Source organism: Vigna angularis, chromosome 1 (assembly GCF_016808095.1).
Source record: "Vigna angularis cultivar LongXiaoDou No.4 chromosome 1, ASM1680809v1, whole genome shotgun sequence".
Taxonomy (NCBI): Eukaryota; Viridiplantae; Streptophyta; class Magnoliopsida; order Fabales; family Fabaceae; genus Vigna; species Vigna angularis.
The window spans coordinates 28,375,763-28,447,851 of NC_068970.1; the positions used below are offsets into that span (position 1 = coordinate 28,375,763).

At 31.7% G+C, this 72,089-nt stretch overlaps 3 protein-coding genes across 5 annotated transcripts in view; 1 reads left to right on the plus strand and 2 right to left on the minus strand.

Annotated features, from left to right (window-relative positions):
• LOC108343574 (actin-related protein 2/3 complex subunit 3) overlaps positions 1-2,141 on the minus strand; it is a 7,937-nt gene extending 5,796 nt beyond the window's left edge. Inside the window, exons 1-2 of one of the 2 annotated variants that reach the window (XM_017581934.2) lie at positions 1,901-2,141; positions 1,142-1,215 (exon numbers count right to left, since the gene is read on the minus strand). The gene's annotated coding sequence lies outside the window, so the exon portion shown is untranslated. Of the gene's footprint in view, positions 1-1,141; positions 1,216-1,693; positions 1,838-1,900 lie in introns of those variants that run through there. The other variant, XM_017581935.2, reaches the window with a different exon arrangement.
• A 16,057-nt stretch (positions 2,142-18,198) lies between these two features.
• Positions 18,199-20,108, plus strand: LOC108342589 (uncharacterized protein At1g66480). Its single transcript, XM_017580380.2, has 2 exons — positions 18,199-18,890; positions 19,741-20,108. The coding sequence occupies exons 1-2, from the start codon at positions 18,339-18,341 to the stop codon at positions 19,798-19,800; spliced, it is 612 nt and encodes a 203-aa protein (XP_017435869.1). The 5' UTR covers positions 18,199-18,338; the 3' UTR covers positions 19,801-20,108.
• A 9,570-nt stretch (positions 20,109-29,678) lies between these two features.
• Positions 29,679-37,493, minus strand: LOC108342837 (putative 1-phosphatidylinositol-3-phosphate 5-kinase FAB1C). Of its 2 annotated transcripts, none has more exons than XM_017580687.2 (11): positions 36,026-37,493; positions 34,796-35,593; positions 34,528-34,681; positions 34,098-34,442; positions 33,165-33,920; positions 32,759-33,090; positions 32,533-32,656; positions 32,191-32,361; positions 30,548-32,008; positions 30,200-30,466; positions 29,679-30,111 (listed from the first exon to the last, which is right to left on the minus strand). In XM_017580687.2, the coding sequence occupies exons 1-11, from the start codon at positions 36,610-36,612 to the stop codon at positions 29,860-29,862; spliced, it is 5,247 nt and encodes a 1,748-aa protein (XP_017436176.1). In that variant the 5' UTR covers positions 36,613-37,493; the 3' UTR covers positions 29,679-29,859. The 2 variants fall into 2 exon arrangements, with proteins under 2 accessions (XP_017436176.1, XP_017436175.1); XM_017580686.2 differs by having other exon boundaries at positions 30,548-32,020.
• Between the last annotated feature and the right edge of the window lie 34,596 nt (positions 37,494-72,089).

Sequence of the window (72,089 nt, forward strand, 5' to 3'; positions counted from 1 at the left end):
GTTGTGGTGTGTGGGCACATGATATTTGGTGAAGAATCCCTTGCAAGTTTAGGAAAGATTGAAATTCGAGAAACAAATATTCTCTTACATAATCTGTTAGTATAATTTTAATTTTGCAGTCTAACTGGATTTCAGTTTCAGAAAGATTCTTCATCAGAAAAACCCAAGTGCATCAAGATAAAATTCATCTATAAAAGTGACAAATAAAAATATCCTAACGTGAAATAAACGTGACTAGGAACCCAAATATCATAGTGAACTAAAAGTAAATGGTGACACAACATGCTTATTCACATGAGCACCACAATCAGTACAAGAATGCTTACCCAATTGATATGACTCGCTAATAAAACTTAATAGTAGAAAAACTAGGAACAAGTAAACACATTGGTTCATCACCATAGAGTTGTCTTATTTGTATTATTATCATCTATCAATCATGAATAACTAATTAATCAATTATTTAATCCAAGCTAATTATAGGCATATACAAAATGTTAATTGATATTTACCATGTAGGACCATGATTACCTCATGCTTAATAAACGAAAAGAGCATAGAAAACCTAGGTTGAGAGAAAAAGACATCACCTGGGCTACATAGCTAAGCAAATTAAAAAGAAGGCATTAGAGGAAAGACTTGAAATTTTAAGTTAATGCCATTAGGTATGGAATCCTATACAAGAGCTTGAACTTAATTTCCAAAGGTTACATAAGCAAAGTCTTGAACTGGTCAAATCAAACTCAAACCTGTACTAGTACTATTTTCATAAAACTAGAAACCTATGTTGTAGATATAATAAAAATACAATGTCATATAGTGATGTTCATAATGCAGAGCCTGAAGATAGCCCTTCACATGATAACAGGGATATATATGTACCACATATAAGTCAACCATACATGTTTAGTTTGAACTTTACATCAAACAATTTGGTAAAGACTCTGAGTGATAGGAAGAGTGATAAGGTTTGAAATCTTAGGTAGCGTGTGTTTGAACCACATACCCATACGTCTGTGAAAGAGAGAAAGAATAAGTAAGAATTGAAAGAGATCATGTTTCCTATGCTAGGTTTGTAAGAGGCACATACATACCCACAAAACTAAACGTGCATTAAATAGACAGGTAGATGCCACTGTACCTGTAACTTGGCGAGTTCTTGGCAATATACTGTTGGTAATATACGTCAGGCCGAGTGCTCAATGCCTTCCCAAGCTGGAATCATAAAAGGATTAAGTCAAACATAAGAACTGCACGGCTGATATAGTTAACAATACGGGCCGAATATTAATTTATTGCTCCATTCAATATATCTAGTCATAATGACAATGTGGGAAAGGAAGAAACAAAAAGAAAAGCTGCTTATAGTGCTTTATCAACGAAAATATGATACTTAAATAAAAAAATATACATTAATAATTATTTTTTTAGTCAAAGGTATGCAATTAATCGGTTCAAATTCCTGAATTTGGGGATTAAATTAAGCAATGATATCCTTATTATTATATATATACAAGTCAGTTTCTTTCATCCAAAGTGATATACTTATTTTTCCTCAAGTTTATACATAGCTCGGCTACTACTGTTTTTTTGTCTGCCTTTTGTGGAATTGCATCTCAAGACCACAATTTGCCAAAAATTTCAAAGGTGATTGTATGGAACAATTGACACCTCAGAGATTGATCGTACATACTTAAGTAGAGCATCAGCACGAGCAGGATGAGGTATACACCTGATTTGATCCTCTTGTCAAATCAATGCTTTTCAAAATTGGTCTTCCTCACTATCTCTTCCTACTATATCAGGTTTATGAACTCCTCGGTTGGACACTAGAAGAAAAAACAAAAAAGCGATACTGGATTTGTTTGTTCCTAGGTCAAGAGATTTATGCAGAACGCACCTGGTTAACAATTCCGTGGTTCAATGGTTTTCCTTCTCTCCGTTTTGGGTGTTGGTGTTGCTTCTCCTATCCCACAAACCGAACTGTGGATATGTACTGCATCACTTTCTCACCTACATTCACCTTTGATACACAGGACAGGACTACATATTACTGGGTTAGGTAATTAGGTTTTTAGTGGTTTTTTTAATCCTCTTGCTATTTTAGAGAGATGGGAGTGGAGCATGATGGGAGTGGAGCATGATGGGGCTGTTATAATGAAAATAGTTAACTGCTTTTTTTTATTGAAAGGAAAAAAATTGTAAAATGTATTATTTTGTAATAAAATCTTTGCTGAAAAAATTATCTCTAGCCTTATACCAATCGATACAAATTTTACATATCTATTTTCTTATTTTATTTTTCAAATAGTGATTTTTTAAAATTCAAATAATTATTTTATCAACTTTATCTTTCAAGTAACATTATTCTAAATTTAATATTTTTTTTAAATTTAACCTCTTCTTTAAATTAAAATAACTATCTATATTGAAAGTATTATTTTCAAAATAAATCAAAAATATTGAAAAAAGTTATTTATGTTTATTTTTATAATTTTAACAACAATAATTTTATTTTATTTATCATAAAAAGAAAGTAAACAATGCATGTGGATCCACTTACTGAAAGCTAGACATAAGAACTTTTGTTTATACTGTATTAACTATTTAAAATTGCAATAGCATTATTTTTAATGATTTTAAATGACAATTTTCCTTTCTCCATAACATTTTATATTTTTTATTATAACAAAAAAAAGTATATTTAAATAAATTTTTATATTTTAACAAATAAAAATTATAACTTACAAAAAAAATTATAAATTTAGTTCTTGAGCGGCATTTTGTTTCCCATGAAAAAAATTGTAAAATTGCCTTTTTAATTTATGATATTATTAAATTGATATATTTAAATTATTTTTTTGTTAAAAATATGTATAAGAATTAAAAAGATAATGTAATAATTGAAGTAAAAACACATTTTAGAAATATTTTTATTCTTCATCGTAAAACTATAATTTAAAAAATATTTCTGCACCATTAAGAAAGTATTATATCAACATATTATACTTTTATAAAATATCATTCTTTTAGACTCTTCGGAAAGTGAAAATGCATAATTTTTTAAAAGCAATTTCATGATAAAATTTTATAATTATGATATTATTTTCTACTTTATTTGATTTATGTTTCTCAAGAACTAATTATAATAATTTAGCCATGTGAATAAATTTGGTTCGTTACTCGTTTTATCTTCTTCATCAAGTATTTATATATGTTTGTATTATTAACTTTAGGCTTGTTTGGTCTCTATTTTCGTCAATTTTGTTTGATGTAGAACTCATTTTTTTAATGTTCAAGATAGTTCATTATATCGTAACTTATGTTCAATTTGATCCTTTTAGACGACATTTAAATCGTTAACTGTTAAATGTCCACGTAACAAAAAAAGAAAATGAGTTGTCACGAATATCGAAACGTCATCACCATCTTTTCTAAGACAAAATCCTAATTTTCTTTCCACTAGGGCATCGCCGTGCACCACACTCGTACCATCATCTTCTTCATGTCGTCGGACCACCATGAGCTTCGCCGTTAGCAACCGCACAAGCCACCACGAATCAACCAAGAAACCCAATCTGTAAAAGAAACCTTCCACTGCAATGAATCAACACAAATTTCGTAAGCCCAAATCGCTATCCACCATGAGAACCACCATCAACATTTCACAATCTTGATCTTCTCCATCACAAATTAGAGAACTTCAATTTCGCGAGAACTTGCAAAGTAAAACCCCAAAAATCACAAAACTATTGAACCCTAATTCGCGAAATCGAACATCAACCCTAATTCGCAAAAATTGCGCCTCTTCTGTGAAAATATGCAAAGTCACCACCATTGAACTCGTTCAACCTCCATTGATGACGCAAAATCATCTGCAAGAAGCGAAATCCTCAAATCGCTTTCCATTAAATCATAAAAACCTACAGAAATCAAAATCAACCACAACCTATAGAAACTAGGGTTTTTTATTTGGGGAAGATGGTGATGACGTGATGAGATGATGATGTGAGTCCGCCACTGGGAACATTACTGTGTGACAACTTATTCTATTAAAAAAAATGAGTCTCACATTAAACAAAACTGACAAAAATAGGGACCAACAGTGTTATTAAGCTTTAACTTTAATATCATCTTCAACATTAATTAGATGTCAAAAGTTCTTAAAATTGAGGAAGACTTTTTTGTTTTAGTATCTCAGAATTTAAGTAACAAAAGTGTAAAATTGGTTCTATCTTTCGCTCAAATGTTCACTTCCTCTTTAAATGTTCATGCATAGAGTATCCGCATAATATTTGGGTAATGCATTTCTTGTATCACACAAGAAACTCCATATCATATGAGAAAATTTACTCTCAAATTATTCTTATTGAGAATAAATTAAGATTTCATATACATAGTTTATATCATTAAAATAAACAAACATGAAACAAAATTAAGATCATGTGTCATTATTGATATTTCATCAATAAATTTATCATTAGTCTTTTTTTTTATATGGGTTTGCTTAAATACGTTATCAATGTGTACAGAATAACTCATCTCATTTGCTTAAAAGTTAAACATATAGTAAACCAAATGTGACACAATATCTAATTGCTTAAACACCTCGTTCAAGCATAATCCAATTCAATTATCTAATTGCTTAAATATCTCATTATCCAATTGCTTAAATATCTCATTATCCAATGTTATAATCCGAATTAATTTCAATTACAATCCAAAATTATATTTAAATATAATCCAAAATTATATTTAAATATAATCCAAAATCAGGTTCAAATATATTCAAAGCAACATTAAAATTTTGTGTATTTACCTACATATTTTATATGGGTAGTTAATCTAAAATAAATTAAATAGACGTCGTGATAGTAGAATGAAGTGTTATTATGGTCAAACTAATTTATTAAGTTATTTAAGCAGAGTTACCTGTTAAGTTGTTTAAGCATAGTTACCAACCAAAGGGTACATGATAATTTAGTCAGAAAAAATTTAAGATAACATTAATCATCTTCCCTTTTAGGATTATTAGAAGCACCCCTAAGAACAAGTTCCTTCGACGCTTCCATCTTTGTCACTATCTTCATCATCTTCAATATGACATGATATTGAAAAAGAAAGAGTTAAAAAATAAAAAGTTGTTTATCAAAATAAAATAAATTACTTAGATTTAAATTAAAAAAAAAAATGTCATCACAAAAACCATGCTTCTAATTGGAATTGTAAATAATTGCTTCCATTTTTTTTACAAAAGACGACTTTTACACTTACTAAGAATCCTCAAACTAATGCTGAATATAGATTTAAATGTAATTGTGGTAATTAAGATATTTAACAAGTTATTAGTCATGAAGGAAAATTTGAAAAACCTTGACTATTACTCTTCTTTTTCCATATGTTATGGAAAATTAATATCTAATGTTGGCTCATCTAAAATATATATAGTTGATTCTTTTCCATTTTAGAAACCACTTAAAGTTTGAGTATTTTAATTCCTAATGTGATTAGTCAAAAGGTTTATTTAATGAAAAAAGTAATAATTTAATTAGAACAAAGTAAATAACTTACATAAAAAGACTTGGCTTGACAGAAGTAGACGAGATAAAAAAATCACTATCACATTTCATTATTACTTTTTTAGTCATATCTCTTATAACTTTATCTTTATCTTGTATACTTTCCATTAAAAGACACTAAATTTTTCAAACTTGTAAAAAGTACAAGTTAGATGTAAGATAACTTATGGTAAAAATCAAACTTTTAATTTCATAAAATGTCAAGAAGAAAAAGCTAATTCTTAGCACTTTTTTCCTTACTTGCTCATATAGGAAATACTTGTAATTTTCTAACTATGTGTAAGCTTTCAAAAACTTAATAGTATTTAAGAGCACTTTGGAAGCATAAAAAAAGGTTAAAGGTTATTTCCACCTTGTAGAAACAACTACACTAAAATATTACTGTAGAGCATGCAAAACTAAAACACTAGGTCATCCCATTTATATACATATTGTTTATAAACAACTTATTTATATACTCACAATTATAGAGTGAAGAAAAGAAAGAGATAGGTGTGAATAAGGAAGAGAGTGTAAATACAAAAAAAGAAAAGGAAAAAAAATGAGAGACAAAAGAGAAATGAGGATAGGAGAGAAAATAATATTTGTGAGTTAAAAACTGTTTCTCTTACAAGTATTCCTTATCCACATGCTTCAACTAGGAAGGATAAGGAGAAAAATTTTACGAGATTTCTAGATATGATAAAAAGACTATATATCAACATTCCTTTCATTGAAGTTATGGAACAAATACATACATATGCCAAGTTCATGAAGGACTTAAGGACAAAGAAAAAAAGAATCTCTTAATAAGAGACAATAGAGCTAGAAGTTGGTTGCAATGTCCAAACATATTTGCCTTAGAAATCCAAGGATCCAAGCAGTTGTATCCTGCATATTGCTATTGGAAACTTCACAGTAGGTAAGGTATTACTAGACTTAGGAGCAAACATCAATTTAATATCATTATCTATGTTAAGAAGAATTTGAGGCATGGATATTCAGCCAACAAGAATCACCTTATAGTTAGCTGACAAATTTGTCAAGCATCCATATGGTATTGCAAAGGATTTATTGGTGAAAGTAGATAATTTCTACTTCCAATACATTTTGTAATCATGAATATGGAAGAAGATGTTGAAGTAGCTTTAATCTTGGAAGGCCATTTATGAAAACAATTAGTCATCATAGATGTAGACAATGGAAAATTGAAGGTAGGAGTATAGGATAAACAAGTAAATTTCAATGTTTTTAAAGCATTAAAATATTTAGCTAAAAAATACATTCCTTCAAAATGGACATTTTAGATGAGGTGTGCTTGAATGCAAAGAATAGCTTCTCAACCGTGGACGCTTAGAGAACGACTATGATGAATCTCATTAAAAATCTCAATGTAGAAGAGGAGGAGGAAATCAGAAGTGCTTAGCATATTTGAATAAAGCTAAAGAAATTCCTTCAAAATTAGCTTAGAAAATGGAAATGAGCCTTAGACAAAATCCACAATTGTAGAACCTAGAACTGAAAAAACTACCACCACATTTGAAATATGTTTCTTTGGAGGAAAATTATGAAAAACCAGTAATTCTAAGCAATGCCTTAACAAGTGATGAAAAGAAGAGACTGATGAAGATTCTACAAGACAATAAGAAGACTATACGATGGACTCTCTGTGATTTAAAAGGCCATCATACTGTATTCACAAAATTTTGATGGAAGAAGAGTACAAGCATGTAGTCCAACCATAGAGAATTAATCCTACAATGAAAGAGGATGTTCATCGAGCTTCCCTCATCGATAAGATCTTTGCTCACGCCATACTGAGCGATTTCAACCATCAGATCATTCTGATCGAGGTCAGGGGCGTGGAAGTCTTCATTCGTAAAGGTAATGGGCGACATAGATCTCTGTTTCTTATCCACCAAGTGGACAATCTTAAGGCCTTTGAAGTGCCTCTTCCTAGCGGACGAGGATGATTCGCCTCCCTTGAATCCCCTTGAGATGGTTTTAATGTGATCGCGCAGGGGGATGATCACAACTTCTACTCCTGCTCCTACTACGACGCCGCCTGTTTTCATATCCACGATAATCTCGACGAGGACGCCGATCAGAACTTCGTCTTCGAGGTGGGCTCCTTTCTAGACGTTTGGTTCTGACATACCATTGGAGATGACCCGTCCGGATCAGCTTCTCGATCTTGTTACTAGGGGTAGAGCACTCCTTCGTGGTATGTCCAAGGTTTTGGTGGTACTTGCAGTGTATCTTACCATATGCATTCCTCGGAGTGGGCTTCTTCTTGATCGGGGGAAGGATGTCAACACTCATTGCTTCTTCCTAGACTTTTTCCCTTGGTGCATTTAAGGGGGTGTATTGATGAAACTTTGACCCTTTGGGAAGGTCTTTTGGCCTAAAGTCGCTTCCCTTTTCCCCATCGTCAATCGATTTCTTTAGGTCTTTCTTGTTGTCGTTCGCTGCAACGACTTCTTCATGTTGTTTTTTTACAAAAGGTGCACATATCCTCGATGTGCATGAACTTAGATGCTCGCTTTTGCAACTTATCCATAGTTTTGTGCGGCTTAGCATACAGGTTATCCGCGAATGGTCCTGTCTTTAAAGCCGTCAAAATGGTGTTGAGGATAAACTCCTAACTAACGTCTATAACTTATCGAGCGATTTTGTTATAATGATCCATGAAGGTCTTTAAGGATTCATCTTTCCCTTGCTTGGTTCTCACCAACACAAGGTGCGTTAAGCTCTACACGTTGATGGCCATGTACTATCAGCAGAAGAGGGTGCAGACAATGGGAAAGCAATCAACTATGTTGGGTGGTAAGGTGTTGAACCAGGACAACGCTTCTTCCTTCAGAGATAAAGAAAAAACTCTACACCAAACTGGATCACTAGATGAGTAAATGCCAAGGTATTAATGAACGAGCATAGATGCTTGTCCAGGTTAGTCGACCCATCATACTTCTAAAAAATTGGGGTCGTTGACTGCTCGGGCATAGGCGCCTCCATGACATTAGCCATAAAAGGCAACAGGCCCTTAGCCTGCATTGTCTGCATTGTGTGGATCCCTTGCTTGCCTTAATGCTCAACTTCTGAGTCATCTTGGTAGGCCCCTCAACCTGATTGTTCACGTTTGAGAGAGTGAGGATGACCGACATAGAGTGTTGTGTGGTTTTCTCTTAACGACCAATAACATGTTTGGCCCTCAACGCTGTTATTTCGGTTTCATGCCTTCGTTACATCTCTTTGCATCTACCTCTGCATCTCTCTGATAAACTCCATAAGATCTTGCTGATTGCCTATATTTCTCGTGGTCACCATTGGATTTCTTCGCACGTCCTCGGGCCTTATGGTGGGCACCAAAATGTTTCGGTTTATGGGGTCGAGGTCAACTCTTCTCCTTGGTCCACTCTTTCGACTCCAAGCACATATTCTTCCTTCGTTTCACATTTACCACTGTTCAGTCAAACTGAGGAGTTACCTATAGAAGGCACTTTAATGCCAAAGTGAGTAGGAATCCAATAATATTAGTAATAAATGTGTAATGAATTTAACTAACCTACCACAATACCGCAAACTTGTATTTATAGATTTTGAAATGAGTTTCAGATTAACATCGACTAATTACGGCTCAACTAGTAATAGTTTTGTTTATTTAACGTAATAATCCTTTAGCATTAATCTTTATTTTTAATCTACCGCTTGGCTAACCAGCCGACTTGTCTTAGGTTCCAGGCTGATAATATCGTCCGATTTTCTACAGATTGGACAATCATACTATACAATTAGGAAAATAATAACAAATAATAATAATGATTATATAAGAATAAGAAAGAGATATGGATAAAAGAGTATTAGTCATACTCAACCGTTCTTATAATAAAGAATAAGATTACAACATAAAAGTAAACAAGGAAAGGAGTAAAAATAGTCTAAATTAAGATACTCGGAACATTGTTCGGAGAAAAAAATGTCCCTATTACATAAGGTAAAACAAAATTATATCACTACAAAAATTACGTATTTTAGAAGGGGGTTTTTACCGAGGGTTTTGAAAACCTTGGATAATTTTCGGCGGATTTTCTAAAATCGCAGTTATGTTTTGTTTATTTTTTTTAATTTTAAATTTTTCGGCAGTTATGTTTTATTTATTAAAAGTTATGTTTTTTAATTCTAAAACCTTGGATCACTTTACGCCTCCATGATTTTCTTGGCGAATGACTTCCCTTTGCCTCTCAATTTCTCATCCTTCACGGCTTTTCCCTCCTTTAAATCCCTAATTTTTTGGCTTTTCTATCTTTGAAATCCCTCCTCCATCTATCTTCCGAAAATCTAGGGACCTGCAATAAACCCCTCAAACCAACATAGTTTCATTCCCTTCAACAATTTTCAACAAGATTTTCTACAACGGCCGAAACATGGCACCACAATCGTTGCCTCTCTATTATCATCAAAATACACAAGGAAACCATGGTCCATAAAGCTGCGTTGAAGGTTTAAGAAGATCCATATCAGCAATTACAATCACAGGTAAGGTTTTTGTCCTTTTTTTCCTTTAAATTTTTTTTATCGCAGTTTTAAGAAGTGATTAGGACTCGGGAGTGAGTTTGTATAAGGCAAATGGTAGAATCGCGATTGTTCTCGACTCAGTATGTTTTATCATAATTCTGGTTTATGGTACTTGTAGGGGCACTCTAATATCGACGTGATTTTGTACCGAAGTTCCATGTTTCAGGAATCTTTTTAAATTGTCACTAACCTAGTTGGTGAAATTTCACAGAACGCGATTCCTTTTTAATTTTATATTTTTGTGGCGCATGCGTTCAGGGTAGAGCTAGATATATGCATATTAGTAAGTAGCATTGTTGTATACTACTGGTTCATACCTTACCATTGCCTGTGACAGAATCCTTACCATTTTCATGGTGAACCAGAAAAAGAAAGCTAGAAAGGGAACCATCCTTGCGAAGAAAATAAATGATGCGTGAAGATGCCTCTGATTTTGGGAACACTGAAGTGGAGCCTAATCTTGGAATTTCTTTCGCTGTCAAAGATGAAAAGGATGTTAGTGACCACGAGCTTGAAAACGACACTAGGAGCCTATTTCTTTACAAAGGGATGAAGATACTCATTACTCTACTGATATTGGCACTGGTCAGTCTCCTTAAAAAAGGGAACAAGAAGGATGTTGTAGGTGCATTAGGTATGGAAATGGAAATTCTGTTCTCTTTTTCATCTCTTACATCTATTATACATATTTACCTTTTATAATTTCCTTTAAAAATATTTAATTGGATTACGCAATTGATTAATATACCTTTGTCACATATCTTTATGCCCTGAACCATGAGATTTATTGAGAGAAGGAAATGGCTATTGGCGCAAATCATGTTTTAGTAAATTAATTGAAATGGTGTGGCGAGGCAAGTAATTCTTACTCAAACTGAATTAATTGAAGACTGAACCATATTACATTCAAATACTCAAAAAATCATCATAGTTTGCAACAATTAGTAGACAAAATTTAAGAACACACACTCCTCACTTCATCCAATCTTGTCGTTGAAGTAAGAATATCATTAATAAGTTCATCCAAGTTTACACAATGAATTTATTACTTTTGAAGCATAGACTAATATGTCCACTTACAAATGCAAGGTAAGGTAGTGAGCAAGTGATCCACATGGTAGGTGAGACTATTCATTAGACCTCAACACAGACAAATTACCCATTGATACGACTGTCGCGGTTATACAAATTTGATGTGCACGAATTAATGCAGTATATTACTAGGAAGTGACTCCTAGGTCGTCTCTCAAGGACCAATTTATGTGGGTTCAGTCTCAGATTTAACACGAAGGGGGGAGGGGGTTGTGAATGTTTTTGTGCGGTAAATAAAATTTAAAAGTGAAAATTAAACACAACTGGATTTAAAAACACTGAAATAAATTTTAAAGCAGTAAAACCAAACAGAAAAAAGACGGTAAAAATGGAACAGTAAATATGCAGAAACAGTAAAATTTAACGGTGCATAAAACAATAAACAGTGAGATAAAAGAGACTATAAAAGTAAAAACACTGAAAATGAAATTCATCAAAAGATTTAACACTTGAAAATAATGTTCCAAAATAAAATTAACAAACTGTTTCAGAATACACGCTGAGAAATGGAATTCCACATTATGCACTGTTTGAAAATGAAACTGGAAAAGGAAGAGGCAGAAGCCTCCTCCAAGCCGTGACTTCTCCTAAACTACTTCTAAAACTAACACTAAAATCTACTTCATTCTACTTCTCTGCTCTGCTGCCCATTTTATAGTCAAAATTCTGAACCAAGTGTACCCCTCTTCCTTTCTCGTGAGCATACCACTTAAAATGCAAAAAGAATAATTATTCACTTTTGTATTAAGTGACAACTTCTTCCAGCAGTCCATGCACCCACTTACGTGACTTTTATTTCCCTCCAACACCACTTCTTTTTGTCTTTTTCTCCATCTTTATTCAATCCATTATTCAGCACTTCATGGACGTACCAAGAGGAAGCATGGGCCCTCCATTCTCATCACCAATGGCTATTGTCTTCTCTTCCATGTGATGCTGCAGCTTTTCCTTGCTGCCGGACGTAGCACACCAACATTGGAACATTTCTTTGCTGCTATGGACCGTGATGTGGTGCTAGACCAGCTTCTTCTTCTTGCTGAACTGCTCCCCTTGGATGGCTGCTTTCCCTTCTTCAATCACCATGCGCCGAGACACCCTCTTCTTGTTGGATGTGCTGAGCTTGCTGCTGTCCGAGAAGCCACTGCTGTCTGGACGTTGCTGGAACAGTTGGGACGTCATCCATTCTCCATTTCCCGTCACAGCCTTCTCTCCATGCGTGTGGATGGCTGCTGGAAGTGCACTACTGGATTGGACCGTGAGACTCCTCTTGGCTGGATGTTTGCTCCTGGATGCTTGCTTCTTCAAGGCGTGCGACTGCTGGACAAAGCCTTGATGCATGCGTGAAGTGTTGGTGCGTGAAGCTGGATGGGTGAAGCCTTCCTGAATGTGTACAAGCAAAGTCCAACTTCATTCTTCACGTGTGCTGGACCGTGAGGTGTGTCTTCCTCTCCACCTACTGGAGCTTCCTCTTTGCTTCCCTTTCTTCCAAGGCCGTTACAGCTGAGTTCTTTCCTTCATCATGCACACCATCCCCCTTCTCCTTTGGACGTAAGATGAAGAATGAATGGGATGCAGCTGCTGGATGCCTCTCAAAGGAAACCGTGACAGCACTTCCTTGCAGCCGTGAACTTCACTCATCTGCTGGACCAAGCCGTAAGGTCCTCAAGGCCGTGAGTGCCTCCCATCTTCTTTCTGCAGCCACCATTCCATTTCTTTGTTGCTGCTATCGTTCCAGCCCCCTCCCGGCTTGCTGCATTGCTTCTTCTCAAAGGTTGGACGTGCTCTCTGCTGCGTGACTGAGAGCTGGACGATCTCCATCGTGGTGGTAGATCCTTTCCATGAGCGTGGTCCCTTGTCTCTTAAAAGAAGATTGTTATTGTAGAATGGAGTGGTTGCTGACCGTGGAGTGCAGTATGAAGAAATTAAATTCATTTCTTCTTTCCAAGCAATCACGTGTTGTTGCCAAAAAGTGGTGGCCCCTTCCTTTGTTTTATTCCAAATGCCTTTCACCAAAAGATGGGTTGCCGTGTGATGTATTGGATGAGAACTGATTGTTCTTTGTGCCATAAGTCACGCCCATAATTAAAATAATTTAGCAATAAGAATCAAATGATTTTCCAACATTCTTTCTTCCACGTGGAATGGGTCATCAAATTGGCCATAAAACAATTAAACATGCTTCTCCCAATCAAACAAATATACGTGTGGTGTATATGATTTCCAAACCAGTATTACTTTAAAAATTCTAAGAGGTGTAGTTTCTTCAAGAATAACACAATATGCAAATGAATATTCTTTCAAATGTCCTAAAATATGTTTCCAAAATTTTCCTGCACTCAACAATGTAAATAATTAGTTTCAGATAATTCAAATTAGTTAAAATAAGAATTACTGATCAATTTAAGTATAATTAGTAAAAACGGGAAAATACTGGACAATTAAACACAATTCCCTGATTAATTCTAGTACAATAAACTAAGTGAAGTGGAGAAAATAATGATTCATCACCCATGTTTCCAGTCTAAGGTATTTTTCATTCTTATCCTCAAGCCAAACACATTACTGTTCTCATTGTCTTCCTCAAATGTTCAAACCATGGCTTGATTTGTTGTAGAATTCTAGTAATCTTTGAGGCTCCTAATTTTAAACTGCAAGTCATCTCTTTTGTGTTTTCTTCCTTTCTCCTGAAAATGTTTTCTTTCAATAAGAACAAAAGAAAGAGCAAACAGAAGCATGCAAAGAAGGTAACTCATTTTGTTTATCCATACGTAGTTAATTACTTGTAGAACCGAAGGCTGTATTTTTCAAGAAATGTTGAGACAACAACCAATTTTTTACTCATATTCTAGAATCTACTACTCTTCATTCTCCTAGCTTTTGCCTGAAGTATATAATGTTAACAAAAAAATGTTAAGTTTTAACACATTCTTTGTACATGCAGGGGTAAAATTCAAATTGGAAAAGGAGATCGTGGACCTAAGTGATTATGAAGATGATGATGATAAGTACACATCACAAGGATTGCACAGAGGGAAAGCTATTTCTCAAATAATTGAAGAAAATCAACATCCACAAAGGATTGAAATTATCAAAAGAAAACGTGCTTCTAATATTGAGGCTTCTACTTCCACATCTACATCCTTTGTTGATTTATTTGAAAAATAAAATCTCCATGTAAAGAAAAGTAAGTTCTCTAATCAATATTATATGTGAAAGTTTAGATTAGTTCTTAGTTTAAACATATCAGCGTGTTGGAATTGTATATCTAGCTATGGTAGTCACACTTTAAATCTTTCTGAATGATTATGACATTGGCACGAAGTATGACTTTGCTCAATGACATTTGAATTGTATAATATTGGATCAAAGATATCTTAGCTTTCTTTATTATGAACTAGGATGGTAAATTGTTTCTATGCTACCTAGACATTTGTTCAAATTGCTATTTCCTTACAGTGAGAGAGAATGGAAAAAGTGTCCCACTGTTTGTTTTTCTTATATTTGAAAGATAATAAATATAAGAAAAATTGTCTCATTGTTATGCCCTTTATGTTAGTGTCTTCAATTTGTGTTTGTTGGTATGCTGACTTGAGGATCAACAGATTAACGAATTACACATCCAGCTTTGATCATATGCTTAACGATAAGGTGCACTCAGTGTGTTGAAGTGTAACTCAGTAATGAAGCATGTAAATTATTAACTAACATTTATTTCTGTTGCGCTAGTTTTATTTCCCTCATAACAAGCATCATATGAAGTATAGGGTAATTTTGGAGATTTGGTTGGTACCAGGGGATGGATAATGCCACTGTTGTAAGTTTGACTTTAATCATTTTAACTTTTACTCTTTGTACATCTTTAAGATTACATTTTAACTTGTATTCCTTGTACATCTTTAAAAGTTTATAAACATGTATGTTAGCATATGAATTTTGAAGTTGATAATCATAGTAGTGATTTCTACTTTTTATTTTTATGTTTTATCAATAAAATGTACGGATTCTGAGGTTTTAGTTGAACCCATGTGATGGATTCATTATAAACTTAATTTTGAGATTTTATTGGACATCATTTATGATGACGAGTCTATTTCAACTTCTCAAGTGTCCCTCCATTTCTTTTATCTTTGGCTATATTTTAATAATATATATGCTTATCGTTAAATGTAACATTTGTTTCCATTCTTTTTCAATTAACTTATAAAATGCAAGTCTCTCAACTAAATCATTGTATTTATGTAGTTTTGAGGATTTGTTCATGAAAGTCGAAATAAGTTTTAGAATAAGATTTTAAAGAAGAAACACATATAAAATCTTTTTAAAGGATCTTTTGTAGAACCAATAAAAACTTGATACCAATTTTCTCATTTACAATAATTGATGTTTGAATCAATAAAATGTGCTTGTACTATATATAAATTTTCTAATCTCTCTTATAATTGATGTTTGAATCAAATTTTATATAAAAATATTTAATTTTAGTTTTAAATAATTTAATTTTTTATTTTATTACTAAAGCAAATGGTAATTAAATAATTTTAATAATATAAAAAATAATTAAACAAGTAAGTATCAACGATTTTGGAAAACCCAATAAATACCAGTGGTTTTGAAAAAACTCTATAAGTACCGGCGGTTTTGTAAAATCCTCGCAAATCCCGACGGTTTTGCGAAAACTCTCGCTAATACCGACAGTTTTTTCAAACCCCCACTAATACCGGTGGTTTTTTGAGAAACCGCCGATAATTACTTAACGACGCAACTTTTTTCAACGGTTGTCTTAACCACGGATAACGCACTTTCCGAGGGTTAAAACTGCCGAAACGAAAAAAATAACCCCCGAAAAAATTAGAAATTTTTATAGTGTATGTGTTTCATCTATCATATTGTTCAAGTTATTATGTATTTTTTCTATAGTGATATTTATAAATAGAAGAGAACTAATAAATATGATGTATGAAAAAATACATGTAATAAAGTTAAAATCGTTTACCCATAAATAATACTCATAAAATTAACCGTTCATACAAATATTAGTAACGTACTAAAATTATTTATCAATTCATTTATTTTTAATTATATTAAATATTTATAACGAAGACATATGACTTTGGTACACCCTCATAAACAGTGACATATGCAGCTAACCAATCCCTTAAAGATATTTCTTAAGAATTAAAAAGTATAAAATACGATGTTTATAAATTATATTAAGATACTCGTACGTTCCATTATATAATGACAATATTTGTATTTGTATATTTTAATTAAAACTTTTTCAAATTTTCATTCTAATTAGAATAAAAACACTAATATAATATATGTAAATTTTATGTTGTCTTTAAGAAAATTATTAAAGAGAGAGAAGAAAAAGGGGCATCATCTTCATAGGTTTTCCCTTTCTCATTATATGCTTAATAAACTATGTGCTATTCCAAAGGGCTAAGACCAATACAAATATTTACTACAACCAATCATACACTTTGTCCCTATTCTTCATCAGGAACATAATATATGCACTTACTACAACATTAAGCAAGTTTTAGGTATTCCAAAATTGGTTTTGGTTAAAATTAGCATCTCAAAAAGTTTTTAATGTTTTAGCATTTAGTAAATATATATACACATAACTTTATTATTTTTGAATTAACTAACATTTGTAAATAAAACAACATCCAAAAACACAAGTAACCAAAAAATCTAAGGCAGCAGCTAGTAAGTTTTACATAAATTTATGGGCAGAATATTACCCTAATTCTAAACAAATAAGTTCGAATGAGCAGACTTGGTTTCCTAATGTTTAAATGAATTTATTTTGATATTGTTTTGTATTTTTTATTCAATCGATAATATTGTTTTTGCAAGAAAAAAAAAACAAATGTTCTGTATTAAAAAGGTAAATTGATTTTTTCTATTAATAAAGTTTGTACAAACTTGAATCTATATATCAAAGGTGAAGATTTGACTTTTAACCAAAATCAAGAAACATATAAAGAAGTTATATTACATCCACGTTTATATGAACTAAAATTCTGTCAAGAAATATGACTTAATGCAGAAAGCTACTGTACACAAAGACATCAAACTAGAAAAGTTGAGAAAGAATTTTGAAAATAACACAACTGGTACCCGCCAGTTGAAGGGCTTCTGGATGTTTGGATTTTGATCAAACATTTGAAGGTACTCTTACGCATAATCCACGAATTTACCATTTGGTCCAATCTCATTATTGAAAGGACAACCTCTTCCAATTGGATGACCCTAATATCTGCATGGACTTCTGTTTTGGCCTGTAGTGTCTACATTCAATTGCCAAATATGTATTCTATTTCTTTTTTATAGCAACTATTTCAACTTTTCTTCCCTTTCACAAAGGTAAAACAAATTCCACAGTTAATTTAATGAAACTTGGATGTAACAACTACTAAACATTATCGCTTCTCTCTGGGTGTATGTTAAACCTTTGGTTTGAACTGGAATCAATCTTCAATTATGGTCTTAGAAAACAAGCTTGGATGATGAAATGAAGTACTAGTTCCACATGTGCAAACAAATTAAAGTCAAATTAAATCTCTTCTCCACATGGAACAAATTGCCACCGCGCCTTTGAAATTTCATGAATCCTTTAATCCACGCCGCGATTACCGTTTGAAGATATCCAAAACCAAACAATTACCTTAAAAAATGCAGAAAGTCTACTCTGTGGGAGCCTTTTTAACTTGGGCAACTGGGGTCTCGTGTGAAGACTAAACCATGGTTGTTGACAAAATTGAACTTGAACCTTTTGAGAGACCAATAGAGTCGTTGGTTGTATTATATTTTATGTTCTCTTGAAAGCGATAGGTTACGTAGTTTAGTATTTTCTGTGTTGGCCATTCGTCAAAAATTTGTCTCCTTTTTAAAACATGCCTACTTTTTTGACCAAGGATAGTAAATCAGGAACACCTATAAAACCATGTCTCTGTCTTGAACCCTTCATTGTTAGTAGCCCTTTGGTTTTTTGTGAGGATTGCCGGGAAGAAAATTTGTTTCATTGTCGATTTCTGTACTCTAAAGTGCTTCAGCCTCACAAAACTATAACCAAAGACAAATCTGTTTGATTGGGGTACTACAATGGGTAACACTTTTGGTGCAAAGAAGACCGCAAAGGTCATGAAAATCGATGGTGAAACATTCAAGTTGAAGACCCCGGTGAGAGTTGAGGAAGTTCTTAAGGATCACCCTGGCCTTGTTTTGCTAGATTCTGAGGCAGTTAAGCACTATGGGGTGAGAGCAAAGCCTTTGGAAGGTCACAAGGAGTTGCATCCGAAGAGGCTTTACTTTCTTGTGGAGCTACCCAAAGAGACGAAGCCAAGAAGGGTTCGTTCTGGCATTAACATGAGTGCCAAAGATCGTCTAGAGAACCTTGTGCTTACTAGAAGGTCTGCTTCTGATCTTTCAATCATGAAACAAAGCAACATGGGTGATGGTGAACAAGGCAGCAAGGAGAATAGTAATAATGGTGGGGTGAGGTTGAAAATGAGGCTTCCAAAAGCTGAGGTGGAGAAGTTAATCCAAGGTAGCAAAAATCAGGAAGAGGCAGCAGAGAGGATCGTTAAGCTGTACATGGCCAATGGCAGCAGAGAAACTGAGGAAAATGGTGACAGAGCTAAGGAGAGTACAAAGGTATGTGATATTTGTTCTCGTGCCATCTTGTCGATTGTTTAATCCTTAAACCTCAGTTTTTTTAACGTTAATTGTTAGAATCATTTTGGATTTGTACAAACTTACTTTTCTAAACCAGTCTAAAGAATTCATTGGAATTTCTGCTTCATTAAACAACTGTCATGTATGAAAGTTGTGGAATTTTCAAATTCCCTTTATTTGACAATATTCCTCATTGTCCATGTTTGCAAAAGAAAAAAACTTACTTTAGTTTGATAGAATTTCATGGTAAAGTAGATTTCAGAAGAGGAGACATTTAACTTACTAGGTTCTCCAAAAATAAAATATATCTATTAGGCTAATGATGTTTGAATTTTCCAGAGATTGTATACTTCAACGGAAAATTTCATCCATGTAGAATATCAATCTTTTTCTCTTTTGTTGGAAGTTCAACAAGAGATAATGTGAATTTATACGGTGCAAAACTCACTTTATAATCTAATTTTATAGAATTGAATTAGACTTAAAAGTCCATTTTTCTTTTCTTAATATGATACCATATTTTAAAGTGTTTTGATTCTCTTACTTTGACCAAAAATTTTTTTAGAGTATTTTATTTTTTGATAACATGCAACAACCGAACAAGAGGTATGACATCTGAATCATATTAAATGTTATGTGAAATTCAATTTGTTGGTCTGCAGAGGATATGGTTGCACGTAGTTTGCAGAGTGCATATTGACTTGAAAAAAATAATTATTATTTATGACTATACATGTATGAGTGTGTCTGTGAACCATCTTATACAATATTATGTATCAAAAATCTATATGTAAAGACTAATTTGTTTTGCGATTCAAAACTCTTGCAGAAGAGGGTGAGCTTTATGCCGATCAACGAAGGAGGGACTCCAATAGCTGCGGCTTCATAATTAACCACTCACCAACCCAAGGAGTTATTCTTACACAGAGTTAAATAAGAGTCATGTTATTTATACAATGCATACAATTTCAACTTGGTACACTTTTCTAGGTGTTTGTGTTTCAGTTTACAGAACAGAAGAATATTAGTGAAAATTAATTGCCGATGTTGCGCACCACCTGTTTGATTTGTGGCTAGTTCTAAATCTATGTATTGTATACATAACATTACTTCGTGATGATGTGTACATATTTTGGGGTGTCTATATGATCTCCTCACATAGAGACTATACATTATAAATTGATATTGACTTTCTAATGTTTGTCTTACACTTCTCCCGGTTGTTTACCATTACCATATTGTTTAGCTCGAATTAATTATAATTAGTAGCCAAAGAAGAACTTGAAAAAAAATGGTAAATTACTAGTAGATGACTTAATCAGAAGTCAAGTAAAGGTGAATATTCATTTTAAGAATAGGTTTCGATGGATTTATTCCTCTTGGTTGAGTGAATTTCTTTTTAAGAATAAAAAAATAGAAAGTTCTTTTAATTAACATTAACTTGAGTGAAAAAAGAAACATCTTTTAACAAATTCTAACATAAGAGAACATTTATACATTAACATACAAGCTAATTTTAATTTATGTAAGGATTTGTTTTTTATTATTATTTTGAATTGTTTATAAAAGAATTTACTCAAATAGACCTTAATGAGTGAACAAAATACAAAACATTGTGAAGTATTGATTACTCTATTTAGTTTGTATTGACTATGAATGGAAAGCTATGTGAACTAGTTGATTCAGTTTTACAAGTGCAAGAATGGCAACTTGCTTTTGCTGTGAGAGTGGCCAATTTAAAGTCTTTCTACCAATTATCACAAAATGGGAAAAAGACAACGCCACGTGCACCCTTAAAGCTACTTGCTTGGGCACGTTACATGAATCTGTGCTCTAATCATAAAATGAATTTAATTTATGAAAAGGATAGCAAGTCATTTAAATTCTGCAATGGTAAACTAGCTAGTAAATTGGTTTGACGTAGTAATGGTGTGTTTTTCGACAAAATTTTCTGCAAATATTTTTAGAAGAAAAAAATATAATAAAGTTCTATATAATTAAAATTAATCTATATATAAACTAATTTATATAATTGACCCATGACTCATGTACCAGTTTTAACCCATTTTTTTTAAAAAAAATTCTCTTTTAGAAATCTCTTAAGTGAAGATAAAGAAAAAATTCAACCCTCTAGTTCCTTCTTAAGTGAGTTAGAATCAGGACTAAACTGGGTTTAACTTTACTATAAAATTTTAATTAACTTTTAGAAACAATATCATTTATATACATATAAAAAATTATATATTTTATTAGATAGTTTAATATGTTATAATTTTATTATATTTAAATCAATATTTTTATATCATACTTATTGTAACATCTCATTTAATAGAGTAATCTACTAAGCAAAATATTATAGATTTGATAGAATATAGCATATAAACAAGAAAACATGTAATTTATCGTTACAGTTATATAAAGTAATAACTATATCAATAAAAACACATATTTTTAGAACCTCCTAAACATAGAATATCTCAAAAGAGGTATATTGTTATACAAAACGTCTAAGTAATTATATATCAACATCTATATACTTATCTATATGCTAAACTCCAAATATCACTCGATCGTATCGTCTAGCTCTATCAATGGTGGGCTAACACCTACAACATCCTCTGCTCACACCAAATGATGATCATTGCCAAAGAGATTGTAGCACACACAACCAAACAACACAAAAGCAAGGGTAAGCTAGTATACAAAGAAATCAACATATTATAATTCAATATAAGAAACCATATTTCAACATCCATAACAACCTATCAAACACATGATCATATCATAGTTTAACCTCTCCACTAAATGATTCGGATCCGACAAAATTCATTGAAGGTTTGTACCTATTGTAGTATTTATACTCTGCAGAATCATAAACTAGGGTCACACGACCTACTTTTCCATGAGGTTAATCTTTCCTTACACGACCCAAAGGGTCAGGGTAAGACCTTATGTCATTCTCTCAGCCACCCCATTCACTCGACATGAGTTGAATGGTTGGTAGAATATTAGGATACCTTATCTCCAAAGTCTCATTATCAAACATTCACCACAACTGACTTAAACACAAAATCTCTCCTTGAGATTCTTATCACATCACCCATCTTTCATTCTCATAACATACTCATCATCATCGTATTCATCAACCACAAACATACCCACAAACATGTTCATAAATCATAAATATACGTATTCACATCTCCATTAATCACCTCATAATAGTCATCATTATCATCACATACTCAAGGTATTTCAATTATAAAATCATTTTTAATATTCTGGAAATCACAACCACACCATAACATAATTTTCCTTCATATTAGCTCGTTACACACTCTAGGCAAGAAAAACAACTTGGAAACCCTCATCAACAGCTCCGGAAGGGTTCAACCACGCCCCCAAAATGACCTAAAGAACGACAAAACGGATGTTTGGAACCCCAAATTTGATATTGCCCACAACTTAGTTCTTGTCAAATAACGCTTCATCAGGCGACTCCTCACCTAGACGATCTCTTACCAGACGATCTCTTACCTATACAATCTCTTACTAAGACGACTCCTTGCCGAACGATCCCTCACCAGACGACTTTTACCCAAACGATCTCTTACCAGACTACTCTTACCCAAACAATCTCTTACCAGACGATCCCTTACCTAACGATCTCTTACCAGAGATCCCTTACCCAGACGATTTCTTACCAAACGATCTACTAGATTTTTGTACAATAAGAGACCAACTAAGCCCTAGGTGACCCCAAGACAATTTCTAAAACTGGAGACTTTCCTTTAAACCATGATATTCGAATCTTACTCGTCAAAACCCTCATTTTTATGCCCAAAACTCACCCTTGTACTACTTTATTCCATACCCAAGTTTTGTAAAAGCATATAAGCTCAAACTTACTAAATCTACATTCACAAATTCATCAATAAACAAGTTTTAACAATAACAAACCAGACCCCCAACATGCATCAGTTTTCAATTCAATACACCACCTTTCTCATGCACCCAATCATACCAAATTTCACAATTTAATTAAAATTCACAACTCAATCATCACATCATTATACAAACATCAAATATTATATGCATACCAAATCCAACCAAACAAACTAGCTTCCCTTACCTGGTTCACGCTCCGACAATTTCAAGAACTCTAAAATTTCTCCTACAGCTCCAAGATTTCTATTTGTTCCTACAATTTATGAGAATTTGATTAGAGTATACCCTTAGTACCACTGATCATTAGAGAGTCTTAAAGAAGACTCAGACCCCAAAAGAGTGAAGAAAACCCCTATATGTAAAGACATCGAACTTTAAAAAAAATGGCAAAAATCGACTTACTCTATAGATGAAATCAATTGGCTAAAAACGAAGATCTCGTAACAAGAAACCCTCAGGCGGTCTTTGATCTTCCAATAGATGGATAGGGAGTTAGAATTTCTAGAGAGAAGGTGAAAACAATTTAAAGAAGAAAGATTTAGAGAGATAAAGTTCCATAGATAATGAAAATCCAAATTAAGAAATTCTATTTATACTCTTGATACTTTTGAAATAAAATAATGGAGTATCATTATTTAAAACACTCTACCACATCCAATACCAGATTTTTTAAGGTCTTACATTCTCCCCAACAACAAAAATTTTTGACCTCAAAAATTGAATTTATTAGGAAATAGGTATGGATATGACTTCCTCACATCCTCCTTTAACTCCTAAGTAGATTCACATGTTCTCCTGTCCTAGACTACCTTGACTAAACTGATTAATTTTCCTCTAAGTGGTTTCGTTTGGCAATCCACAACACTAACAGACAACACGTCCAACGAAAGGTCTTCCTTAACTTACAAATTATCAACTTCCAATACATGAAATGAACTAGGCATGTACTTTCTCAACTAAGATACATGGAAAGCCGAATGAAGATTAACTAGTTGAGGAGGCAAAGCAATTTCATAAGCTACTGGTCTAATCCTTCTCAAAATCAGATATTGACCGATGAACTTAAAAGATAGTTTCCTCGAGCAAATTTCATAAGCTATTGGTCTAATCAACCATAGAGTCTTGATGGCGAGGAGCAACAACATTGAAAAGATAATGACAAACACCATAAAGATGTTGAATACCATTGGTGTATAACAATTTGACATGTTCCCAAACTTCAGAAAATTTGTTATAAGAACGAAAAATTTGTTTTAATAATCTAAAATATATAATAAGTAATTCGTCCTACAACGTCAATCAAAACAAATACAATAATTTTAGAAAACCCAAAAAATAGTAGAATACATAATTGAGCAAGAAAACATGAAGTATAACATAAAGGCATTGTATTTGTGCATCTTTTTTCATCGAACACTCCTCTACATTCACCAAGAACCTACACCAGATGAACACTTGCACATAGAAAAAGATGTGTTGTTTTACGATAACCCTTGATTATTAGTGAAACCTCATAACATAAAATGATTGAGCATAATATTATGTTCTACATGTTTTAAACGAACAATATGCATGACAAAGAACATAAACACTAGTTTGAATAAGAAAAAGTTTTTGTTGAATACTTATTTGTGATCCAAATTCTCCTCTACATCAAGTATTGTATTTCTAAACATAACTTCATTTTTATGTGCACAAATACTCGAAATGATAACCTTCCTTGACCTTATTCGTAACTCACCTTATGAAGTACTTTGGAGTTGAAACTTTTTCATTAGGCAGGTCAAATTGACAACACTCGATGAGATAAACCCCTTTTTAGTAACTAGCTTGGTAATTAATTGTAGTAGAAGCTCTATAGACGCAAATAAATTAATTAGAGTTGTGACAGTTCTTTTAAATTCCTTTACTTTTATGTCCAAGTAAAGGACCCTGTTTTCCAATAATTATTGTCGGAGAAAAAACCTGCAAATATCAAAATAAATAAAATTCAAAATGTAGGGTACTCAAATAATATCCTTTTGAAAATTACATTTATGTTGGATGGAATGTAAACACCAAAATACATTTGTAAACATTATCCATTTATAATATATTTGGATGGAATGAACTGGCCTAGAATGTAGTTAGCATCTTCTGTTGTTTATATCACTAGTGCAGTCAAGAAAAACGACAACAATTATTTTCGCTTATAGGCAGCGGTTCCGCAACTGAGGCATATACAGGCGAGGCGAAAAGGGATAAGCTTTTTATCTCGGTTCTGAACCGAGACAAAAGGGTTCAGATTCTACCTCGGTTCACGGACAACCGAGGCAGTAGAGTGATTTTAATTTTTTTAATCTCATAGGCGTAGCGTCTAACACCTTTATACAAATATCAACCAATTTTAGTCTCACAGACCCAAAAAGGTCCAAACCGCGAGCCTCTTGGCAACAACCCATTGACAATGCTTGTTCTCGCTCAACCATAATTTCTTTCCAAGCAAACTCCAACCTGCACTAACAACCCAGATTTTCAACCCCAATCATCACTATCCACCCCAAGACCTTTCCCAACGAGCAATCAGAAGCCGTAGAGAAAACTAAGAAGTAGAACCCCCAATTCAAGAGGCGAATCCAAACCGCAAACATCAACCTAAAGATGAACATCGAGACACATGAAAATTCCCAACTCAGAGGATCACGAAGGAGAACATTATCCATTTCGTCATCCACCTGCAAAGAAACAGAACCAAAAACCCAAGGAAGAGAAACTCAACGTCGAGACTAGAAACCATAACTCGACAATACCTCAAGGTCGTAAACACGATTCCACTTGACTGCGAAGACACTGGAGCACTTCGTCGTCGAGAAGGAAATGACGCAAAATGCAAATCCAACGCCTAACCGCCACCACGCCGCTGTCGTCGCGTCCTCGCCGCGCCATGAGAAAAGAGTTTCCTCCCGATCTCACAAAACTCCGCCAAGCCCAACTAAAATGAAAGGAAGAACACCTCCCAAAGTCGCGCCATTACTACTCCACCGACTACGCCCTCACCGCACCGTCGCTACGCTCTCACTTCCATCACAACATCGTCGATACTTTCTTGCCGCCATCACAACGTCGTCGTTGATCTTTTTCACGAGAAAAAAGAGAAGAGATGAGGTGCTTCCCTTGCCAACCTCTCGCGTGAGACACTGAAAATCCATGGCGGGTTATTGAGAATGAGACATTTGGGGAAAAGTTTCCTCTTTCACTACCCAAAACCTAAGTTTTTCTAGCTTGACGAATTCCCACGGTCCAAGCCCAAGAGGCTCGCCAACCGCTTATTAGAAAGGTGTCAGACGCTATGTCTGACTTAATTTCTTTGTATAGGCTTATATGCCTCGGTTCATCCTGCCACCAAAAAGGTACTAGGAGAAAGGTCTGACTTAGGTGTAATATCTATGGGGTTAGGGATGACAACGGGTCGGGTCGGACACGGATAGTGCCTACTCGCAACTCGATCCGCATGCAAAAAATCGTACCCGCAACACGACCCGCTATCCGCTGGATATCCGCATAAAAAAAATTCGCGGATTTTTTTCAACCCGCAGATACCCGTTGGATACCCGTTTTCAACCCACAAATATTTAAAAAATATGTTTTGTGAACTTTTAAACAAGGTTTAAATTAAATTACAAGTTAAAGAGAACAATTTAATATATTTGCTACATATTAAAAAGATACAATGTAATTTTTAAACAAGTTAAAGAAAATAAATATTGAACAACTTTTGAGAAAAAAAAGATGAGGAAGAAACACCAGTAACTGAAGTCTCAATTTAGTCACAGGATTAACCTACAAATACCTATCAATGTATGAAACAAAGAGATAAAGAATTTCCAAGAGAATGCAAACAGGAACTCTAAACCCAAATTTCGAAAACGAACGCAGTTACAAAAATCTCCAAACCGCGATAAGCACTAGGGTCTTCAAAAATCCAATATGCATTAATGAACTAAAATCCAAAAAAACTCAAAACACTCATTCAAATCATAACCCCAAAATCACGTCACCAATCAACAAGGAAGAAATCAAGAAACAAACTCCCAAAACACGAATCAAAACGTACAAAAGAAACCCCTAAAATTAGAGAACAAATAAAATCCTAATTTCAAATCCCAAATCGGAACAAAACCCCAATCAGAACCAAGAGAGAGAGAGAGAGAGAGAGAGAGAGAGAGAAAGAGGGAATGGAGCCTACTCCCTGCACAAGCTAAACCAGAAGGAAGAAGAAAAGAGTCATCCGTTAAGAGAGAATTTTCTAATGGGATTTTATGAATATGTCTAATATCTCTTTTAGGGTTAGGTCAAAAGTAATGTAACCCCTTTTTTTCTTTTTTTTTTCTTTTAAAAAAAGTAATTGAAATGAATCCTAAGTCATTGTTATTAAAATTTACCTTTTTCAAGAGTAATAAAAAAAATTAATTTTAAAAAATATTAATTAAATTTTTATTATTTTTTTCGGGTAACGGGTATCCACGGGTTGGATAGTATAATACCCGCATCCGACCCGTTTAGAAACGGATATTAAAATACCCGCTACCTGTTACCCGCGGGTAATAAATATCCGCGGATAGTAACTATCCATCGCGGGTTTTATCTGTAGATATCCATGGGCGCGGATTTTTTTGTCATCCCTATGTGGGGTTTATGCCTCGGTTTACCCTGCCAACCGAGGCAGTATGCTTTTTAGGCATTGGTTGCTTGACAACCGAGACATATAGTGTTATGAAAATTACGAAACAGCCACCGCGTTTTGATGCGCTTCAGTTTTTCTAGAACTGAAACGTAATGTGAGAGTTAAAAATGCGATTTTTACTATTGCATAGATGATAAAACAAGAATAAATAAACTAGTTTTATCACATAATATATTCTGGAAATTGAAGGGAAATAAAGTAGGAGTATATGCCTTTAAGTTTTTGCATTTAAATATGGAAAAAATTCCTTCAACAACACCTCTAAAAGAGGTTTCCTAGAATACCCTAAATAATTCAAAGACTTATGTAGTAACAATGAAACTAACAACTTTTAGAAGGAAACTAATGATATGACAAAAAATAATATTGCAGCTAATTTAAATCTGCTGAATATTTCTTATGTCTTTTACTATTTTACGAACAATTTCATTTTTGTTTTTATGGAGAAACTTTGGGGTGAAGGAATCGTTGTCCCAGTTCAAGACCATGATCGAATATTCTTGAATTAGAACTCAAGTTTTGTGTTTGCCATTAAAAGAGAAGGAGGGAGTCAACTTCCCTGACCATATTAGTTTATTATTATTAAAAAAGTTATCGAAATTTATTAGGAATAACAATGTTGGACAGATTATGGTTGTTTTACAAGAAAAAAGTGTAAGATAGATTGAGTATTTTAATCTGTTAGTCCCCTTAGGTCCATCCATAACCAACACCACATGTGGGTCTATAACAATTTATATGCATTTGGTTTGCATACTTCACATTAACTTAAATTCCTAAAATCCAACAACACCAATACAAGATGTGGTGTGTTTTCTTTTAAGTAACTTGTTCATTCATATTTTTTTTCTCGAGTTCATCCAAATATACTTTGGTCATTTGCATTTCATTTATCCAAAAATAGTTTCTTCATTCGTATTCTTATCTTATTTCAATCTAATTTAACGTCATTTTATTTCTAATAGGTTTGTACTTAAAAATTTTAAATTATAAAATTATGAATGTTACTTATTTTAATAAATGAGTTTATACAAATTATTACTTTTACTAATTTAATTAAAATAAAAAAAATATTAAAACTTGTATGCAGACCATAGATCAAAAGTTACGCAAGACAAACTAGAAAAACTAGTTCACATTTCTTATGTGAGACAGGTCAGTTAAGTTTGCTTTTTTACGAACCAAAACAAGACATACCGTTTTTATCCCTAATATTAATTAATGTTATACTTGAATATAGGTATTACTCTAAAATTATTGTGTTTGTTGTATTTCTATTTGTTTAATTTCTTTTTCAAGTTGCTCCTAACTCGTTTTAAGAAATTATAACATGTAGTTTATTCATTAGGTTAGTGGTTTGTGATATAAAAAAAAGTGTAGTCCAAAATGTACGACTTCACGTAGAAGTCAATGAAGTGACTCAGTAAATGTGGCTTGAACATGTAGAAAAGTCTATAATCTCTTTTAAGAAGCAATTTCACCTACCTTTCTGATTGAAGCATGTGCAAAAATATAAAATAAAATGACATGACTATTCTCGTAAACCGTTAAAGCTTCCGTAAGCACAATGTTCTACATATATCAAACATTCAAAAAAAAAAAACCCAAAGGGACGCATGCACGCAATACCCATTATGTCCATTCACAAACCTCAAAATGTATCTTTATATTTTATTTTATTTTTAAAATAAATTATTATTGTATTTCTTTGACATGCTCTTAGTTTGTCGGGTCAATTATTTCAAATTAGATTAATTTAATAGAATCTTTGAATTTTTAACGTACGTTTATTATTAAGTAAATTTTTACAAGTCCAGAAAAATAAAATGAAAATGAATCCGACTAATTTAGTGAAAATAGTAATATTCGTCGATTGACGTTTAAATAAAATGAAGCAGCATAAGCAACGAATGAAAAGTTGTAGAAAGATGAAAATCAACTTGATGCAAGTAGACCCTTTCTTTTGCGAGTCAAATTCACATATTGAACTTATAGAGCAGTTTGTTCAACATCAACAACACAAGTAAGTAAAATATGAAGAACTAGTAACCTTCTCCGTCGGCACGGTAAATAGACAGAAGAAAGCAAGTGATGAGTGATGATAATGAGCGTATGAAAACATTGATTTAGGAAATTATTGTAATATTATGATTTAGAAGAATAGATTGAGGGAGAAAAGGTAAATTACAACAAGGGTGTATCCGAAAACCTTGGAGAAGTATCCAATATGGATACATGGGTAACATGTACATTTGACACTGTTGGGAAAAGAATATGTAATTATACATTTTCAAGAGGTAAGGTGAGAAAGTAGGTAGTCATGGCCTTCCTGAACCTTTTCTTGTATTGTTTAGGAGAAACTATTGTGGGGGCAGCATTCCTTGGACCACCAAGAATCCCAGAAGCCTTCACCCATGTCTCTAAATGTTTGTCCCATGTGTATTGTCTCATGAAATCAATGATCCCCAAAACCAACTCCTTCCGCTCATCATCCACCCCAACCAGCAAAGAATAGTCCATAACATCAACAGACTGCACCACAAAAAGAAACTTCATTGTAAAATGCTAGATCAAACTTTTAACCATTCAAGGGAAGTTTGCAAGTAAAAATAAATCTTACCGCCAAAAAGGATGTGTCATTCCATACAGCTCTTTCCAGTCTTCTCTTGGCCCTACTTCCAAGAAATATTGGTTTTGTTCTCAATGCTTCTAACAAATTCATGTCCAGCATCACTTTGTTTGTCCCAGTTGTGTCTGGATTATACCTAGATCTTTCTGAGCCCTTCAGATCATATACCCTCGATATATTTCTCTTGTAAAACAGATTCTCCATTACCATCAGATCTATTTTTGTTTCCTTTCCACCTTTTGGGTATTTCACACTTACCTGCCACCAAAACAAGAAACATTATAAACAATTAGTTTTACATCCATCCATTATAAACAATGCCTAATAATGAGTTCTCACCTGATAAATACCAAGAATTTTGGCTAGGCAAGTTGGGCCCCCGGAGTTCAGGGCATCCATCAGGTATTTGAAATACTGAGGTGCAAATTCTACAAACGACTCCAGTTCTGTCTTCGTCACTTGTTTAATAATAAACCTTTCATCCAATGACTTGGCAAAATATACATTACTTTTCCCCCCTTGCGCACTCCATCTCCGGCATCGGCTCAAGGATCGCACAAAATCAACCTCACTAGGGCAGCACTTTTTCCTAAGTGATTCAAACTGCTTAGCAAAATAACAAGTGACAGAAAAATTCACTTTACCTCCAGCCCCCACTGAATCATCACCAAAGGAAATTTGCAAGTGTACAGACTTTTTGGGGTCCCAGAGAAGAGAACCAACAACAGAAGATGGAACATCTTCTGGCCCATAACTACTACCATAATTTATATAATCCAAGTCCAGGCTACCCCATGCAGAAAAGCTGGAAGCAGCTAAATCTTCTTTGCTTCTCTCACGAGCAATCCAGCTACCCTCAGTCAGATCTGACTTACCAGACACCCAATCTTCATATTCCTTGGAACTAAGGGCATAGGATATTATACTAGAGTAATCATTGTCATAGACAGCAATGACTCTATCACCCTGATAAGTTTGGGAAAGCAGCAATCGAGCCCCTTCAGCTATGGTAGACACAGAGGAAATGAATGCTGGAGTGGAGCTCAGAATCAGATTTAGTTTCTGTGTCTCCCATGGCAACATTTGAACATAAGATTGCAATATGTTAGAGACGGGGTCTCTGACCATATTACCATAATCTCCAGAAGCATGAAAGGATCTAAGTGTTGATAAATGTAAAGATGAGGGCAAGATTTTTCTGATTCTTTCATGAACTCTTACTGCTGAATCAAAAGAATGAACTCTCATTGGCTGTGTCAACCTTCTAAAAGGAGGGCTATCATGTTGATTAGACTGCTGAATGCTTCCAGCTGGGACAGCATTGGCTTGAGGTTGATCCGTTCCAGTCCATGCAGAGTCTATTTTCTCAGAAAGATTGGACTCATTCCGTGAGATACACTCGGAAAATGTTTTGTTAAGTTCGACATCTGAATGTACTTTCTCTCCCTCAATATAACATGTCAATGATCCCGAAGCACAAGGTTCAAGTGTGTCATCTGGCTCTGCAAGCATATTACTCTTGTGAGACTCATGCAACTTTGAAAGCCGGGTATTATTCTGCTCTGATCCACAGTCAATATTCTGATCCTTGTGAAATGAATCAACTCTTAATTCCTTAACATCTGCACAAAGTTCATTTTCCTGTTTAACCTTGGAGCTAAAACTTCTTTTAATGAGAGAGTCCAATGAGTATAGTCGGTGATCCCAAACATGTGAACCAATAAGAAGAGATCGCCTCAGGCGATTTAGTTCCAGAATGTCTAATGCCGTCTTCCCAGGTTGTGGAGCTACTATGTCTGACTGCAGCAAAGCCTTCGTACAAATGCATGAGAAAAGAGGAAGAAAATTAAAGAAAATACATACAATTGTATTTAACAGAAAAACAAATAATGAACATACAACACTTGCACACAATGAGGTTCTTCAAGACCAAGTACAATAAGACAATTAGATAGACAGCATATATAAATTAGTAGGCTCACATGATAGTCACTTCTTTCTCTTCGAAGCATATCTTTGAGATCAAGTATGTGGTTCTGAATGTCACATGTATCTGATGATTCATTTCCAATACTAGCAGATACAATCTTTGCTTCCAGCCGTCCAAGCACATTGGATATCTCCGCATACAATGTTTCCACTTTAATAGAAAGCTGCAAAAAAGAACAAGGTGAAATTAAATGTTTACGCCAAGGAGCACATTAACTAAAATTTAAAGCTACTCTGTAATGAAAATACGCACATGCATACACATACACACACATATATTCAGAACTACGTTTAAAATAGCACAGTAAATAGTAATAGTTGCTTTGATATATCACCTCTTCAGCCTCCTTTCTAATAAACCCCTCTTGGATATGGCCAAATTCCAACACAGATGGGGGTAGATGGACAGAAAGAATATCAATAGGAGAATACCGGAAGAAAGCAACCATGCTCCCAAACCTGTTATACATCAAGTTGTTTGTAACGTTTCAATTATTGACAACCAGCATAAATTACATAACAAAAATAAATGATTGGTGATACATTGGCTGGATGACTTACCCATAATAACGCAGGCAATCCCTCTGCAAGGAATGTCCACAGGTTGCAACTCGGTTTGCAGTTGCATGGTTTGAAAAGCTAAGCTCCAAGAACTTTCCAAAAGATAATCCCCAAGCCGCATCTGACATGACAACTCTTCGAGTTGCTGGCGGAACTCCATCCTCAAATGGACACCTCAGACACCGGTGCCACATCCAAATCTTACCGTCTCTTTCCCCTGGTAACTTCACCGAGGGAAGGCGTTTAACATTGATTGTGAGATTTCCTTGCAGGTGAGTAAAACAAAGGACATGAGCCTCTGCTGGCTCTTTACAAGACTGACAGCAGCATGCCTGAAAAAAGCACTTCATGTCAGTTCACTTCAGACTTAACTAGTATCACCAAAACACAAGTAAAATCTACACACCTGATCAAACAGATCATCACGAAGATATCTTCCAAGCGGCTTATCAAAAGAGCCATAAAATTTTATGCGCAGCAACCTGGTACGTTCACATACAGTTCCTTTTGAAACACAATGACTTGAAAAGTATACCAATATACTCTGATGACCATCAGTGGCAGAAAAGTATTCACCAGAGAGCTCATCCTCGTTAGTCTTGTCTTTTGCTGAGTCAACAACTTCACCACACTCCCTCTCCTCTTGAACCATGGTTTGAAGTAAACCTGATTGCGAAAAGTCTCTTGAACTAAAAATAGTGTCTCCGTCTGACTCATTGGGCGGATGTATATAATCAGAATCTACAGTCAAATTAGAAGTTAAATTATTATAGTATGAATCAGAGAGTACACTCTCAGTTCTATAATCTGCCATGGTGTCTGTATATGAATGACAACTAAGATCATCAAGATGCTCCGGCCCAGATCCCAAAGTTTCAAGTTTTAAATCAATGCCAACAATGTCTTTCACTCTAGAAGCATCGCCAACCTCTGATTGGGGCATGCTTGTAGAAAAGGTGTTAGACATCATGGAAATATCAGTGTCAGCAGTTGCACTCTCAGGCATGTCAGTAGAATGTTTTACTATCATTTTAGGTAGGGAAGCACCCTCATCAGCAAGGAATGAGGTCTCAAGAGATAAGTGGTAGGCTGCAAAAACAGCATATTGCACAACATGTTTAATTTTCTTTAGTTCTTCCCGACATGTGCCCTTCAGCAAGACCTGTAATGAAAACAAAATCAGAAACAGATGCTGAGCTAAGTATAGCAAAAAGTAGTATTTGTTTGGTTAATCAAATTCAAAAGTTTTATCAATCCCATTATACATTCGTATCCACATCATACATATAAAGAAACATGTAAAAGAAACCATTGAAGAAAATAAAAGGAAAAGGAATACCGTGCAACCCAATCGCCGTGGACAACCTTCAAAAAACATTAATGTTTTGGATGGCTTCCGGTTTAACTGATTAGCGGTCTCATGATCTTCCACCATTCTGTCTAACCGGAACAACTCACAGTGCCCCAGACGTGCTTTAGATAAATTATCCACTGATGGAGTGATAAGAGCACCGGTGCACCGAGCTATACGCTCCAACAAAGGCTTTTTGACATTTAACACCAAGGAGATTTCCTTTGCGAGCAAATATTCTTGGGCACACGAAGCTACAGTTTTTTCTACCAGTAAAACATTTGGTCGAAGAGCCTCAATTTTTGAAATGACCATCTTCAAATGATCATTTTCCTGCCAGCATTTACAAATCAGAACTTCTTTCCAAATATAAAAAACTGTAACTACAAGACATAAAACTCATCAGTCATGAAGGTACCTGCTGTAGCAATGTATCAAAAGAAGCCAATTGATTTGGAACTTTCTGATATTCTAGAGCTCCTCCTAAAAGGAGTAATCTAGGATTTTTGTATTGAGAGGTCATGCGCTTGTGCTTAATATTTTTTGTACAAACTACACCTTTGATAAGGGTGCTGCAAAACAAAACAAAAAATTATAATTCAACGTTGATTGGAGAATCCCATAGAAGCGCCAAGAAACAGGGAACCGATTTATAAGGTATTCAGGCAAATTATAAAACACATTACCTCTCACTTGGCCTTCCAGATGCTATACATTTGACCTTTACATAATCACCAGGATCCATACTGCCACCTTTGCTCGTATCAGGCCTAACAAAGTTAGCAGCCTGCCATGCTACCGTTGCAACTATGTCAAGCCAGTCATCAGAATCATTTTCATTACCAACTTTAATTCCCTCTCCTTGTAAAAGCTGTGAAACAAGAGCTCTAAAATGCCCTTCGATGACAGCTCTTAAAGGTTCCTTGTTTCCATCATTATGTTTCTCCTTTCCAGCAAACATATTAGATAGACTGCTACTGGATGAGAAAATGGCCCCTGAGTCACCAATATCATCATCCTCATCATCATATGCAAAGAAATTACCTTCGGCATCATCATTTTCATCATCAGGTGGTGGGGGGAACCAAATATGACCATTGTTTTCAAAATCCAATGGTCTCTGCATATTCTCATCCTGGTTCCGGAAAATAGACAAGTCATCTGAAAAATAAGCAGTAGTATATGCATCCTCGGTCCCTTGTTCAGGCTTTCTTAAAACAGCCATACTTTGTTGACTAATGGGACCATCATTCTGAGGGATGGGGCTTTTCTCCTGCTCCTTCTGTACAGGAATCCCAGCCCAACTAGAAGTAAAACCAATCCTAGAAGGGCTATCTGAAGGACTTGAGCCCACAGAATTATAGTTGTAAGTGTCATGTCTAGCACTAACGCTACTTGAATCTATATCTGAATAATTATCACAATATGTACGTGATTGGCTGAGAAAGTCCTTCCCAGAATCCTCCATCCCCTCTTCGTTACTCCTACATTTACACACAACAAATATCAAGCACAGGGGAATATTAAGGAAGGGCTACATAAATTAATTATGCAAGTCACTTGGAGTTTCACACAATTGTAAAAGATCATTTGTTCCTAAACTCATGGATAAGAAAGCATATATGTGAGAACATATATTATATTCTTCAATTAAAATGTCAATGAAAATTTACCCTCCCAATTGGAATAGTCATAGATAGATCATGGAACATCGTCATGCTCATATGTGTGAGAACATATATCTATATTCATCAATTAAAATGCCAATGAAAATTTACCATTTAAATTGCAATAGTCATAGATCATGGAATATCATTATGTTCGGATATCAGATAAGTAATAACTTATTAATGCCCTTCCAGATAATGTAAAACAAAAACATGTAACTTTCTGTAACAAAGATAGAAATATATTACCTGAACGTAGACAGATGAGTAGATAGCGACGAAGGGTGAGTAGCAGATGAAGTCAAACTCTTGTTGACTTCAGAACAAGGATAATACCCATAATCATGGTCATGAAAATAGCGTTCAAAGTGAGATCCCTGATTCAATTCAGCATTCAGAGGAGAACTGATCCTATCACTCTCAACACTAAAGCATGGAGAAGATGGCTCAGGACTTTGTCTTGGACTCTCTTGAGGAGAGACAGAAGGGTGCACTTTCTCACTACACTTCCTCTGGCCCTCAAAACACATCCTCATATTGGCATCCAAACAAAACTTGCAAGAACGAATAGTTTCCCTGAATCCCGTGTTCCCAGATTCAAGATTTGGGAGATCACAAACCCCGATGCATTTCCCACAGAACCAACGACCACAGCTTTTGCAATTGTATCTGTGCTGAATCATCTCACTGAAATTCCTATTGCACTCACAACACATTTTGCTGCCGCTATGGTGCATATCAAATTTCTCAGACAAATAACACAAATCACTTCCTCCCCAAGAAACCCAAGACCTTACTTTTTCTAGATCTAATAGTGAGCTATCAGGTATTCCCATATAAGATGTAATGACCCAACAAAGAACTCAACCACTGCCTCAAAACTAAAACAAAAAGAACTCTACTTTCCCCTTCAGTATAGGGATTTTCTTTCACAAGACCAAAAACATAAAAAGGAAAATCCGTTTGGCACCAGAATACTGATCACTAAAATTGTCTAAAATTAAAAAATCAAGTGATGAGTATTGGTAAACCCACGATAAAATTAGGGGGGTGACTGTATTTTTTTTAAATCAAATTAAAAATAATTTCTATTTTTTTTTAAGTTTTAATTTTGCAAATCCTCCAGGGAATCAAATAATATCAAAGGAGGAGGCAACACTATAACGACGAAAATCTAGGATTCACCCATCAATCAATATTTACACGGAAAAATAAAATCCTACCAGAGGAATCACAAGAACCACCGAACAACAATGTTTTTATTTCAAACACCACAAACCAGGAACGCGAATCTGTCTCCAAACACAGCAAAGCAAGGAAAGCACGAAACTTTGAAATGCTAATGAGACCCCACAACACTAACCGATCCCTAGATCACCCAGAATGTACTGAGGAACCGATTCCAGCATTACCCCCAACAAAAGAAGTAAGACCCTTAATTGGAAACGAGTTTATATTTCTGTTTAGAGCTGAAAGGTGAAGTCTTAGAACAGAACCCCTAAAGACGAAGAAAGAGAGAAGAGAAAGTGTGAAGGAAGGAAGAAACTTTAAATGATGGGAAGAATTAGAATCAAAAGGAGAAAGAGAAGAAGTACGGAGAAGGTTCCCTTTCTACCGGAATAGGCTCGCATCTCAAACAACAACAACGCCACTTCCCTCTTACCCATCTTTCTCTCCCTCACTGCTTTCCTTTCTTTTCTTTTCCCTTCAACCTCTCTTCCCACACCACCTTATTATTATTTTATTACTTTATAACAATAATTATTATTATAATGAATAATTAATGTTTGAGTCAAAAAAAATATTGAATAGTAAATGTCATTCATTTGTTGATTTCTAAAAAACAACACGCAAACCCTCCCTCATGTTTACTTTTTAATAAAAAAATTAAGCTCTAATAAGTTTTAAATAATTTTTTTTATTTTTCGAATTTTAAATAAATATTATAATTATAATAATCAAGAATATTTATCACTTTTAATTTATTAATTTTCGGTAAAAAGAACACCCATTACTCTCGCACACCCTTCGAATAAAATATGCTTTATCTTTTAAATTTTAAATATATATGTTTTTATATTAAAATTAGTTTTATAGTTACAAAATTCTATGAAGAAATACAATTTTTTATAATTGTTTTTTTTATCCGACAAGAATACAGTAACATTTAAAAAATATAGAAATATTCTCATAAAACACAATATATCATTATTATTATTATATTTTTAGATTTAATGTTTCGATAGGTCCCTATTTTTGTTTAGAATTTCAAATAAGTCCCTTTCTTTTTTTTGCGTCTCAATTAAATTTTTATTTTGTGAAAATTGCATCAATTAGACCATTACCGTTAAATTAGACCTAGCAGCGTTAATGTATACTTGATGTGGCATAGTGGACTGTCTTTTTAAGCGAAGTGGCTGAATGATGTGGATTTGTGTTATTTTAAAATTATTTGAAAGTTTAAATTATGTTAAAATTATTTTATTTTCTCTCTTCTGTGCATCCATCTTCATGAAAGTTTAAATTATTTGACTTTTTATCTTCTTCTCTTCTCTGCATAGATTGAAACTGATGTCTGCAACTAAAAAAATTGCTCATAGTTTTCCCTTGATTTGTCACCAATTCGCGGCTTGATAAGCCACCGGCGACATTCTCTTCTCATGTTTCCTTCTTCTTCCTTCCTCATCAAGCACGCGTGCCCCCCTTTCTCCTTCTCCCAATATACGAGTCATACCTTTCACCTGAAGCACTACCGGTTGAATCGCCTCCAGCAACCGCACCAGCTTCCATCGGCTGCATCCATTATTGCGTCGAGCTCGTTGCGGGCGACACCATTCCATTTTTCTTCTACTAAGCCCCAAATCGGGATCCACATGTAGCCTCTACCGAAGACAACACCGCGCCGCTCGGGGCTTCAGCCACGACCACGCTAGTCCTCCTCCATGTCACCGACATTTTTCCCCTCTACAGCACCACCGCCATTTCGACGGCGATTGGAGGTGGTCAATGGCCATTGGCACTCTTATGTTTGCCCTTTGTGTGATTTTACTCTTTGATCATATTAACATGTTTTTCGGTGTTATTTTTTTCAGAATAGGTTGATTTTTGTTGAGAAAAAATTGATCTTTTTGAAATGTTCAGAGCAAGCGAAGGAGGTTGGGGAAGATGTTGGGGGGTTTGAGAAGTGAGGAGGGGTGCGGTGGGGTTGTTGTGAATGGGGATGGGTTTTCTAGCATTGAAAAGCAATGTTTGGGTGATGAAGGGGCTGTTAACGGTGAGGAAGGAAAATATGAACAGTAAATATGATCAATCATAGTAAAACCATATTAATATTGGGTTGGAATTAATGAATGGGAAGAGAAGAAGATTAGAACTATAGGGGAGTATCTGTTTGTGTTTGTGAAAAATCATGATGAAAAAGGCAACAATTATTGATGCCCATGGAGAATGATAGAGGAGAAATGGAAAATGGAATATGAAGTTGTGATGATGAAGATGAAGATTGGTTGTGTCTAATGTTGGAGGGGAGTTGGAACGGTGATGGTGAAGAGGAATTTTTGGAAAGAAAAAATGGAAATCGAAATCTAATAGAATATTTCCAGTTTTACCAGATTTTTTTGTTGTAATTACTCATAGAGATGAAATAATTATTTTCTTTTTTCAGTTTCTAGTGAATGAAAGAGAAGATAGAGAAATATAAGGGGAAGAGGATTTCAATTTCTGGTGAATGAGAGAGAAGAGAAAGAAGAGAAAGAAACATATGAGGGCAAAGAAAAAAATAAAGAGTCAAATAATTTAATTTTAAAATAACTCAAATCCACATCATTCAACCACGTTAATAAAACAGACAGTTCACCGTGCCACGTCAAGTCTACACTAACGCTGTTAAGTCCAATTTAACAGTAAGGGTCTAATTGATAAGGACTCAATTGACACGTAGAAAAAGAAAGGGACATATTTGAAATTCTGCATAAAAATAAGGATCTATCGAAACATTAAATCATATTCTTATTATTATAGTAATTGTAGTACATGCATACATGTCTTCTTTTTATATATAGATAATTAATTTAATTTTACAAAATAACTGAATTGATATTGTAAAAAATAAAACAGTAAAATAATATTTTTTTAACACTCCAAATGGATAGTCGTGATAAAATCCACATATTCTAAATTCTAATAGTAAAAACACTGTATATGAGTGCAATAAAACAGAATGTTCAAAATATTATCTAATTAAATAATTTTAAAAATTTATGAAAAAAATAGTTTTTTAAATGAAAAGTTTCAAGTCTTTCATGTGTCTCTATTCAACATCACGTATATTTTTAATAACATTTGCTCCCGTATAGTAGAATCAAAAGTCATACAATCATCGTATAAATATAAACATAAACATAAATACAAAAAAGTATAGGATAAACTATTGTTAAAATAATTAAAAACAACACAACATAGGAATGACAAATAAACACAACACATTAACCAAACATTCATCCTCAAAATCATCACCAATGACATCATCATCACCATTATCGTCATCAACATCAACAACATTAACATCATCATGAAGGACATTGTTCTATCTCTTGTACCTAACCTCATGCACCTACTCTACCAAGCAGGGCGGTTCAAGTCGTTTCTCCCTCGCAGCTAAATAACTTATTTCCTTGTTTCTCAAGGACTTAGGAGTAAATGTCGGTGCATCGCATATCGGGCACTAAACTTAGTAAACGAGTCGGAGTCCATGCAAAGCATCATTCCCATCTTCATTGTTTCGCACGGACGAGAGTACGACACTCGAACCTTAATCTCTTCCCGCATCGCACGGTCGAAAACACAAATATCAGGATTTACTAGGTATAAGAATTTTTTTTAAAATAAGCATATAACGTTTTTTATTGTCTAAAGATATTATATGAAACACTTTATTCCTTAAATGATGCTTTTATCAACAACCTGATGTGTGCCAAAATGTTTTAAACACATAATATATCTTAATGTTTACAAACATTTATTGCATGTACGAAAACATGTCTTTTTTCTTGTATGCTTTGTCCTCTTTATCTATGCAGATCATTAAAGTACAAGACCTTTACTCAAATTCATGTATAAGAAGGATAAAGACATTAAGAGATAGGAAAACATTCTGGAAATGTTTCCTTAAAGCTTCAAGCTCTACAAAATTATACAAGCTATTTTGTTAAAGTTTTATTAAAGCGCAATAGCTCTGCAACATAGACCTGAGTCTGACTCTTAACTAAAAAGGCTACAAAGTCTACATGAAAGTCAACTCTTTGTCTAAGAAATCTTTCTTGAAGAAGAATATATATATATATATATATATATATATATATATATATATATATATATATATATATATATATATATATAGATGATTGCATGAAGAGAAGAAATGAATAATACATGCATATAATCAAGCTAGTTGTTACATTGTCTCTCTACATTGTCTAAAGCTCTCATTCAACAAGAAAATCTTTACAAGTCTTTTATATTTGCTTTATATTGAAAACTTATCCTCTCTTTGAGAGTTATGAAATTTGTAACTTGTTTGAAAAATCGTTTTGGTTGTGTTGTATATTCAAAAGTGAATTAAAACACTTAGTGTTTAGCTTAGTTGAGTTGAACGATTTAGTAAATTGACTAGAGTTGAAACCAGAAGAGGTTTATAATACTTGTTATAAACCAAGAGTGGTTAAACTCGTGTAATCTTCTTAAAGATTAGTCGAACCCCTTAGGAGGTCTTAAGGGAAAACTAGATGTAGCTCAAGTTGAAGCAAACCAGTATAAAAATCGTGTTATTGCTTTGCTTTATAAAACATTTTCCTAAATGCTATCTTAAATACACTAGCGTCTAACAATTATAGAAGACCGACCAACCCCTACTAAAGCAGTAAATGTTGTTTTGCAAAAAAGTTTTAAAACATTATTCAAGTAAAGTAAAAAGAAACAAGTTGAGCTTGTTAACCCAATAGTACGAATTATTCTCCATGCTGACAACAAAAATATTCAAGCTATGTTCAACAAGTTTAAACGATCTTAAATAAACTAAGATCGTTAGGTAAGGCTTATGAAAATTTTGATAATATTGACAAAATTCTTTGCAGTCTTCCTAAGCAATAGAGACCATAAGTTATCGCTCTAAGTTCCTAAAAAAAACTTGATGGTATGAGCTTAGAGGAACTTGTTGGAGTCCTGAAAGTCCATGAGCTGGAGCTTTAATAAGATGGAATTTTGAGAAAAGAAAAAAGTATTGCCCTTAAAGCTTATAAGCTACCTAGTAGGACACCTACAATGTTAAGACAAAATCGTCTATACGTCTATATGTCATAACCTAAATTTAAACAAGAAAAATCAAATGATGCAAAATAATATTAGTTCCCCTTCCCTTTGTTAAACAATCCTTTAACTCATAATTTCTTCTTAAAAAGCTCTATTTTTCACATTATGCTCTTACTACTACTACATAGACAACAGATCACAGGTTTGAGTATATCATTACGATCACAACCAAACAAAGATTCACTTTGATATATTTTGAGTAACATGCATGGATCTTAGAACTATGTGTGCCTCAAAATCCTAAAGTAACTCAAAAATAAAACAAAAGTGAAGTTATTTTGTTTGAGATTTTGATCGATCAAAAGTGTTAACCTCTACCATGAATATATTGTACTCATAAAGTTAGAGAATAAGCATAAAAAGTTCTATAAAATCTTTACAGAGAAGTTGTGGGTTTTGTAAAATGAAACTTGATTAAAGTAAAATCTATTTATAGTTAAGTTTTTTATGAATAAAATAATTGAGTGTCACTATATAAACTATTATTTCTCTTAAACTATTTTCTAGGTCCTTAAAAATAAAATTAAAACATTTTCTATTTTTATATTGATTTATGATAACTTAGGTATCATTTTATTATTTTTATTTTAAATAATAAGTCACTTTTCATTTTAACATAATTTGCACTAATTACATTTTATTTTGAATTACTTGTCAACCAATTTCATTAATTAAGACATTATTTTAATTTATCAAACTCATCACATCACTTAGTAACTTTCATAAAGTTTTCGTTTATTTCTCTTCATTTCACATCATCTTTCCCTTAATCCAAACAACCTTACTTTCTCATGTCTTTCCCCTCAAATCTATCTTCAAGAAAAAAAAAACTTAAAGTCTTCTAATATATGATGTTATATTTTACCAATTAAAAGCTCTTTTATTTCGTTCCATGTAACATATTTAATTCACTTAAAACTTTTTGTGTGACTTTAGTCTTTTTCACATAAAATAACTTCATGTATAGGCATCTAGTTAAGGATTATTGAAGTTAGCATGTTAGTCTTTTCCACATGAAACAATATTCACATTTTCATTCCTTGCATGAAATCCAAGGATAAAGGGATAACAACATCTATTAAAAGACACATATTAAACAAATTTCATCATAACTAATGCATAACATATTAAAAGTCTATTATCACATACGATATGTCAATTGAACATTGTTCAAGCGAAATAACATTATAGGAAAGTGAATTGCTTTTTATCCTTTTTCAGTTGAGTGTCCAAACAAGTGAGTATGCAAACTCTTAGAAGATAGAATAATGACTTTAGTGAAAAATCATATTGTCCAAGCAACTAAATAAACATTTGAGCAATAATATTATGTTAAAACATTATATTTATGTCACATTAGTGTAGAAAAACCTTTTTTATATCGATTATAATTTACCAGGTATAGAAAGTGGCATGATTAGGGATGGCAATGGGTCGGGTCGGGTACGGATAGTGTCTACCCGCAACCCGACCCGACAAAAAAAAATCCACCCGCTACCCGCACGGATACCCGCTTAAAAAATATCCGTAGGTATTTTAAAACCCGCGGATACCCGTGGATATCCGCGGATACCCGCAAATATTTAAAAAAATATATTTTAATAAATTATTAAAATAATTTAAATAGAATTACAAAAAAGATATAAAATATAATATAAATTAAATTAAATATAAATTTAAATTCAATTTTAATTAAATTTAATCTTGTAAAATATAAATTAATGTTAATTTTAATTAAATTTAACTTAATAGAATATAAATTAAATTTTTATTTTTATTTTTTGCGGGTAGCAGGTATCCGCGGGTACGGATAGTATAATACCCGCACCCGACCCGTTTATAAGCGGGTATTAAAATATCCGCTACCCGCAGGTTGTGGATAGTAAATATCCGCGGGTATCAACTATTCGTCGCAGATTTTATCTGCGGATATCCGCGGGCGCGGATTTTTTTGTCATCCCTAGGCGTGATGGTAGTTTCGTATATGTGAGAAGCTTTTCTATATCGGTTAAACCCATAACTGGTATAAAAAATGACATGGTAATAAAACTATAATAAAATAAAAAGTTTTTTATATCAGTTGGACATATAACCAATCTAGAAAGTGGTGGTAATACTATAATAAATTACAAAGTTTTTCTATACCAGTTAGACCTAGAACTGGAATAGAAAGTTAAGCGGTGACACTTTTGTAATATTGGAGAAGACTTTCTATACTTGTTAGTCATTATAACCAATATAGAATGTTTAATCCTCGTCTTTCCAACCCTTTCGCGCTTCCTATACCATTTCTTTACTTCTCTAGTATCCCAACTTAAATCATGTTGCTTCACGCGCTTTGTTCATCATTGACCCTCGTCGTTGCTTGCGGTTCCCTGGTCATTAGTTGCTTTAGTGTTGCGATGGAGTTTGTTGAATTATATTATTTGTTCTATTTTACAAATATTATTTGGTTACCTTAGGTAAAATGTATACATTGGGTCCACCATCACCATGAAACCATTACAACTGATATGATAAGGTTGGTGGTTGTAGACATTAGAGATGGTACTGCTCGAGTGTGTGTGCCCACTCAAGAGGTTGAGACAGTGGGACAGGCCACTAGAAATTTTATCCTTTGGCTAGTTAGATTAGCAAAAACAATTGTAAAAGAGGTAATCATCCGTATTAGTTACGCATTTTTTTTGTTGGTGAATACTAATCTTATTTAAGTATTTAATAAGTATACCAGGTTTGAGCATAATGGAAGGAAGATGTGAATTAATCGCTGCCACAACCGCCACAATCGTCACAACCACCATAATAGACAATTCTAGAACAACTTAGTGAATTGGCAGCAACACCTATAGAGTTAGAAATTCCTTCTAAAGTCACAAACAGGACATCCCACCTCCCTTTTTTTATATGTCAGAAGGATGTTTTTGAAGTTTTCTCTAGCATTGATATTTTATGTATATTTGTATTAAAACTTTGGTGGTATTAAGTAAATTTGTTCTTTTCTGAAGTTTGAATGTATTCAATATGTTATTTTAACATTATTCATTTTGAATGCTTAAGGTATTTACATCATATATGTATTGAGAGAAAGAATGATCACATATATGAATTTATTGACCTTATTGCCATTCAAGGAGTTGGGAATAAAGGTGAAGAGGTGCAATAATACCTATTAGATGCCTTTGAAAAGGAAAAAAAACAAGTGTACTTAGCACCTTATTTGCAATAGTAAGTATGGTTTTAATAAATTAAATTATATTTATGTAAAACATGATTGTATATAATATTATTTGAATTTGCAAGGGTCACTAACAATTGCTACTAATTCTTCCACAATACTATTTTGTGGTTCTCTTGTGGTCACTAACAATTGCTACTAATTCTTCCACAATACTCTTTTGTGGTTCTCTTGTGTTCATTACACAAGAAATCGAACACTTTGACAATTAAAATTACACTAATAGTGTAAGTTTTTTCATAATTTATTTGTTGTGTTATATGATTTAATTTTACTAAGTTCTTTATTAGGCACAAATTTAAATGTACAATTAACTTTTAGAAAGTGGTTGAGACTTATTTGAGGTTGTAAGGAACACATATCACCTCTAGAAAGAAATTGCAGTTCATTGCGTCAATTGTAAATAGTTAATCTTTCAAACTATTGAAATACAATTATAAAGTTTATGATATTCTATGAATTTAACTTGTAGTGCTCGCTTTAATTTGGAAACTTTAAGTGTAGATATTATGTGATGAAACACATGTAAAAAAATCATATTCGTAAACATTGTTGACTTATGAGATATGGTAATCTATACAATTTATAAATAAGATCTTAAGTATTTATCACTATAAGTGGACTCAAACTATTCATTGTGTAGATTTTCAATGATGCGTCTCCATTGAGGCATGAGGTCCTGAAGGAAGTTCATGAGTAGTAGGCTTCATTCCTTTTAAGTGTCTATAGAAGATGATGTTAGATATTTTATAAGTTTTTATGTAAATATTAGATGTATAGTCATTATTTGATGAGTTTAAGAAATATAATCATTACTATATGTATACTGATTTTATGAGGTTAAAATTGTATTATATTTGTTGTAAAGTTTAGAACTTTGAAGACATATATATATTGGTTGGTTGTTCTTGACTATTATCATTATTTTGGTTGGTTGTTCTTGACTATTATCATTATTTTGGTTGGTTGAACTATATTGTATGCAGGTTTGTATGTGGTAGGTAATACATACAAACTTACCATTCATTCCCAAACTGGTATAGGAAGAGATGTTTTTCTATACTGGTTAAGGCCTTACTAATATGGAATGTGAATTTTTTTTGTATTAGTTGGTGCTACAACTGATATAAAATGTCTAGGTCATTCATATTGAACATCCCTTCCCAAGAGAATTTTCTATACTAGTTATAGGATTGATATAAAAAATGGGCTTTTTATACCGATTCTGGAACCAGTATAAAAAGTTCAATATTTTATATACCTTTCTTTATATACCAGTTTGAGAACCAATATAAAAAGCCTTTTTAAACCTATGTAAAAAGGTTTTTCTCCATTAATGTTATATTGCTTAAGCCACATTAACATAAGTAAATTAAATTGAGACATAATTTTCTTTTTTTTTTACAAAAGTTATACATCTATCTCAATTCAACAGAAAAAAAAACATTTTATTCCATAACAAAAATATACAACTTTATATACTTTATACACAAATACAACACCAAATTGAAATAATAGGAAAACACTAGGGGTGTGTGAATAGTGTTTTTGAAAACCTTTTGCAAAGTAGCGTCTAATGGCTTACAAAACATAAGTATCAAATGTTTAAACGATGGTTTGTGTAGAATGTGTAAATGGAAAACGTTTTAAAGAGTAGGGAAATAAAACACAAATTTTATACTGGTTCACTCAACTTGAGCTACATCTAGTTCTCCTTTAAAAACTCTTAAGGGGCTCCACTAATCTTTTAAAAAGATTACACGAGTTTTACCTCTCCAGGTTTATAACAATTATTTTGACCACTCCTCGTTTACCTAGTCAACACGACTAGTGTGAGTTTAAGCACTTCTGGTTCATAAGTATTCTAATCACTCCTGGTTTCAACCCTAGACAACACGTCTAAATTGTTTAACTCAACTGAGCTAAACACCAAGTGTTTTAATTCTCTTTAGAATTTACAACATAACAGTTTTATGAACAAATATATAGATTAATAACTCTGATGAGTTCAATTTCTTATTCTTCTTGTCTTCTCTTTAAACTTTCATTTATATATAGCATTTCTTGAAAGATGGTCGTTAGACATAGAAGTTGACTTCAGGAGAATTGGTAACCTTTATTTGGGAAGTCGAACTTTAGTCTACTTTGTAAAGGTTCAGAGTTTTATCATAGCCTTTAGCAAAATTGATCTTGTACGATGTGATAGAGCAAAAGGCTTTAAGAGAAACATTCTAGAATGTTGTTCATCTCTCACAACATCTTTTTGTTGGGTGCAGTGATTCTGATCATATCTTTCTGCTTTAGTGATTTGCATAAATATCAAGAACAAGATATACAATGATCAAAACACTTTATCGTACATGCATTTAATATTTTGAACGTTGATAAGTGTTAGGTTGTATTGCATGTTCAAAACATTTTATCATTTGTCCATTCATTAATAAATGCATCGTTTGGTAAAACATACATATATTTGATTATCAGATGGTGTAAAACATTAGACGCATTCGACTATGTATATCATAAGACACTTTGCTTGAGTTAACATTGTATTGAGTAAAACTTTCATTAGCTTTAATGTTATAAAAGAGATGGACTTTCTTATTCATAAAACGCTTAGGTTGTTACTCATATAATTTATTGAATATCTATAAGAGAGACACTTTATTTTCTTAGACGATGTTCATAAATTGAGTTCATTATACAATTTTGTCTAGAAAATCTTGTTCATAAATTTGATTATGTCTAAAATAGAAGTTACAAAATATTTTTCTTTTAAATTATTTCTTTAAACAACTTTTCAAATGATATTTTCTATGATACTTTTGTTAAATTTCAAAACGTAAGTTGTTTAAATAGTATATTCTTTAGACAATATTGTCTTTAACACAAATATATAAATTCTTTCCATTTATAAATATAAACATGTACACAAAACAATTTTATCATTACCATCACAATCAACTCTAAATTTTCATCATTAACCTAACTAAATAAATATAATAATAAATAGTAATATCATCATTTTTCATGTTTAGAAATATATGTATTTTAAATAAACAATTTATTTTTAATAAATAATTCTTTTATTAAATAAATATTTTATTTATATTAAATAAACAATTTCAAATCCGATTTAGGATATGCGTATTAAAAGTAAAAACATATTGAACAGAACAAATCTTAATATATGGAGATATTATTCCTTTAGCTTGGGAGAAAATCTCTTGAAAATTTTACTTTAGACTCTAAATATATGAAAAATAAAAACAAATTATTTCCATAACATAATAATAAAACAATCCGTGCTTATACATAACATATATTTCAATAATTAAATCGTTTCACACGATTTAATGATAAGACATAATTACGAGATTCTTTTATGTATTAAATTAATAACATATCACATATTCAATCATCAAATGGTAATTTACTCAAAATAAACAATAAGTTATGATTCCTTTTCAGATGTTACTAAAGCCTAAATTATAACAGTCTAGTTGTTTTTTTATTCCTCTCTCCCTTCCTATATATTGGCCCTATGTCAGCATGCTTATTGCATTAATTAGGTTTAGTTAGTATAATTATAATTATAATTCTATTCGTTATTATAATTACATTATCTTCAATCGTACTACGTACCCTTAGTTAATTAATTGTTTGTTTTCTCTCTCTCTGGTTTTTAAACTTTGCTTGTTTTGATTCGTATGTTGTTGTATTGTTTACTGTTTATATTAGTCAGCATCAAGTTGAACTCTTTTTTATTTGATCACTTTTTATATTTACAATAATAGCAAGACCAAATACTATATAAAAAGAAAGACATTTTTAAATTAGTGGCTATAATCTTTAGAGGTGTTGTTTTATTATAGCAAGTGTAAAGCTAGTTTGAAAAATATAGCAAATTAATATTCTGAAGTAGTGAAAAAATTGGAAGCTGTTTGTATTTTTATTTTTCAGGTAATGTAAATACACTTTAAGTTGATATTGAATAGTGATAACTTCTTTTAGTTTTAAGGCATTTTCTCTAACTTTTTTAAATAATAAAAGGTTGGAAAGAACAAAGAATTATTTTGAATTGTTTTATTTTATACAATCTACTATGTCTTTTAATTTTTCAGATAAATAAACATAAAATAGATTTGTTTTTTTTTCTATAAAAAAAATTCTTAATCAAATTTCATGATTTTGAGAATGAAAGATGTTATTGAAATTGTTGCTTGATTACCAATCACAATCAACTCTAATATATGAGAAATTAAAGGAAGAGAGTGGATGTAGATTAAATATAAAGTATACTCATTTAAAAATGTGTATTTAAAAGAGAAAAATAAAAAATTAAAAGATAGAGTATTATTTTTATTATTGTTTTAATATATTATATAATAAAAATCATAAACTATAAAGGAAATGCATGATTAACGAAAAAAACAAAACAGTTTTTCAGAAAATTTCCATTTTTATTTGTATATTCTAAGTTTTTAGATAAATAAGCAACCGTCTTCACTATATACGTTACATTTATTTTGTTTTTCAAAAATACGAAAAAAGTAATGATAAGGAATATAAATCAAATGGAAAAAATGTTTTCTAAAACATTATATTTATTTTTGTTAATAGCCCGTTACGATCATAATATATGCTTTTTACTCTGTAATCTATAACAATAAAATAGATACATTAATTAGGTGTGTCAAACTCGTGGAATGAGCTCAGATGATGTAGTTTCTAAGAGATTGGATCATAGTAAGTATTGTTAAGCAAAAACTAAGTTCTAAAAAAAATCGAGAGAGATATGTTAGAATAAAAGGGAAGATTGAAAAAAAACCAGGTGATTTATTTGAAGTTAAAAGTTTCAACTTTTTAAACTTTTCAATTATTTAAAACTTGTCTTTTAAGAAACCTAGTAATAAATATAGGAGAGTATTAATAGCACCGGAACAAAGAGAATAAGGAATAAAAAAAAGTCATACACAAAATTTTATACTATATTATATCAAAATATATCCTACATCCAATAACTTCAATTTGATATTACAATCATTAATATCAAGTGAAACATGTGATTTACAATATATAACAAATTACTATCCTAAATTTGATATTAGAATTAGTAATATCAAGTGAAACATAGAAAATTACAGTCAAGATAAAAATACACATTTTCTGTAAAAATTCACAAAGAATAATAAACCATCTCTCTTGAAATGTGACAAGATTCAAAGAATGCAATCCTTCTTTGTTTCCAATAGTTAAACTTTTTCCCCTTGAATAAAGGAGGTCGGCCGGTTGACAACATATCATTCGTTTTCCATGGCCAATAGGATATTTTTCTCAAGTTTTATTAGGAACTCACCCTAGAGGTAAGCTCTAATGCCAACTGAAATCACAAGAAAACACTAGAGGGGGGGGGGGGGGGGGTGGAGGTGAATAGTGTTTTTGAAAATCTTTCACAAAACAATGTCTAATGGTTTATAAAAAATATAATTTGTATGATATGTTTAGATGTTTAGATGTTGGTTTTTATAGAGTGCGTAAATGAAAAACATTTCAAAAAACAAAGTAGTAAAAGACAGATTTTATACTGATTCACACAACTTGAGCTACGTCCATATTTTTCAATAACAAGTGGTTTCCAATTTAGTGGTAATGATTTTTCCACTATGTCATCTATAAACGTGTTTCTCCTAAAGCTTAATAATTTAGAAAATGTGTTGATGGTGCTAAGTGTCCTTTAGTTCATTCCCAAGACACTCTCCTATATTGTTTCTTGGCAGGTTTGATCTAACTTCCCTCTTCTTCTTCCCTCAACTTTCTTTTCATCTTTGCATTTTCTGCTTTCAATGTTTGCATCTCTTTGTCACTATGTTTTCTTATCTCTTTTAATTCTCTTTGTAGCTTCACATTCTCTTTCATAAGACTAACATTTCACCCTTTTAGAAAAGTTGTTTGCATAGAACAACTTTAGGCATGTTCTTCAAGAGATTTTTTTTAGAAACTACATTGTGAGATTTTGTTGTAATTTGAGATAATATCTTTAGAATCTTCCTAATTAGAGGAACTAGATATATAATCTTTTATTTTATTTTACTTTCCTAGTTTCCCTATTTCCCTTTTTAGGACAATTAGATTATTACAAATAGAGAGTATCATAATGTATTTTTTATGATTGAGAATAATAAATCAGTCTTATTTTCAACTTTCTACTATGAAACAAAGAGATGAACATTCTTAATAAACGTAGAATAGGAATTTATAAGTATTCAACGAGTACTATGAAATGCTGTAGACTAAGTGTAATTTATCGTTAGTATAAACTAATCAAACAAAGTTATATAAGCAAATTGTCATGCATCTATTTGATTAAATAATATATTTGTGTCTGTCAAATTAAGATCTAATGCTTATAAAATCATATTCATTGCAAATTAGCTTAGTCAAATCCACTAAAGCATCTACCACGCAAGCAAAAACATAACAAAGAAATATGCAGTACTAGATAATACAAGGTAAATAGTAATAGACAAACAGTAAAAAATTACACAAAAAATTAATGTGGTTCAGTTGAAGTATATAACAAACTCCAATCTATACCCACAACAGAACTCACTAAATCACAAAGATTACAATTAACAAGTTCTCTCTCAACAACATCTCACTCACATAGGGATGGCAATAGGGTGGGGCAGAGATGAGTTTCATTATTTCATGCTCGTTCGTAAAGAAAAATTCATCCACATCCCCATCTTCATCGAGTTTTAGGTATACATGTACTGTGTCCATATTCACTTTCTTACTATTTTAATATTAATTAATTACTTTTTATAGAAAAATAAAAAAAAGATCACAACAAAGAAAATAGGATATTATCAAAATATTAAATATAAGAAAGGTGTATTATAGTTTCTTCAAATATCACATATTTAGAAAGAAAGAAATTATAATTGTGTACATTTCAAATTAGAGTAAAAAATAAAATTTATGACAAGTAAAACATTTATTACATTTGTAAATGATAATTAAACAAAGTTAATAAAATTAAATAGTATTTTTAAAAAATTATCAAAAATAAACAAATTTTCAAATTTAAAAATATTTAAAATGTCTCTTTACTTCCTTTCTCTAAATTCTAATGAAATATCTTTTTATGTACTAATAAAAATTATAAAACACCACTTGAAGGAAATCTTAGAAAAAATAAAAATTAAACTATTAATAAGTAAACTCTAATATATATTTTTCATCTTTTAAACTTCAATCTATGTTTGACAGTAACAATGCAGCTTCATGACAATGACATTAAATGATTATATTATAACAAATTAAATATCTTTATATAATTGTGATGATAAGATTACACTTAGTTTTTAAGTTAAAAACTAAAAATAATTATGTAAAAAATTATCAAATTTTTATTCCACATGATAAAAAGAACAAAAAACAAAAATATTAAAAAGAAGTAAAAATGATTAAATGTGTGTCTTAGAAACAATTTAATACACCATTGAATGAAATAATACAAAGGAAAACAAATGTATAATTAATGGTATGATAAGATGAAAAATATCTTCTTAGAAAAGTAGTCCCTATATCTCAAGCGGGGGGAATTGGATTTCAAAAGCTTTTTAAATCTTTAAAGAATTTTTTAAATCAATCAAGTAAATTTAGATGAAAGAAAGACTAAAACACACAAAGATTTATATTGGTTCAACTCTTCACAAGCCTACATCCAATCTTCCCTCAACAACCTTAGTTAGGTGGTAATCCACTAATTCAAGATTTGAGTTTAAGAATACAATTATATCCTCAATTGTTATCCTCACCACACTCAAATCTAAATACAACAATACAAGAGAGGATACAATCACTCTCAATCAACACAAGAGATGATACACTCAATCTCTAACTTGGCCTACCCAGCACAGGTATCAAATCACATCAAATGAATAAGAACCTGATTAGATTACACTCCAATAATGCAGAAATATCAGAACAAATAAGCTTCAATGAGTCTTGTTTGATTTCTTGATTCCTTGATCACCAATGTAGCTTCAAAACCTCCAAGAACTCTTCTTGAGAAAACCTGTACTCAAAACTCAGAGAGAATGTTAGTATATTTTCCAATTAAAACGTTGAAGAGTCAGGTCTCTAATATGATTTATATAGAAAATCATATTCTGTCATAGTTTAATCGATTAGGTTTATAACGTAATCAATTATGTTTTTCTTTCTGTTTTAATAGATTATGTCACTTATATAATCGATTATATTCATAATTATGCTTAATATTACTTCTTTCAACTAACCTAATAGATTAGGTTACTAGCATAATGAATTAAACTATTGTTTATGTTTTAATCGATTATGTCACTTATGTAATCGATTAAAACTACACTATGTCTTATTTCACATCCATTTGTCTTGTCTAACATATTAGACTATCTGTATAACAAATTATGTCTATCTTTTTATTTTAGTCGATTATGCAACTTATGCAATCGATTATGACAAAAAATTTTGCCTTATTTTTTCTTTCTATATGTTCTGGCTTCTTTTAATAGATTAGATTACTTATGTAATCGATTAATCCTACTAGGAATATAGATTCTTGATATGTTTAGGCCTATTTCATTCATCCTCTCATGATTAATACATCTAGCACAAACATGGTTAATGATTTAAACATTTGTTTACCAATTATGTTGTGCAAGAATGATTAAAACTTTTTCTATTAATTATTAACCATTCATCATTAAAAACCAATATGATTAGGAGTCTAATGCTCCCCTATCAACATATCTTATATATTAGACAAATATTTTAAGATTTAAACTAGTCAAATTATTGAGAGATAATGAAAAATGTTTTAGTAAAATAAAAATTCTTCAAATGAAATAAAAAAGAATAAAAAAGATAAGTTCTTTGTTTATGTTATCTAGGAGCCAAATATAACACATAAACAATAGGTTTAATAGCCTTTTTTGTCCTTAGTTTCGCTCTAGTGTGTCAAGTTGGTCCAACCTTTTAAAAAAGTGTTAATTTCGTCCATACTTGATAAAATTTGCCTCAATTAAGTCCCTTCCGTTAAATATGCGAAAATGGAGTTAACTTTTCTTTCTCTCACTTCTGCTCCTCTGCAATGCATCAACTTTTTGTCACTGTTATCATCATCTCACTATCCTTGACGTGATCCTTTATATAAAACATGTGAATTAATGCTCATAGTTTCTCCAAAACATAATGAGTTAATGATTAAACAAATTAAAATATATTGGGTCTCATTGATAAAATAACAGAGTATAAAATTAACCTAAACATGTTATATAAACATTACAGTAACACATTCAGATAAAAAACAACGGAAGCAAAATGAAAGAATAATGTGCGTACCTCCTGCCATTGCAATTTTGTAATCCAAACACAGACAACTTTGTTTTCTAAACCTTAACTCACTCAAACTCGATGGTATGTTTTCTAAATAGAGGAGTAGGCTTAGTGCTCAAAATCATTTTTCGGACATTGATTCAAATTGAGTTTATCACCCTTCACGATGGGAGCTACACTTGGTGAACAATTCTTCATGTTAAACCTCTCTAAAACTTTGTTGATATAGGTCTCTTAAGACAAACCCAAAATGCCTCGAGATCTTTCCCTATGGATCTTAATGCCAATGACATAAGATGCCTCTCCCATATCCTTCATGTCAAAGTTCTTTGAGAGAAATTGTTTCACTTCATGCAGCAAACCCTTATCGTTGGTTGCAAGCAAAATATCATCCACATATAATACAAGGAAACAAATCTTACTCCCACTGACCTTTTGGTATATACATTGATCCATGACGTTTTCTTCAAAACCAAATGAAGTGATAACATCATGAAATTTTAGATACCATTGGCGGGAGGCTTGTTTTAATCCATAGATGGATTTATTAAGTTTGCAAACTAAGTGCTCATTGTCTTTAGAATAGAATCCTTCAAGTTGTTTAATGTAAACCTCTTCTTCTAGATGACCATTAAGGAATGTTATTTTCACATCCATTTGATGTAACTCAAAATCAAAATGAGCTACTAATGCCATAATTACTCGGAAAGAATCTTTCTTAGATACAGGAGAAAAGGTCTTTGTGTAGTCAATTCCTTCTCTCTGAGTGAACCCTTTGGCAACAAGTCTTGCCTTATGTCTCTCAATGTTGTCTTTTGAGTCTTTTTTGGTTTCTCCAAATCATAATGAGTTAATGATTAAACAAATTAAAATATATAGGGTCTCATTCCTAATTTTTGGTATTTGTTTAACTCTCTCCTTCTCTAATGTATAAATTATTAAAAATTTAAAATATACATAAGAATAAGATTAATAAAAATAATAAATATGATTTCAATTGTGAAAATAATCTTCAAAAATTTGAGTTTGTGTATAGTATATAATTAAGGGTTAACTAGATTTTTTATTCCTAAACAATTTTTAAAAATTGTATTTTGTTTTTAAACTATATTTATTTGTATTGAAGGAAAGTTATGTAAAAGTAATTTTGAACAAAATATATGTTTAAGTTATATTACACTACAATGTAAAGTTCTATTATTTTGCCTTATTTTTATAAAGTAAAAAAACCATAAATTTATAAATTTATTTTAAGGATGAAACACATTCTTAAAAATAATTTAATAAAAAAAACATATTTAATCTTATAATTAGTGACTAAATAATATAGATATACACCTAATATAACAGTAATATTTACTCAATAAAAAAAGCTTTATCTTGAAAACATAAGTTTTGTCATTAAATCAAATTAAACGAATGGAGTGTGTATGAGCCTTGTAAGAATCCTTATATTAGAGTAAAAGTTACTAACCAATAATCTTAAAAGTGATATGAAATAGTAAAATCTACATTAATAAGCTTATTTAATGTATTTTTAGTGGATTTTATTGTGTCACATCAATTTTAATATATTTTTTTATTACTTTTTGTGTAATGTAGCAGTTTCATTAGACTATTATTTTTTTAATTAATATTTTATTTTGTTGTTGAAAAAGATATATACTCTCATTAGGAAGGAATTGTTTTTTATTCTTATAATTCAACGTTTTTACAACTTTTAAATTTTGTTATCACTTTTATTACAGTAAAATAGTCTTATTAAAACTCATTTTTTTAATTAATGTTTTATGGGTTAAATATATTTTTTATTTTCAAATTATTATAAAAGATTATGTTCGTTTATAAATTAAATTATAAATTATTATGTTTTTACAATTTATGAAAGTAATATAAAATATATTTTCAACTCATCTTTCGAATAAAAATTTATTCACACAATAAATAAATATATATATATAAATATATATATATATATATAAATAAATAAATAAATAAATAAATATATATATATATATATATTATGTGTATTTTTTTTAAAGTTTCAACCTTTAAAAAAAAACATAACAAGTCTTTAATATTAAATTGATAAAATTCTGATATAACAAAAGTGTATATAATTATTTCACAAAATGATTTATGTGTTAGAAAGTAAACCATACCACTGATAAAAAAGTTGATAAGAGCTGCTGCGTTGCAGAAGAATAGAAGAAAGAAAAAGAAAAACGTTAGACCAACTTGACTACCTAAAGCAAGACTAAGGACAAAGAAGACTATTAAACCTAAACCATACTTCTCATAACATATCATTAGATAGTTTTACTATTCAATCCATGACACATAAAATGCTAAGGGAGTAGACAATCTATTAAAGAGCATTTATAAAATCTACTAAGACCATTTATCAAACGTGATAAAAGTTGTATAACATACCAAATTATTTGCAACTATGAGATGGTTTAAGAATCTTAACAAATCTTTAGTGACTCATTATTATTGTTCCCGATTATTTTATATTTTGTTGCTAAGTACATAATCAAAATAAAATTACTTTAACAATTAATTTCTTAACAATTAAAATTATGGAAAAAGTAAGGATGATTACGGAATTGGAGTTATCCCACAAAATCGAAAACTTAAATAAAATCATGTTATAAATAGATTTTTGAGAGGTTTTACTTTAAATTTGAACCAAACTATTTGTAATATGATTTATTGATTTATTTTAAACTTGAACCAACCGAATCAATAAACTCAATTATTTTTAAAATTCATATTAATAAATGTTAAATTAAGAGTTTTCATTTTTGTAAAAATTGTAATGTTTTCATTTATTTTAATATTCTTATGATCTCAAATATTTGTGTCCGATCGATGTCCTAATTAAAAGACAGAGAAACTTTCACCTTGTATTAATATAAAATTAAATATTCCCATAAAATAAACATAACTAAAAACATAAAAATTATTTTTAACCATAACATGATGAAACAAATCAAACAAATCCAATTTTAACCACTTTAATTTAAATTGGTTGGAAATTTCGTGAAAGTCTAAATGCAATCAATTTTATTTTGAGTGTAAACCTGTTAGCAGAAAAAAGTTATTGCGTATAAGGTAGTGTCAACTTATTGTTTAAATAAAAAAAAATCCACTCTATAAACACAATCAAAAAGTCTCTCTTGAATTAATATGAAATTTGGTGTAAAAATGAAAAACGAAAATAAATATAAAAAAGATAGTGTTTAGAAGTAAGGAAAAATATTTTGGTGAATGCAAAATGAATAGGTAAGAAAGGGTTGGGTAGCATTAGCTTGGAAAGTGTTTGGTAGGCAGACAGCATCTGCAAATGAGGTGTGCTTGGTGAGTTGTGCCGAAAGATACAATGCTTTTTCTTTCTCCCATTATTATTATTAGCGTTTTTTCTCTTCTACACCATAACACCATTTCTCCCATTTTGGGTCATATTTTTTAATCATTTTCCAAACGTTTTAGTTTCTTTAATGGCCAACTTGGGCTGTTTTGCATCATAGTTACGCAGGAATAGTGAGAAAGGGATAAGAAAGAGAAACCGGCCTTGACGCTATTAAACGGACAAGTGGGTGTTGTAAGTTACATAGGACGTGACTCATCTCCATGTGGAACGGTGTCATACTTTCTCGTTTATTTTTGGTTGGTACACACCTTTCTTTATTTTCTTCATGCTTCTCAAAATGAAGCCTCATTAACAACCACCCCACTTCAATTTGGTGAAACTCATTCTTACTATTTTTTTTTACCAAGACAGTGATGGAAAAATAACAATACAATTAAACTTTTTAGAGAATGGAATGGATATAATTTCTCTTATACAAGAATATATAAAGAACAATTATATATAAAAACAACAATAAATCATCAAAATAACAAACAAAGACACCAATATTTTTAATGTGAAAATACCTTAAAAAAAATAAAAATCACAAGTCGTTCAGACAAATAAATAGCTCTATTATAATGAACAAAGAGTATAAATGAGTCTTACTCAACTTCACAAAGTAGTATTAACACTCGGCCAAACAACAAAGCAATAAGTTTGAAAATAAAGAACAAAGAAGATAAAGAAAAATTAAATACACAGTTGCGGTGCGAACTAAATTTCTCTCAACTTAGACCTTGTATTGATGATCCGAACATTTGTTTAATCTATTTAATACATATTGTACGACTTAGATACCAGATGGAATTTTTATCTTTCCCAAGAGTAAGAATATTTTTATAAGGAGGCATTGATGCAACGGATAGGACATAGAAAAGGTGAAAGAGTTAAAGGATTTGTCTTCTCGACGACGAAGAATAGTTGTTATCCTGGTTGACACGCAAAGAGTGATAAGACAAGTCACGATAAAATTTTGATTTAAAATTGTGATGACCTAACATTTAGAGTCCTTTTGTCACTTAGACGATTTATGATCGGTATCATTTGGGCTCAGCACTAAATGTGACTTATGCAAGTATGCAATTTTTTGTAGGTGATCTGTCTTAGACAATGTTAAGCATGATGTCATTTAGACGATGAGTCTTCGACGTTTGTCTTTAAACACTATCTCATTTGTGTTTGGTGTTGAGTCAAATCTCCTCATTCAACGTTTTTCATGCTAATGAGGGTGATTAGACGATGAAGTCTATCATCAACCAATGGCTTGTGAAGATGTCAACAAGTTGATCTTCTATGTTTACATATTGTAAATCTATAGTACCCTTATTCACATGATCATGTATGAAGTTATGCTTGACTTTAATATGTTTGGCATGTGAGTACAATGTAGAATTTTTAGATAAGCTAATAGAAACATTATATAGGGATCTTACTATCGTAAAGGTTGTAATCTTCTAATTGATTATTGATCCAGAGTAGTATTAAGCATAAATGAGTAGTAGATATGTATTCAACATTAGTAGTTGATAGTGCAATTGTCCTTTGCTTTTTGCTCAACCATGAGACAAGGTTTCCTCTAATGAAGTGGCAACCTCTACTTGTACTTTTTCTTTCAACTTTGTCTCCAGCATAATCATCGTCACAGTAACCTTGCAACCTGAAACCTTCACTTGCTTTATAGCACATACCAACTTTAGTTGTTCCAGTTAGATAACGAAAGATTTGTTTAACAACACTAAGGTGGGTTTCTCTTGGATCTGACTGAAATCTAGCACATAGGCAGACGTTAAACATTATATCAGGTATAGATATTGTAAGATATAAAACTAAACCTATCATTTGTCGATAAGTAATGATGTACACTTTTGTAGAGCTTTTGTCTAGCCCTAGGCTAGTTGTTGGATGCATTGGAGTCATCATCTTCTTTGCTTCTTCCAATTTGATCGAGGTTGTATCCGAATCAAATTACTGAGCAATTAAATGCAGTATCAGCTAGAGGAATGACCCCTAGGTCGTCTCTCAAGGACCAAATGTGGTTTAGGAATTAGATAAAAAACGTAGTGGGGGGGAATTGAACAATTTTGAACTAAAAACTAACAAACCAAAACACGAAATTCAACACAATTCGAAGACATGTTGGTGTTTAGCTTAGTTACAATGCTTCCAATCATTGATTAGCAACAAAATAAACGTTGCTTTTACCCTATTCCAACACCAATCAACCAACTAAGCGAAGATTAATTGGGTTATCTTAAATTCGAATTAAGCAAACAAATTGCACATGATCAATTGGTTCTGCACATTATGGATTAATTAACTAATAGCGAGAACTAAACCCAATTAGACCACTAAGCGTGTTCTAATTTCAAGTGCAAAACTGATTCAACATGGTGCAAAGCAAGGTAGTTACATCAACAACTCAGAAACCTCATGGAACCATTGCAACCTCACTAATACCAACCTAGAAAATTTAAGCTGCCATTAATTACAAAACGCAAAACACAATGTAGTAGTAGGAAAAACGAAAAGCAATGCAATTCAAAACGCAGAAAAATGAAATTCCCAATTCGAAAACCTAAACACAAAATGCACCAAACAGAATCGCATCAAAGAAAAATGCACCAGACTTAAAACGCCCAGAAATGGAAAAACGAAACCCAATGCATCATAGTAAAACACTACTGGAATACGAACATTAAACACAAAACAAAAATGGAAAACGAACTAAAATCCAGAAACGAAAATAAGCAAGACAAAGGAAACGAGAATGGAAAACGAAATTGTAATTAATTAGAGAAGAGGAGTTCAATACAAATATAAGAGAAAATGAAAACCTAAGATGGAGCTCTCCAAGAAGCCAAAAACGTACAATGTAGAATGAGGAGAGTGTCTCGAGTCTGCCCCCTTTGGCAAACTAAACTAGGTCAGCCACCAAAATGGGCTTTTTTCAATTCTGCCCAAAAATGGGCCCAAACCCTAAATCTGTCCAAAAAAATGCAAATTTGGTCCAATATTCACTAACTACGAATTTACAATTTAGTTCTAAGCTAAAATGATGATGTGGCAGCTCTTAAATGTCCCAAAATATATTTCCAAAAATTCTCCTGCAATTAATAATGACAATAATTAGCCTCAGATAATTCAAATTAATTAAAATAAGAATTACTGGTCAAATTAAGTACAATTAGCAAAATTGGGGAAATAATGGACATTCAAGCACAATTCCCTAATTAAATGCAGTACAATAAGCTAAGTGAACTCAAGAAAATATTGACTCATCATACACTTTTGTAGAGCTTTCGTCTAGCCCTAGGCTAGTTGTTGGATGCATTGGAGTCATCATCTTTGCTTCTTCCAATTTGAATTTCTTAAGTAGCTCTTTGATGTATTTCGTCTTATGTATGTATATGGCGTTTTTCTCATTCTTAATTTGTAGTCTAAGGTGTTAAGAAAAAATCGTCTATAAAACTAAAATGTCTAAACGTTCTCACATTTTTTGAAGTTTAACAAAACAACATTAAACGAAATGAGTATATGAATAAGTTATCAGTAGAATATCGGAATAGCTAAAACATAGGTGATAAGTTAAATACTCTGAAAATCTAGTAACCTAGGAAAGTCATAGAAAAACATTTAGGCTTAACATAGATGTAACACTAAATAATTCCCAAAAGGTTAAAGCGTCAACGAGACACTTCTACTAAACGTAGAAGCTAGATTGTACCAAACGATAATCAATCAAAACTCTCAAATAGATAAAAGTTTCGAGACAACGTTTTTGGGAAGTCATTTGAAAGTCTTAATCAATATCCCAAAAATATGTGGAATAAAACATTCATTTCGCCCAACAATGAAGTCTCAATTAATGCTTGGTATCTTAGTTAAAAGGCTTAAATGATAAAATGCTACTCGATTGGTAGAAAATATAAAAAGCACTTTGTTGTTCTGAATAAGCATTGAATACTAGTAAATGCTCAACGTTCAAAAGCAACAAAAGTAATAATAGAAAAGACATATCTGCAACATGCATATCTACTCTACTTTGTGTAAATAGCTTACTACACGAATCCACCTGCTTCATCAAATATATATCAAAAGTGGACGTTAGAAACAAAGAAGACATTCAGGGAATGTTCTCTCCATCCGAAGTCATGCCAAAAGAATAATACAACCTACTTCTATCAAAGTAATAAAAAAGCAAGCCTACTTTGACAAGTTAACTTTAACAAACGGCTGCTTCACACACAAGACTAAGAAGACACGAGATTCAAGGCAAAAGTTCAGTCAAACGGATATCTTTTGATAAGCCTTTAAATAGAAGATGATTCGAAGAAATAATTAAAATAATAGCTTACGAAAAGAATATCAAACGAAGAGAAAACCAAATGTCATTGAGAGAAAAGTAATTAAGATCTCAAGAACTCAAAAAAGAATATATGAGAAGAAAAAGCTCAAGTCTAGAAATACTCTCAAGTTTCATTGTAATTTAAGCTTACTATTTGTAAGAAGAGAGAAAAATACCTAATGAGTCTATAGACTGAATTGTATTGAACATATATACTCTCTATGAGAGTAATCGTCTAACGACTTGTAAGCAATCAAATTGATTGCACATTCTGAAGAGAATTCAAACACTTGTTGATTAACTCAAGAGAGTTAAGGATTACTAGGCAGCGTATAAGGGGATACCAGGATTGTCTAGTGGAAACCAGGAGTGAGTGAAAGTTAACTATATAGTGTATCAAAAAGATACCAAGATTTTCTAGGGATGCCAGGAGTGGTGAAGAATACTGCACAACCAGGAGTGGGTGATACTCGGTTCTAATCAGAGTAACGGGGGTTAGTAGGATTGACTAGGTGATACTAGGAGTGATGCAAATACTCAGTTGTAATCTTGTTGAAGATAATAGTGGAATCCTCTAAGAGGTCTTAAAGGAGAACTGGGCGTAGCTTAGTGGAGTGAACTAGAATAAAATAATTGTGTGTTTATTACTTCAGTCTTGCTAAAAATTTTCCTTATAAACTTTGTAGTTGCTTACTAACTCAATTGTTTATAAAAGCTCTTGTCACCAAATGTTATCCTTGTTAAGAATTATCTTTCTCAAAACACTACAATAGATTTAACCAAACGATTGAAAAATATTTGTTTCTACAAGTGTTTGACAACTTATATAAACCTTTTAATCTTTAACAAGGTTGTTAAACTATCTCTTTGCGAAAAGTTTTCCTCCATCACTATTCAACCATCCCTTCTATTGTTTCCCAAGTATTTCATGACTTATAGACAATATTGTCTTAAGACTTACCCTCTTAAGGGACACTATGTCCTCGGACACCCCTCTCTAAAAAGACGTAGATGTTGTTTAACCAATAATTTAAAATTGTAGACCACCTAAACTTAGAAAATTGAGTTTTAACTATGGGTTATACCAACTCATACCCTTCCCCTAGGTAATCGAGACTTGGCATGCTCCTCAACGAGGTCCTCCCTGTTCTCTATGATTACCTTCATCTCCACCCCATGCCATGAGATGAGGAAGCATCCGATGACATTGAAACCTAACTACTAGCACTACTATTACTACTCGACTCTTCTCTTGAACTCATGCTTGATCCATTGTAGGATATACCTTTCAAAGTAATAGACTTTTGTTAAAATTTGCTTTCGGATACGACGAACTCTTTTCACAAAGATCGCAGCCTCAAAGCAAATTCTTGGAACTTAGTGATCAATTAGGTCAAATGAAGCCCTTATTTAAAATAAATTTCATAACAGTTCACCTTTGAACCCCTCCTCCTTAACTGTTAGATCTCTCCAAATCTAAGGGCTAAGGGTTGCGACTTTGCCCCTTTTAAGTAACACATCATTCATGCCTCTGTACCTCCCTCACCATGTGACTTCTAGCACTTAATCATTATAACATTTTCGTTGTTACGCTTCACAAGGTTGGGAGACTACTATACTTATAAATTTATGACTAGAGATACATTTTTTTTTCAAAGCTATGCATAACGACTACTGAGTACTAATATCATGATTGACAAGTCAGAAGCTAAGGACTGATCACTACCTGATTCATGGAAGCTCTTTACAATCCTTTAACATCTTACATGTAAAGATTACGAGTTCTAGTGTAGTGTATATCGTCGAATACCCCTTGATCATACTAGTATTGGTCTCGTCCTTAGATAATACAATGCATATTACATGGTCAAAGATGTCCTATGTATTTGCACATAACAATGTCCAGTCCATATTAGTGCTGTCAAAATGGTTAGAACCCATGGGCCAACCCAGCCCACTACAGGTTCGGGCCTGGTTGGGTTTGAAAAAAATAATTTTTTTTCATACAAGCCAATTTTCAACCCAATTCACCTGGGTTGAACCCGTGGTGAGCTGGGTTGGTGAGCCAACCCACCTAGTTTAATTTAATTATTTATTATTTTGTGTTTCAATATTATTAGTTAATATTTTTTTATTGTATTGTAAATGAGAATAAAGAAAAAGATGCTTTAAGAGAGCAAAATATTATAAATTTATCTATTCAAGACTCTAATCTTATAAATGAATAAGTGACACAAAAATTATTAATATTATAAACTAATTTATTCGCTTTTTGGGTTTGCTTTTGGATTATATTTGAGTTGTATATTAATTTTTTAATTTGAATTATCATTAGAGTTTAACATCATTTTAGGGTGAATTTATTTAAATTTGAATTATAAAAAAATTTGTAATTTTTTTTGGATTAAAAAAAACTTGTAATTAAGTGAGTCAACCCGTTTAACCCACCAATTCGTGGTGGGTCGAGTTGGGTTCGAATTTTTTTGACTCGCTAATAAATGAGTCGGGTTGAGTTGACTCACTAACTAGTCAACCCGTAGTAGGTCGGACCGAGTTGGGTTGTATGACCCGTTTTGACAATACTAATCCATATGGTATGTGACTACTATTAGGAGACTTGGTCGATTACAAGTCGATCTACCAGAACTCGTACTAATGGCACAATCTCCATTCATCTTATGAAAGATGAATATTCTCGTATGTATGATAAGTGTTTGAAATATTTGCAGACTATGTTTTCAACTATGTAAGAATATAAACTATATCTAAATATGGTTTTCTTTCAAGAATGTTTACCAAACTTATATTTTTTTTTACCAATTTGAGGTTATTTTTCAAGTAATAATAATTAATTTCTTTTAAACCAACTCTGGTGGACTATTTTCCTACCATCAAGAAAAAATTTTATTGACATAAGTGAGACTATTTTTAGCTGATATAAATCATGAATTTTAAGTATATATTTTTATAATAACATTATTTGGATTATTTTTCACCCGTGTATTGCTCAATTGATAATATTTACGATTCTCTTAGCTAATGTGATGATACTATTTTGGTCCAAGTCAGCAAATCTTTTTAGGTTGACATCTCGATGTTAGGTTTTAGTTGATGTTTATAAGGATTCTTTTCAATGTGCATCACTAATGTTAATTTTTTATCTAAAGTCAGATCAATATATATTTTTCCAATATTGATTGAGGAAACTTTATACCAATCTTAACTAGTATTTATTTTTATCGATATTAAATGAGATAATTTTTGTAAGTAACACTGATAAAATGTTGGCAAAAGAGAAAATTTGATTAATATTTATTTAAAGTCTTGTATCATAAAAATAAAATAATTTTATAATATATTATGAAGTATAAAATTCATTTTATAAATTAATTTTATAAACTTAAATCAAATTTAAATTTCACTTCTTAATCGTATTAATAAAAAATATTATGTTTAACAACGTTCGAAAATAATATCAATTGATGTAAAAAAAACACATCGTTTCATGAATTTTTTTTTTTATTTACGATTAAAATTTTATATTTTTCTCAGTTTGTCATTTCGTTAAATTTATAACATAATGATGATATGTCATAAAAATTATAAAAGATATAAAGCGAGATCAAAATGATTTTATTTCGCAAAAAGAAAAGAAGTGTATTGAATCATCGTTGCTTCCATTTTCTCCTAACATTGTTTAGTAACACATCATTATCATATTAGAAGTTAATGAATTGGTAAAATGTGCACAATTTTAAAAGTTTAACAGTAAAATATGGGATAAAAATTCAATTGGGAAATGTGCTGGGAAATATAATTTTGAATAAAAAATTAAGTTAATTGTTTATTCAAATTATTCAAAATTTCAGTGTATTTTGTTTAGCTCCTAAGAGGCATAAATTAAAAAAGAGCACCTCAGAGGCACCTACTGTTCCTTCAACTTGCCTTATACTTTAGAGCTAAATTAAAGTGAAATTATTTCATTGACGTGGGGGTTATGGTAATTTAATAAATTAGGTTATACGTTTAAATCTCATTACTTCGATTGTATAGAAAAAAAGTCAAACCTATAACTATGCGAAACAAATCAAATGTTATATTTATTTTAAACCTTTTAACTCATCGCAGCCTTCTATTGACTTTCTTTCAAATAAAGCACGTTCTCTCTGCATTTAACTTCCTGATTTCACTGTACACATATTTCCTCACATTATTCACATAAAATGTATTACATTACATAACATTTATGTTTAATAATCTCAATCCATAAAACATCTACAATAGTACTCATCTCACACACACTAACAAATATATATATATATATATATATATATTCATATATATATATATATATATATATTCATAGTAAAGAACATGGTTTCATAATGGTTATTTGAGTATTTAGCAAGGTCTTTAATCTAGTTATACTTTTCTATGTCCAGTGCATCTTTGGATATTAATCTTAATAATTCGTAAGTATAATAGAATATTGTCATACTAACTTTTAAACCTTGTTTTCACGGTAGATTTAGTTTTTTAGTGTTTATTATTGAAAGACATCATCTTCAGCATCATGAATAATTTTCTCCAACCGATCATCTATATCTAAATTCACTTCTTGTGATTCTATTTGAGATACATGTGTTTTTGAAATGTCTACTTATTCATCATGTTATGTCCACTATGTGTAACTCTTTAAGAATCCATCACACAAAACATTCTCTCATATTACTTCAATGAATAGTCTTCGCTCATTTAAACAATTAACACATGGACAATACAATCTTCCATGATTATCTGGAACATTACTCATGGAAAATCAATAAATTGTTCTACTATACTCTCATATTCATCAGTTGTATGTTTAGAATTATCCCACTTTGATTCATATTGTTATATTATGTGTCATAACACAGTATATAAATAAGCTCTAAATATACTCAAGTGGGTAATTTTGGAAATGATTATTTATAGGATAGTGTTAGCGGAAAACGACAAATGCATCTGTCACACATAGTAAGTAATAAATATTGTTCCCTCCTAAAGGACTAGTTTGTAGGTATCAGCGTCTCGCGCAACGGAATGTTTTAATAGCGGAAAGCGTGTTATGGTCAATAGCTAAGATAACATGGTTCTACTTAAAAATCTTGATTTTCTTTTAAGACTTTTATCAAACAGTTTGAGTGCTAAAGAGATAGGGTTAAAGAAAATCAACACAAAAAGTTTTATCCTGGTTTGAATAAAAAGATTCTACGTCTAATCGTTAACCACTACAAACAGTGATTAACTTTTTCACTAAAATATTGTTGTTACAATTACAATCAGATGAATAAAGATAAAGAACAGACAACGCCTTCCTTCGACAAACGAACGAAAGAACCTGCTCAATCAACTTGAAGAGAACCACTTCAACCTTAGACACACTAAGCACAAGCTTCTCTTATTCACAAGACTTGATTTAAGCACCTCTAATACTTGACAACTTCTTCAAAACGTATCTGTATTCTCAAGTGGCTTAGATTACCTCTAAGAGGTTTGGTAATGAGTATATATAGCCTAGAGGTCAGAAACTAAAAAGACAGCTCCCAACTGCTACTGATAATCGATTATTATAAGTGATAATCGATTATTCGTGTCCGTTATGGGGTTTTTTAAATGTGATAATCGATTATCCTAAGGAATAATCGATTATTTGTGTGACTTGAATAATACTGACTCAGACTGTAATAATCGATTATTATGAGAAATAATAGATTATTTGCGCAAGTAACTATTTTTCAAATAAGCTCGTGATAATCGACTATTACACCAAATAATCAATTATTTGCGCAAACTTTCTAAAGACAGGAAAACTTCAAGGTGTTTACATCAACAAAGTTATTCCTATTACAATTGATTCTACAGAAATGCTTTTAAATAAATACAACACAAATTCTTCAAGTTCTTCTTCTTGTAGCATCATCAAAACCATAATATCTTCAAGACATCAATGCTCCTCATTGGTAACATAGTTTAACACTTGACAAATCTTGTACACAACAACTCAATTAGATCACAAAAATCACAAAAATACTATGGAATCTTTCTGTATTTTTTATCAAACAATTGGTGTGCAACAAGAAATTAAACATAGACTATTTGTGATTTTCAAGATTATATTTCATCCACTTCATTCTCATGCATTCACAAACATTTCAACTACATATTCATGTCAAAACCAACTCACTAACATACTCAAATCCTATTCCTAGAGCCTTTGAACCTATAATCACTCATCAAGTTTTAATCCCTTGAATCTCCCAACAAGTGAGATCATGCATTAATTTAAAGAGTCTAAAATTACTAATGAACCAAGTACTATTCCTAAACACAAACATCCATTAGGCATTTAATTTCAAGTCTAGATTCTAAAGAAATTTCCCAACACCTCAAGAATCACAAAGTCAAGCATGGAAACAATCCATATCAAGCATTAAGCATGGAAATTAAATACTAACTTGAATTGGACAAGCATATATGTATATTAACAACACATTTTAAACAAGAATTCAGTGCTTTACATCTAATCTCAATAAATAGAAATAGTTCCCCATGGTAGAGAACCTATAGTTAAGAAATTGAAGAGATAAAGAAGAAATTGAAACCTTAAAGAATAAGGCACCTAGCGACTACTCCAAGCTTCAATCGTGCCTCTCCTTCACATTTCCACCTTAAATATGCAACCTAACTTCCTCTCCAAACTAAAAGGGGGAAAACCACCATGGTTGAAGAAGAAAACCCATGAAGGGGAGAAAGAACATGAGTATATATACACATAAGATACCTCCATTAGTAAGAGACCTTTTGAAGTGGTACCAAAAACAAAGAAAGAAAAAATCATAAAAATCGTATTATGTTTTTTATTCACATACTATGAAGGAGAAGTGAAAATCAAAGAGACACAAGAGCTTTTTCTAAACCATTTATATTTGACCTTTTCCCATCAAATATAAATTTCACTTTTTACTCATTTAGGTTAGACATAAGTTTACCTTAAATGAACTAGATGTAAAAAGTAAAATTTTTGCAGAGTGAAAAAGGATCAAATATAAATTTTGACAAATTATTTATAAAATTATCATTATACACTTTTTACATCTTATATCTTCTAATCATATATAAATGGGTTAACGTAATAGTCATTTTCTTTTGTTAATGCATCTAGATATCCAACAAGGCTCAATATAGATTAGAAAATGTAAACCATACACCAAGTATCTTCCCTTTACCAACCACCTAAAGAGGAGTAGAAAAGAATGAAAATCTTAACAATGATTCAACCACTTACGAAGATCACACTTATTAGTTTACTTTACTCCTTATCTCACTACTTCCTTAATATGATATACTGTACAACAATGAAATTCTTCCATAACTTAAAAGAGAGTTAGAAAGATATAAGTTTTAGAAAAATTAGTTTTTGAATAAAATAAAAAGTTAATTATATTCTATTTATAAATTTTCTTTAAATAATTTCAAATGGATTATTCTCTTTAAACAAAACTCAGTTTTTACCGTGGTCACAAATTTTTTAAAAGATTCACATCCTTATAACACTAGTTAATCTTTTTAGGTTTACTTGATATAATATTTAAACTTATGATAATGTTTATTTTACGTAATTGAAATTTACAATGAATAAATAAATTCTATACATAAATTATACTATAACTAAACATACAATAAATAAATATTTTTAACATAAAAATTATATTTTAAATCCATAGTAAAAAATTATATAATAATACAAAGTTGTTTCAAATTATTGATAATTTTCTTTACAATATTGAAATTCACTTTAAAAATAATATGAAAAGGATAAAATAAAAGAGATAAAATATTAGGAAAAATTTTAAAATACTATTTTCTATTAGAAAAAAGGTTTTACAAACTTTATAGTTAAAGAATAACCATTAAAACTAAAAAGAAAAATCTCATTCAATATAATTATTGTAAATTGCACGGAGAAAATATATAAAAAATATTAAAAAAACAAAATTTAGTTAATCCAAAATAAATGATGCACTTTAAAGAAAAATAAGGTATAATTGCTAATTATTTCCAATCAATAACAATGATTTTGTCATATATACGTAACTTAGTTTTTATTTTCTTTTTAAAAATGCATGTTACTTTACAGCAATCAAATCCCAATTATTTATAATCCAAAATTCAAATCCAGTTCACACCTTTTGTATTCTTTAGAAGATTGCATCCTTAACATTATCTCATTGAGAAGTACGTATATAATATGAATGAGATATAATAAAAGTGTGGCATGATGGTTGCAATCTTGTCATGTTCCACTTGAGGATGAAATTAGTCCTTAAACACAAAGATTAAGATTAAGACCTATATGAGGAGCTATTTAGTATCTTTTGGCAATACTCTGACTAAAAACATGGCTAATAAGTAGCTTCTTGTGTGCATGTATGTTTCTCTACATTGGTCGGTTTGACCATATTCTCAATAAGTTAAGGACAAACAAACACACCCACTAATCCTCAATTGTGTTATGTCACACTCAAAACTTTTCTCACTAATCCCTATATATCTCAATCATACATGCTGCTAATCTTAACACCAATTCCAGCGCAATGCCCTCCTTGCATTACCTTTATGGTTCAAATTTTAACATTACACTGACAAGCATAAATTAATATTTTTTTCATAATGAATAGAAATGAAAAAAATTGAAAGATGTATAAAAAAAAATTAAATATATGTTTCATTTTTAAATTTAAAATTTTATTTAGATGTTAAATTAAATTTATATATATACATATATATTGCCCTTACACGTGGATGTTATATTATAGTTCAAGTAAAATTTCGTTTGTCATATAAAAAATACGACATATGTTAAGAAAAATATTTTACATGATTTTCATAAAATGTATAGATAAAATATATATAAAATTAATTTAAGAACAAAACACAATTTTTGAAAACGATTTTAAAACTAAAAACATATTTAATTTTAGAAAAACAAAAGACTAATAAATACTAAGATTCAGAGTTTTATATTAGAAATAATGTATAAATAATCCATATTTTATTGGTGGTGATAAAAATTTGAAGAAATGAAAGATGAAATTGAAATATATGAGATTTGGTGGTAAAAATTGGAATGGGTAATTGGTGAAAAGTTTGGTAGGTTGTTTATTAAATGGGATGTGATGAGAGGTTTTAGTGCATCTGAGGTGTTTCAACAACTGCTGTAAATGGTGGTTTTTATTCGTGGGAGACAGTGGTGGTGTGGCATTGAAGGCGTTGTAGTCGTCTTTATTTATAAGTTAGAGTTGTGTTGTATTCTTGTGAGTGTCTGGTGAGAGCATTATTTCTCAAAACTCCAAACTCACATTCTAGGATTCTATTCCCATGCTTCTTCTTGCAAGTCTTAATTTTGTGGAGAATATAGTTATCATTTGTCCACATTTCTATGGGGATATCCATGTCGACAAAAGGTGCTTACAATACATTATAATGCCCATTTTCATGTGTCTCCTTGAAACACTTTATG

Excerpts from the sequence above, each read along its gene's own strand:
- LOC108342589 (XM_017580380.2), top strand. The coding sequence starts at position 18,339 with ATGGGTAACACTTTTGGTGCAAAGAAGACCGCAAAGGTCATGAAAATC. Across the intron at positions 18,891-19,740 it reads GAGCTAAGGAGAGTACAAAG|AAGAGGGTGAGCTTTATGCC; the intron begins GTATGTGATATT and ends AAACTCTTGCAG.
- LOC108342837 (XM_017580686.2), bottom strand. The coding sequence starts at position 36,612 with ATGGGAATACCTGATAGCTCACTATTAGATCTAGAAAAAGTAAGGTCT. Across the intron at positions 34,682-34,795 it reads TCTGGAAGGCCAAGTGAGAG|CACCCTTATCAAAGGTGTAG; the intron begins GTAATGTGTTTT and ends TTTGTTTTGCAG. Across the intron at positions 33,921-34,097 it reads CACGGCGATTGGGTTGCACG|GTCTTGCTGAAGGGCACATG; the intron begins GTATTCCTTTTC and ends TTTTCATTACAG.